The sequence below is a fragment of the Primulina tabacum genome, chromosome 15, assembly GCF_025594145.1.
Source record: "Primulina tabacum isolate GXHZ01 chromosome 15, ASM2559414v2, whole genome shotgun sequence".
Classification (NCBI taxonomy): Eukaryota; Viridiplantae; Streptophyta; class Magnoliopsida; order Lamiales; family Gesneriaceae; genus Primulina; species Primulina tabacum.
Window position 1 is genome coordinate 30822612 of NC_134564.1, and position 72089 is coordinate 30894700.

Here is a 72089-nt window from a genome sequence, read left to right on the forward strand (position 1 = left end):
GATTTGCTTTCCAGCAAGACTTTGATAGAGATATGTTGCATCAGAATATCATCCAAAATTTTTCATTGACGTGACTTGTTTTGACTATATATATTAACATATCCTACTTCTTAATGCACATGATTGAATTAATAATACAAATGATAATGAAATATATCAGACAATTTATAACAAATTGCAGATAAAATATGATCATTAAATGAACATTAAGTATTCTCCAAAATCCCTCCCCCATGCTCAAGCAGCTGATGATAACTGTAATAAATATTATATCCCTTTGAGTGAGCATATTTTTTAAAATTTGGAATTCATGAAGTATGGATCTCCAAAATGGGGAGGGTGCGCAACTACGGATTATTCTGTGATACACTTGAAATATTAATCATCAACATATGTGCCAAACACTCCCTGTTGTAGCATATACTACAACTACAAGTCAAAGCATGCAATTTGTTCGGTAGAAATATCGGTTACGTTCTGTCCAATCCCAAATTTGCAAAATTTTAATTTAATTTTTATATGGTGAAATCTATATATCAATTTCTTTATATAGTTGGTAATTCTTGCCATATGCAGAAAATTTACCATATAGAGATCCCAACTCCAAGAACTCCTATTTTTCTACAATATTTGCCACTTATCGACACCCCACTCCAAAATTCATGGATAAGTATGAACAAAAGCAACCCAAGATTCAAAATCCTGGGTTCAAATCCTCTGAAGGTTGTTCTTCTTCTTCTTCTTCATGCACTTTTAATATATTTCCACTTTTTTTTTCTAAGTAATTCTCTATTTATACATGATACTGATTGACATACGTACGCATTTGTATATGTACACACAGAGGTGAGCAGTATTGAGTGGGAATTCATACACATGACTGAGCAAGAAGAAGACATAATTTCAAGAATGCATCGGCTCGTGGGAGACCGGTAAGAACAGTCGAACTTCACCTATTTTTGAACTTGCAATGCAACTGTTTTCATCGGAAGCAAACATGAAAGAAAAACCAAGAAAAATTGTCCTTTTAACACATGAATTTTTACAAGAAACAATAGTATAATCTTGATTCCACTATTTATGGATTTCGTCCAGTGAATTTTGTTGATTGTTTTACCTTTTATTTATTTATTTTTCGCCCCTTTTCTTTGTAATCTCGAGTCCTACATGTGAAGAATTAAATTTGAACAAATTTCAGGTGGGGTTTGATTGCCGGAAGAGTTCCTGGTCGGAAACCAGAGGAAATCGAAAGGTTTTGGCTGATGAGAAACAGCGACAGTTTCAAGGACAAAAGGATACAACGAAAGAGAGAAAAGATTTCTTGATTTATGTTTATATTTTATTTAAGTCGATGTTATCCACTCTCCCCTATTATAGAAAGAGGTGGTGGTTGCAATTTTTTTGGGCCTTCTTTATTTCTTCCTCCTTTTGTCATTCTTCTTCTAGCTTTGATTCCATTAGTTGAAAGAATCAACTAGGTTATTGATTATGAGCATTTTCCTACCCAAAGTTCATTGAACTTATCATTTATATATAAAAATTTGTCAGCAAATTGTTCTATCTGAATGGCTAAATGATTTCTCGTCCGAAAACTCGTATCAAACACAGATCCAGTTAACTACATCGCCAAAGAGAAAAATTGTTGTCTGGATTATTCTCAGACCGATCCGGTGAACTGGAACTAGTTCACTATCTTTTTAATTTTTTTTTAAAAAAATTTGTTTAGAATTTAGTTATTTTATTATTTTTTATATTTTATATATTATTTTTAGTCATATATATGATTATTTGTATTTTGTTAAAAATATTATTTTAACATTATTAGAACTAATTTGATTTATTCTGTTGTGTGAAAAATATAAATATAATTAGATTTTATTATATGTATCTTGTCTTGATTTTAAGAATTTTAAAATTTAAAACATATTATTTACTATATTATTATATTATAAATAATATAATAATTTTCAAATTCAAGCCTTCTGTTTGAACGATCCCATCGATTCACGAGTCTGATTATAAAAATATAGGTTAAAATAACAACACAGTGAGATGAAAATTTGGCAAGCTTGAAAAATCCAATCCTCGTGTTTTTTTACCATACTCGTGTCACCTCTTACACGTGCCAATAAATAGTAATTTTCTTGTGAGACGATCTCACGAATCTTTATACGTGAGATGGATCAACTCTACCGATATTCACAATAAAAAAGTAATACTCTTAGTATAAAAAGTAATATTTTTTCATGAATGACCCAAATAAAAGACGTGTTTCACAAAATACGACTCGTTAGACCGTCTCACACAAGTTTTTGCCTAAAATTAAACCTGTCTTACACTTTAGAGATTCCAATTCGAACACGCCGAGAGGCACCCTGCGCGCCTTCTCAAGAAAGCACACGTTTGGTCGGTGATGGTGTTTTATGACAAAATAATTCTGTGACTTTTCCAGTTTACAGGGCCCTTTGGCAGAGAAGCCTCACGGTAGCTTCCTTATGCCAGGCACATCTCGCGCTGGCTTTCGAGGTATAGTGGCTATAGAACACCTTTTTTGAGTTTCCAACTGGGGTTGTTCCGTTCTCTTTGAAGCAAGGCGAGTTAAACTGCTCCTTGCCATGTGCATGTGGAGGACACATCACACAAGTGTGAAATTAAATCAATAGGCTAGTTTGAGTATGCAAGCGCATGGTTTAAAGAAGCATTTTATTAAGCAACGCTTTTTATCTTTTAATTTTTTTCAAATGGATCATTGTAGTTAAGTTGAAGCTGATGTCTTAGAAGCCACAGATTCTGGCCTTTTGATTTTAGCTATATAATAACATGCATTATAGATATGATCCATCCAACCGTGGTTGCCAATTTTTATGGCAGTTCTGCCATAATTGATGTCTGTTACGTCTTTATTATCTTTGGATCTTAGATTGAAGGTTTGGCTTCGTTTTTTGACAAATTATGAATTTTGCAGGAAAGACTTGAGTTTGCCAAGTTTAAATGGCTGCAATGCTAAAATCACCACGACCAATTCCGAAAAAGAACTTAAGAAAAATAATATATTGGTGTTACCTCATAAGAACTATAATGATGAAGACATGGATCACAGGGACAGTGACAATTCTAGGCCAAAAGCTAACTCTTTCCAGAAAATAAGCTTTGACATTAAAAAGTCCAAGCAAGTATCTTGTGGCTACAACAAAAGTCCTCTCAATATCTTCCAGAAGAAAGCAATGCTGAAATATTTAACAAGATACACGACCTTTTGGATTCTGCCCAAAAACCTGGAAAATTAAAGAGTTAATCTTGGAGTTTCAGATAGCAAAAAAGATGATCTTTACGAGGGTTTATTATTTGATTCTCCAATAGAGACACAAAGAACCAGCTTGAATGAGTTAACTACTTCTTGCCGAGAGAGTGACAATTGTAGTAAGAATCTTGATTCAAATTTAAGAGTTTGTTATCACAGATGAAAGAACATACCTTTTACTCTTTCAGATTTACATGATTCAGGAGGTGATTTCAACTTGAATTTGAGTCATTTTTATCTCTTAAAGAAATTAATTTCCTGTTCTGTTTCACATTTTATATTATTCGGTGTCATTTCTGGATTCTTTGTATTATAGGAAGTTAATGCAAATGAATCCTGTCATATTGAAACTATGGAAATGAATGAGAATGTTTCGGGAGCAAATGGTGTTGTGACTGTTTTGTGCGATCAAAATGGGACCACTGTGACACAGAATCAGCTTGGACTTTTTCATGCTAATAAAAATTTATGTGGAGAAGTACAAAATTTTCGGGATTCAGAATTTGTGCAATGTAATGACCCGAATCCTTGTTTAAATGAAGTACTGATTAATTAAAGAGTTGTCAATTAAGTATTATTAAGCAATTGGTTAATTGAGAATCAATTGTATTTAAAATGGATCACTTAATCTACTTCAGATTTTACTATCCCGAGAAATCCAGCAAGACAAATGAGATTATGATACGTGACAAATTAGATTGGGTTCGGATTTTCTAAACTAGCCTGGATACAACCTCTAAATATAAGCTGATTTCATTTGTTTCCATATTGTTTTCCTTCGGCTTCTTTCTCAAGTTCTAGCCATATACCTTAAATTTTCTAGCCAGTGTTTGGGACAGTTTAGTGTCAGGAAGTTTCAGAGCTAGTGTCGGCTCGAGGAGAGGCGGTGAACCGAGACGCCATCAGCGAGCTGACGACTAACTCATTTTTAATCTTAAAGCCTTAAATAATGATTTAAGGATCATTAGGAAGAATTTTGAAGCATGTTTAGTAAATTTGGATATGACATGACATTGATTTCAATATGTTGGTATTGTCTATGTTCAGACTAGTAGACTTTCTCTTAGATTGTTTTTAGTGAGGTACATGATGTACTAACTGAGATATCCAAGCTTATTATACACACTTATATGCTGCATATTTATTTGTTGCATGATACATGTTTTATTGTTTTGACATATTATGCATGACATATTACTTTGGGCCTGATGATATCTTTTGAGATATACCTCGTTTATTGAGGCTGCTCAGCCCTATTCAGTGTTGTGGATGGTTGGGTATCGAAAGTTACATTGTCCGACGGGACTCGCGAGCTCTTATAACCCTGGACATTGTAGGTTCACGTCTTCATGATAAGTGCGTGAGCCAAAACATGTCTAGGACATATCAGAGACTACACATTCAGACACCTCTAGACTGAGCATGAGATTATTGACTTGATGCTTGATATCCGAGCATATTGCATTTCACATGCATCATATCAGTTTATCTACTTGTACATTCTTCTATTGGACGAATGTCGCTCACGTCCTTATTTTCATATTGTACACCATATTCCACGGGACATGTCTTATGTTGGATGGTTTGGACGACCAGTGCAGTTGATAGAGCAATTGGGATTTCGGTAGTAATCCAGTGAAGATTTTATTTAATTTCTCCTATTCTCTTGCATGATTATGATTTTGATTTGGTTGTATTAATGATTAAAACTGAGATTATTGTTTTAATTTTGTTTTAGTTGTAAGGTGATTAAGTTATTTAGTTTCCACTTTATTATAAAGTTTAATTATGTGTTTATTAACCTGTTTAGTAATGGTTCGAGTAAATGTACTACATACAAAACGCCTTCACTTCTTTATCGAAAAAGACACGAACTCATAATTTATCTATAACTTTTTCGTGTGGTAACATGCAGTGGCTTATCAGGATTCAATTTTTTGTTCATGTCACTGTTCATGTTGATTCCTAAAATCATATCTGTAAACGATATAGTTTTCTTGCCTTGGCAGTGTGCTCAGATGGGGAGCAAGGTAGACACACTTGCATTTTACGAAGATAATATTCAAAGAATAAGGGAAGGTACGTTATCGTTCTTAGGCTTTTACTCACTTTTTATATATTTTTTAGCATTGTATTCTGTATGTTATTTTCTTAATTTTCTAGGCTTTTAGCTAGAAAGGGCTCTGCATGCTGGTTTCATTAGCTCTACAAATTCTTAAAACATGGTTTAAGTTTTATGTTTCTCACTTATGTTCTGCGGATTATTTGAGGTGATGTGTTAACTGAAAGTGTTGGCTTTCCATCTTTAAACTCCATCATGATATGTTTCCAATTTGCTAACTTGGTCTGTGGAAAATTATATCTAGCAATTTTGCAAAAAAACAAATAATTATTTAGGTGGTCGGTTTAGCTCGTCAGTGCATCGAATCTATCTTAAGGAGTAATTATCCTTCATTGCTGAATCATGAAATCCAACTCCTTAACAAGACACTGATGTTCCTGGAAAATCTTCATTTCAAGTGAGTTTGTTTCTTGAAAATATACTGATATTTTTTTTCTCCTGCATAAAAGACTTACAACATACGGCCTTTTTTAATGAGGTTTGAAAAGAACTATAAAATTTTTTATTGTCCGTTCCAGGTTGCCATGAAAAATTTAATCATTCGAGGGCCCAAATTTAGCCACACATACACGGAGTCCACTAATTTTTTTAAAATCACATATGTGTGTGAATCTTGTCCATCCAAACGATGTGAGGCAGTGCCCCACATGTAGCATCGAAGCTACCCTGCTTTTGTATTTCACCAAAAAAAAGTCGCAAGTTAACCTCACATTGACCATTTTTACCAAAAATACATCTCCCTCTTTCTCTCAGCATATACGAAGATTTTTGTAGACACTCTATATGCACCTTCAAACAAGATTGACTCCATGAAATCCAAACTATTCAGCAGCTTGGTCCTGTATTTTGGCGATAACTTGTGCAGCCGCGGACTCCCTTGCATCTGAAGGATTAAGCTCCAAACGATCCTTTGGAGATATCTTGAAATCTTTGGTTTTCACCACCACTTTCGAGATGAATTTACCTTCAAAAAGCCAAGTATTAAGCGAAGATCCACACATACACGCAGACCAATGAACATGATCTCGCATTTCATGAGTAGGGATGTAAAAGTAGTGTTAGCTTGGTTTCATTCCTTTAGTAACTCAACCATGCATTAGCTAAAATGGAAGTCAAACGCGAACCGGACTCGATCAATGTTCCACAGGTTTTAAGAAAGACCTACCAACCAAAAAATTGGGGGATTGCCCCAATCTTCTAGCTAGCATATACAAGTCTATATTTTTTGATACATTTGTTTTGTCGTGATTGGGATTAAAGGACGAGAAATCCAAGCTTGGTAAAACATGATTGAATTTGCTCGTGACAAGAAGGGTTGAAGTGGTTTCATAGAGCCAAATCTATAAATTCCCAATTTAATTATACTTTTTAAAATAGCTTGGATTGCTATTCAAAGTATTATATACTTGTGAAAAAATTTCAAATTTTTAATCAAATCATATCACACAAAAAAAAATTCCACAAATGAATTAAATGTTATTTCGAAATCATGACAAATGGAGCCGGCCGGATAAGGTGGCATTCCTAGTGGCGTGGTTCTTCTTGATTCACCCGAAGCTTCGACGGGGAGCGAAAATTGAGATTCAAGAAATGAAAGAAAGCGATGATCTTTACGTCAAGCTCCCTCGAGATGTAATCTTCCAAATCCTCTTCAAGCTCCCCACAAGAACCCTACTCAATCTCAGGTGCGTCTCCAAATCCTTTGTTTCCTTAATCTCTCACCCCTATTTCCTCAGACTCCGCCTATCCTGCGCCACCGCCGCCTCCCACCACCTCCTGTACTATGAATCCTCGGATTACACGAAAATATACTTTTCTTTTCATGATTCCCAGAAGTTTTCTCTGTGTCAAAAGCTCGAAACTCCATTCAAGAGTGTTAATGGTTACTTGAGGCTTGTCGGTTCTAGCAGGGGAGTTGTGTGTTTGTTCGATACCAATTATTTTAACTTTGTTGGCACTGTGATTTTGTGGAACCCCTTTATTGGGAAGTACAAGATTCTGCCTTGTCTGCAAGGATTTCGTTGTTTTAAGAGTAGTTTCTCGCATATGGCTGTTGGGTTTGGATTTGATCACACGAATCTTGACTTTAAAGTTGTGAAAATCTTATACGGATATGATAATAATGAACATGAGTTACGATCGGAGGCTTTGGTATATGGAGTCAAAACTGGATCTTGGAGGAATGTTGGACAGGTCGTGCCTTGTTTCATGCCTAAAAATTGGTGTAGCAATGCGTTTGTGAATGGTGTTGTGCATTGGATGGCATATAGGAGGCCGCAATTTGACGGACATCTGAATTGCATCATGGGTTTTGATGTGGTTGAGGAGATTTTCACGTTAATGGAGTTGCCTCAAAATCTTGGACCAAACTGTAAGGAATTGAGGTTGTCTCCCTTGGTTAACGAGAAATCTTTGTCTCTCTTTGTAAGTCATCGTGAGAATATGGGTGAGTCATGGGATGTGTGGTTGATGAATGACTATGGGAAGGTGGATTCTTGGACGCTAAAATATGTCATTGTGTTAGAGCAGGTTTTTGTTCCCATCAAGATTGTAAATGATGGTGAAATCTTAGCTGCAATAAGTGACGAATTATTGGTTTTGATGAATGTTGAAACAGAGGAAGTTATGGATCTTGCAGTTTGCGGATTGCCACTATCGTTCTATGCAGCTGATTATGACCCGAGCTTGGCTTTGATTGATATTGGACAGCAACTCACAGAGTAGGATTCTACACATCATAAAATGCCTCAAGAAAGCTCGTTATAGGCTGAAATGATTGTTACATAGTAGTTATTACATCTTGTGAACAAATGGATCAGATCTTTTAGATACCAAATTTCAGAATGGGATGGCAATCATATTTCTCAATCTCTGTGCATATATGTGACATCTATGTGGTTGTATTAGTGTCATCTTTATAGTTCTTGTATACTGTAGTCTTACTTTTGAAATCTGTAATTTGCATCCCTTAGAACATATTGTCAGCATATAAATGTACGTTCCTGTTATAGAATCGTTGGACTGAAAGTTTCTCCCAGGAGTATATCTAATATCTGCCCTTTACTTTAATCACTATTTGCGAACCATCTGAATTTTTAAACCCGTATATCCCCGTATATCTCCGAACCTTATTTTTGTCTTTGAACCCTGAAGCTGGTTGCCATGTTTAACCATTTATCAATGATGAATTTTTTGTTTGAGTCTAACTATGGAGAACTGCTTTGATCTTACATCCGGATTCACAAGTAATTGTATAGTTCAGTAGTTTGAGAGGAGACTGGTATTTGGGGTTTGGGTTCTAAATTGGCGTTTAAATGTCTCGCATCAACTATGCGAATACATCCTCTCCTCTTTTCTTGCAGCCGTCGATACAAATCTATCAAGTTGTTGAGTTGGACTATCATTTTGTTCGAGAAAGGCCGAGACCTTAGACCATCCCTATGAAACTTCGGGTAGAAAGCCAAAAGCAGCGAGCTTATGAGGTACCGATCAAATAGTAGAAAAAGGCGTCCTTTTCTATTATTTGGACAAGGCCTTCTTTGTCAACGAAAACCAACCCGCCAAAGAAAGAAATGGGGTAGCCCTCTGGAATTATGTCCTATAACCCGCCCAACAAGATCAAACTCATTCAAGAGATCGAGAAGGTTGGGAACATTAAACTATTTGGATTGGCCACTGAATATAGGAACCAATGCCTCATAATCAAAGTGTGCCTATTGAAAGGCTGGAATGTTATGTTAGGTGTCGGTGTTAAACTCTGTTTGTTCCCGAACCACAGCCTGGTTGTAGATTGATATATTTCATTAAATTTAGTAGAGCCCATTATTATGTGAATGATAGATTGTTGGTTTTTGTTTTCGGAGTTGGCGAGGGGTAAGTTACGAAGGTACAACTGGATCTTGAGTATGATGTATCGTCTCAGACTTGAAACATTGATATTAGACGAACATGCAAAATTGTAGATCTCTTTTAAAAAAAAACTGCAAGATTGTATATTTTTTTTTTGTCTTGGTTTTGATAATTTTGTCTCAAGATCAATGCCACGATTTTTTTTTTTTTTTTGTTATTTACACCCCTAAAATAAAGGGTGTTGCTTACCGGACATTTTAATTTGTAAATACTAAATATCTTTTTTTTAAAAATGAAGCTATTATAGGTAAAATTTCAATTGACGTATGTAAAAACAGCATTACTAGTTTTTTAATACATTTTTCTATCAGCTACACAATTTTAAAAAAAGAAACTATTTTTCATACCTCTCAAAAATAATAGGTATCATGTGAAATAGTCTTACAGATGTAGGATTTATATCCGTGAGAAGGGTCGGCTCTCTAAAATATCCGGATCTAAAAAATTTTTTTTTGCATAAAAAGTAATTTTTTTTTATTAGTCGGGTTGGACAGAAGATTTGCCTAATAAAATTGACCTATGAGAGATCTTACTTGAGTTTTTATGCTCAAAAAGGCTTGTGTGAGACGGTCTCATGAGTCGTATTTTGTGAGACAGATCTCTTATTTGGGTCATCCATGAAAATGTATTATTTTTTATGCTAAGAGTATTACTTTTTATTGTGAATATCGGTAGGGTTGACTCGTCTCACAAAATCGGTAGGGTTGACTCGTCTCACAAATAAATATTCGTGACACCGTCTCATAAGTAACCTACTCGCTCAAAAAATAGCAAAAAGGAATAGGTATCTATTTAATTTGTTAAGTGCTTTTTATAATAATTGAAACTAAAATAAGAATTTTAGATAATCTGAGATGCATGTGCAAAAACTTAGTTCTGCAAATTGTGAAAAAAAAATAAATAAAAGAAAAGAAAACGTATCCATCCTGAGACTCGTTCATTTAAAAGGGTGGGGTCTTGCTACATCCAATCTGAAACTGAGATCCTTATCCCTGACATGGAAATTCACATGAAATTCAAAACCTCTTTCCTCGAATTTGGATAATAAATAAAATAATAATTAATTGTCTCATTTTGACAAAGTTTAAAAAACTTTTCAAATATTTTATTGGAAATAAATAAAATTATAAGGTCTAATATATTTTTATTCATAAAACGATTCAATTCTATTCATATTTATCATAAAAAATAATATTTTTTTAAATTATCTAAATATAATATTTTTATCATAAAATCGATTCATTAAATTATCTAAGAAGAGTTTGTGTAAATAAAAATGGTATCATCAGTCAAATGATTCAAATACTCGGTTCTTGAATTCTAGTATCTCTTGATATTTTTCGGGAAACAGTCTCTTATATTTCAACTAGCACACTTAGAATCCATTTTTTTTTAAAAAAAAAATTAAATATTTTCAACAAATTTTTTATTTAGTTTGTGGAACAATGTTAGTTTTATAATTTTTTTTATAAAATATATTATAATATAATATATTTATTTTACAAAATTGAAATAATTGCAATTTAGTACAAAAACTCGTGTGAGACGGTCTCACGAGTCGTATTATGTGAGACAGATCTCTTATTTGGGTCATCCATGAAAAAATAATATTTTTTATGCTAAGAGTGTTACTTTTTATTGTGAATATCGGTAGGGTTGACCCGTCTAACATATAAAGATTCGTGAGACCGTCTCACAAAAACCTACTCTTTAGTAAATAAAAACAAACGCCATATGACGGATCAACTTGTCGATTTTTGAACGTCATTTTTTATATAAATTTATTTGCTTATTAGAAATATAATTAAAAAAAGTCCATTTTTTAGCCAATAAGTTTACTTCGTAATAATCTGACATATTCAATTGAACTTTTATAAGAATAAAATAAAATAATTCGAAACACACACCAATAATTTGTTATATCTCACACAAAACCTTCAAAATCCATATTCGAAAATAGAATTAAAAAATAAATAATTACGATTAAGTTTTCGTAAAAAATATATTTCTAAAATATTATAATTTTCTTTTTTTTTAAAAAAAAAGAATAATTAAAAAAGCAGATGCTACCTATTTGTACTACGTGTAGCTTGGATTTATTAAACCGCCTATACATATAATAGGCAGTATATATCATACAGACGCGTAATTTTTGTTTATTTCTTTGTAAAGTAGACGCGTAATAACTAAAGAATTTGTATCACTCGGTGCAAAATTTTCAAGCCACCTTCTCCGATTTACAAATCGTTGATATATTCAAATCACTTTTTTCACATATATTCTCAACACATAACCAATATCTATGACTCCGATCCGATTCATAAAAAGATGTTAATTATTATTTTTCATTGGAAATATAGATCGATCGACCCGTCTAATGATATGATATCGTCTCACAAATGAAATAAAATATTTTAAAATAGTTTTCATGAAAAAATTAAATTTGGGGATTTTTATATTTATGGATAACATATTCAATATATCAAAAAAAAATTTATTTTACGATATATTAATGTAGATTTGGCAAGTAAATTAAAGTATAATTCAGATGAAAATAACATTATATTATGCACAAAGTTGACAAGTAATCTGATCGGTAATATATTTATATAAACGACGAGATCTTAGTATAACATGAAAATTAAAATAAAATAAATTTAATGATTTGAAATCACAAGGTTTTTGACTTAATTGCGTATGATCGTATATAATATTATTATAATAAATAAATGTTGTCCTTTTCGATACACGTTAGTCGCGATTTATTAATCATGCAATAAAGAAATAGTGCAAGTGTGCAACCAACAAATTTGTTGGCGTTCCCCCGACTTCTTATTTGAATAGTAAATATATGTATTTAAATTAATCAAATTAAATACAAGAAAGTTTATGAAAATTTGAAAGTTATATTGATAGTTAAGGTTTTATTAAAAAAAGAATTGTGTATTTTCATACAAATTAAATATACTTGAAAAATTTTACATGCGATAAAAAGGAGTAGAAGTACGTTTCTTTGTCAAAGTAAAATGATAAATCGAAAATTTGTGAGTTTGGATTAAAATTTGTATTCAGTGCAAGGGATGATTCCCGGTCCGACCCTTTAAAAACAAGTCAAAAACACATATAAATCAACTCACTATCAATTTCGTGAGATACTCCAACTCGATTTGATGTATAAAAAAATTTTAATAATAATTTTTTTGTTAAAATAATATTTTTTTATTGTAAGTATGAATCAGATTGACCCGTCTCACGAATAAATATATGTAATATCATCTCATAAGATACTTACTAAAAAAACAACTAATAACTCCCATACGTGTGATTTACCTAATTTTTTTTCCTTGTTTTATATATTTATTCAAATTATTATCTTAATAAATTGAAAATATTTCATCAAATTAACTTAAAACAAATATCTTATTGTTTGCCTCTAAAGTGCAAGCAACATGCGGTTATCCGGTTCTTTCACATGACGTAGTCTTTATTACGTCATTATTCATCTTTTTTTTTATATATTTATTATATTATAATTCTATTTAGTGAGTCACCAAGTATTAATATATTTAAATAAAGGGAAACAACGCGGAAGCAAGTTCTACGATTCGCGGAAATTAGACAAGATTCTTTCCCTCGACTTTCGAGAAATATTTTTAGAGGAAAAATATATTTGGAAATTCTTTGGTACAAAATGTTGGCTCGTGAAGAGTCGGCTATCTATGAAATCTCACGTTGCGAGTTTGCCAAGCAAAATGCCACATTGAATAATGGAATACTCTGTAATAAAAAGAAATGGATTTTCTTTTTTCGCCACCTTTTATGGTCTAAAAAAGCAATATAAATAAGTTTTTGTTGATTTTTTGAGGTAAAAGATCTAATAATTTTCGGACAATAGAGACGCACAAAATACATAAACCAATAACTCATTTACTTTAGCACTATCCTGAAAAAGTAGCGTATTTTTAAATACTTCTTACTCATCACATGTTGGTTGTCTTATCTTTGGGGTGTACCGTGATTATTATTTATAGAAGCTCGAAGGATAAAATTTTTTTAAGTCTTTTATTATTCAAAGATCTACTCAAAATACTAATATAATAATGAGATTATAGAGAGTAGAAAATGATACAAGATGAACTCATAGAATATCTAATAAGGATTGTACGAGTGTGTTTCTGATTTATTTTCAGCGGTGCTTTTGTATAATAAGATAAATATAATATGACTTTATATATATGATCTTCAAACAGTCCGATCTGAATTATATAAATTGGTCGTATCAAGATCCTTAATGCATTTGTCCAATGTGTCAAATATAATTTGATCTGCTCCAAAATTAGAAAGCTTTATTAAATGATTGACATTGTCTGTCAAATCAGTTGTTCTCTATATGATGAACAATTTCTGAATGTACTTTCTGCTTATTTTATGCTTCAATAAGTATGATGATCTATTCAATACTCATAAATGATTGTTGTCAAGATTGAGTAGTATGTGTCACGCCCCGAGACCGGGGTTAGTTGACACCAGCGTTATTCAACAATCACATAATTGCTAAACAACAAGCCTCGTAGTACTATATAAACCAAAACCAGTTTATATCATAAATGCCATAAAAATGGAATCGTCTTTACAATAGTAGCTCTACAAATCTGCGGAAGCATTTATAACTTGAATTAAAAACTCACAATACCATCTTCTTAATTAAAATTCTTCATGCGTCCACTATTAGCCCAAAAACTGATGTCTGATTCTTCTTTCCCTATTTCTTCTTCTGATTTATCTGGGGATGGTAGAGTAAGGGGTGAGTGATATGGTCGTCACTCAGCAAGTGGGGGCCGTTCGAGCACAACATAAAAATATTTACACAATTTTCGAAAATAACATGTAAACATATCTTGCCTTTCATAACATATCATCATATGCATATCGTAACAGCACTGCGATTTTTCCACCTTCTATGGTTTACTGATATCAGTCCTTAATTTTTAATCCTCTAAGAGAGCGAGACCATAAAACGGTTCTATCCCACCGTGAAGGGCCATATGTTGGGATTTCCATCCATTTTCAGTGAGTCCTCACAGTGCCAACACGTAAACGTACCAAAATCGCACAAAAAAAGAACGTAGAAACAGAATAAAGGTGCTCAACCGAAACTTTCGAAAATGAAATAATTCGTACGCAACATATTTTAAAACAAGCCCACTTACCTTAGACTGGAAGAAAACGTGAAGAACTCGGAAACCATAGAATAATCATGTTTCAAAAACGCAACATCACATCTATCGAAAAATCAGCCGCCTTGTAAAATTTCTTGCACCTTATTGAACCGTTGGATCGGGCTCAAACCTTTAAGGTACGTTCACAAGTACGTTAAATAAATTATGAACGGTGGAGATCATGTTTAGAAGTCTTTTTGACCTGCTTATGGACAAAAACCGAAGGTATGCTGAATTTCCGCATAATATCTGAGCAGTTTTCTTGCGAAGGCTATAAACAAAAAACTAACCGTTGGATTTGGCCGAAATTTGGATATGTTATTCGAAACATATTGAAGCATATTCTGAACAGTAGAGATCGGATTCCAAGTACCCAAGAGAGAGAAACGGATTTCTGAACTTCGAAAGAATTTTGATGACTCGTGCAGAATTTTTGGAGAACAGAAATTTCGAAAATTCTTGGGAGCACTTGTGAGAGCAAATTTCGAAAATTGCTTGCTAGAATGAGGGATGAAATTTTTGAAGGCTTAGGGGTATTTATAGGTGCTAGGTGAGAATCCTACCATAAATCGATTGATTTTCCTTCCAAAATTGCGAGATAATTATTCCTTAATTATCGAGATATGTATTCCATATTTATTGATATGCTTCCTTGTTGAGAAAATCTGCATTGTATGTAATATTTCCTTCCAATTTGATTGATATCCAGCCTTATTTCGAAATTAATATATGATTTGTACTGAATTTTGAATTTCATGTATTTATTGGCTTGAAATTTCCAATACCATGTATTATTTAATATTTTCGAATTTATTATAACTCAAAAATAAATTCTTATACATGTCTATATTTAATTAATTACATACCCAAAAATTTGGGTTCTCACAGTATATGGATGTTCAGTAATTGCTTGTCCATCAAACTCAGTATATACTCTGATTGCATACCAGATTATCGGCTAGTGGCTAGTGAACTTTTTTTAGAGTGCTGATTTTAAGAATCTTAAGTTAATTACTTTCGTGTAGCTCATCACCAAAACTTAAATGTTATAATATGAACTATATTATCAATAACTACCGGAATGAAAATTGTTAAATATTTTATAATATTTGAAATAAAAACTATTTAAGACAATCTCACGAGCTAATTTTGTGAAACAGATCTTCAATACGAAATGATTCATGAAAAATATTATTTTGTAAACTGAAAATATCATTTTGGACTCTAAATATGAATCACTTTTAACCGTATAACAAAAATAAATCAGCAAGACATCCTCCTTAAAAAATCCTACTTTGTTTGAAATGACTGGCTTTCATTCATTGGACATATTTGTTAACTTTTCTAACAAAGTAATAATAACAATCAAATGAATGGACGAGGCGTTCCATACGCAGCTCACTCTCTCCAATCAGATCTTGTTGTCTAAAACAATTTTAATAATTAATTATATCGTTTTTTTAATAAAAAAACAATAAAAATTTCCAAGTAGGTACATTGTGGTGGCCATTTGAACCGGTCAGCAATGGAATAATTACAACCTCTTTTCCCACAATTCCACACGATTATTTACCAAAAAAAAGCCACCTTATTTTATTATGTATTTATTTCATATTCTCTTCTTATTTATTACATAGTATATATACATATAGCCTCCTCGCTAAATCCTCAATCAGATTCAAAACTTCTTCTTCCATCAAGCACCCCATTACGTCCAACAAGGAAGGTGAAGCCACACACCCTTTGTTCCGATTTAAAATATTCTCGATCAGAATCAAGATACTTCAGATAAAGCTGCAGTCTTTTTGGATTATTTCGAAATGGAAAATCTTGAAAGCTGTAAGAAAGATAGTATTATAATTGAGCTAACTCGAGGGAGGAGTTATGCGAATCAGCTGAAAAAAGAGCTTCACCCCACTCCTGCTTCATGTGTTCATTTACTGGAGAAAGTACTTTCTTCTTATGATAATGCATTATCGCTGCTTGATTGCATGGCTTTGCTACGGAATGGAGACCCCAGATGTGAAGGATCCGATCCGGACTCTAAGGGTCAAGTCCTAAGCAAAAATTCCAAGAAAAGGTTAGTTGTTTACGTTTTTGGAGATTTGTATTTTTGGGTTTTTCCCATAGATTTGTTCTAGTGTAACTACATGACATGGTTTTGATTCTTTAAAGAAAAAAAATGGTATTTGCAGAAAGACATTAGCAACATGGAGCCAACTGCGTGTGTGCACTGAAATAGGGTTTGAAAGTCAACTTGATGATGGCTATTACTGGAGGAAATATGGGCAGAAAGATATTTTAGGGGCTAAGCATCCAAGGTGAGACTTTTTTTTTTTTTTTTTTTTTGTGAGGGGTGGCCGAGCGGTGAGACATGTATATATATAATATATTTCGAAATCAAAAATTTTATTCAATTGTTCAATCCTCTCCTTAAAGACTTTGTACTGCAACACTTAGGGTTGTTGACTTCTGTAATATAATGCAACTTGCTTCAGTTGCTGTGTGAATTAACTACGAGGTATATGTGCTTGCCTGGTTTGTCTCTATGAAGTAAATGATAATATCCACCAGATGTAAGGATAGGATCATAGTTGAATCGCCACAACTTGTTTGAAGGAATTTCAGAACTTATATTTAGTGGAACCAAGAATCTGATGGTGATCATTTGATGTGTTGAAATTACAGGGCTTATTATAGATGCACTCATCGCGGTACGCAAGGATGCTTGGCGACTAAACAAGTGCAACGAACAGATAAAGACACTTCTATCTTCGAAGTGACTTACAGAGGGAAACACACATGTATTCAGGAAATGCGGAAAAGGAAAAAAGAAAATCTTGATATAAAAAAAAGGAGAGAAGAAAAGGAAGCGAGTGCAAGACGTTCAGGACAGAAGAATTTGACCTCTAAACCAGAGAATCAAGAAATGTCCATTCAGGATGAGAGTGTTCCAACTTTTACCTCTTCTCCCACACCAATTGGATATGAAAATGTGGAAACTTCATTTTTTTCGAAGGCCGGAAACTTTGTTGGAATGAGTAATCCGCCTCCGTTTTTGTCTCCAGACACATCCGAGTCCTATCTCCTACTTTCACCATGCCAGATTAATGATATTGAGCTTAGTGACATTTTACAAAGTTCAGAATCAGATTTTGCAGAAATAAATTTCAATCCAGCCCCGATCGAGGATTTCCCATTGGGAGAGTTGGATCTCTTGATGGATCAAATCGATTTCAGCTCTTGTTTCATGGATCCATTTGATTATTTTAAATAAAATCTCTTATGCTACTGATTCACTGCAAAGCAAGATGTGGGGAAACATTAGTAAAGTTGTGCTTGCCTAGTTACTGATTCAAGCCACTAGCCAGCATGGAGAGTGATTCAAACTCGTTTATATTGTCGAGTCATCAATAAATCTTGTCTTTTTGGAGTAACTGTTTATGTAATTAGCCCTTCGCTAGATTTAGGAATCTTGATGACTGGAAGAGATATGTTTAGTTGTTTGGGACTTGGTTTCATAGTCTTGAAAGAAGAAGACTTGTTCATTTCCTTGTTTATTTCAAATTTTTATTGAAATCCCGTGTTCCTCCATTTTTATTTTGAACCCAATCAATCAAATTGTTCTTCGTATATTCGGTATAAAATTTGGCATAATTTCAAGAACCAAGATAATTTTTCTTCTTGTTTATCAAGCGGGCAAAACTGAAACAACATTTTGCTCAAGTTTTTTGAATATGAGCTGCAATCTCTGCTGAGCTCTAGTGCATAATCTTCAAATTTGGAGTTGTATACTCTAATATATTTACATATTCATACATCATTGGAGATGGAGAAGCGAAGAGGGAGGTTTATTTATTTATTTATTTGTCCATTTGTAAGGAAGAATAGACGGTGATTTTAGCTTATTCTTTTGTTTTTAAAATCTTAAATTTCGGCTTCACACTCGAAGCTGAAATGATGTTAAAGTTTCTATACTTGATGTTATGATATTGATACATGTCCACCAAAAAAGAATTGAAATTTTCACGTTACGGAAATGATTAACCCAAGTTATTATAGAAGTTTATCAGTAAATTCATTATGAATTTATTTTAAATCTTTAATTTTTAAGCGGCCTGACCCTTCGATCCACCACCGTGTTGAGAATCAAGATGTTGCTCCCGTCATGTAGCACTTTGCCCCGCTGGTTCAAGAGGTGGCTCCCATGCACATAGCACTTTGCCTCGCATAGCACTTATTTCTTGGTGTTCCTTATCGGTGACCGGCTCTGATACCATTATGTCATATCCCAGGCTCGAGCCCGCGTCTGCGTGACTGCACAATGGGCTCCTATAGCAAGTACTTCATATTTGTAAGAATTATGAATATTATTACTATTATTATGGCTATTATTATTATTATTATTATTATTATTATTATTAACTATTATGAAATGCAAAACATTGAAAAAACATGAGTGCAAAACATTGACAAAACATGAGTGCAAAACATTGAAAATCAAGTGTGCCAAACTTTTGACTAAAATAAATAAAATATATTAAAGTATGCATCAAATTGTGGAAATTGTTTTCAAATTTTGCCTATAAATAGATGTATTGAGTTTGAGGGAAATCACACCAAAACCTCTCTATTTAGAGCAAGCTTGAAGTTTGAAACCATTAACCTTTCTTGAAGTGAAATTTAGGAGCAAGAATTATGTTATATTTCTGGAAATTCATCCCATCACTCCAGACCTCAGAATCCGATCTTCACCGTTCATAATACACTTTCAAATGTTCTAAACATCATATCCAAATTTCAGCCTCATCCAACAGTTCAATTTCTGGGAAACATATATGCAAGAATACTGCTCGGACTTCAAGCGAATTTAGCAATCTTACGGATTTTCGGACGTTAACTTTCAGCTTGTTTCTTCCATAATTTAGGAGCACCTTTCAGTAAGTGGGCTTATGTTTTAAAGTATTTAAGTATGTTTTTCGAAAATTCGATCGACATGATATATTCCTTCGATTTGATATATGAATATTTCGTTTCGATAAATTGTTAAGCATGTTTAAATCAATTTCAAGTGCATGTTCCTTTCGTTTCAAAATTATGTTGTCTTCGTTTCATGTTATATTCTAATATATGTTCTTAAACACCAATTTGGTGTATTCTAAGAATTATGTTTAAAGGCACTGTTATGATTCAAGTTAGAAATGGTAAAAAAGAAAAATTTTCCTAAAACATGATAAGATATGACAAGTTTATGGTCCTGATGCGGTAGGTAATAATAACCGATATATGGCCTCACCCCTTAGAGGAATTACATATAAGGGACTGATCAGTAACACCATGGATAATAAGATGAAATAACAGTGTAATGAATTATTATTGTGACATGAAATTCATTTAATATTTACATAAATATATATAAGTTATGTCATGTCTATCATTTTGTCTAATTATTGTCCCGACGTTTGTTGAGACACAAGAAATTTTGAATTGTTAAGATCTATATATGGATATCCTTGTGTTATTATGATCGATCGGCCCCCACTTGCTGAGTATTTCACAAAATACTCACCCTTACACCTCTCACTCCCAGATAAGAATGAAAAACAAGTTGAAGAAGAAGAACAAATGCATTTCTGGTGATGGTAACAAGGTTTTAGTTGATCAAGACATACTTTGGTATTTGGCTATCTTTTATTTTTACGTTGTTCGCTTCCTCACTCGTTTGTTAAGTTGATTACGTTGTAAAGACCATGTATATTTTATGAAAAAGACTGATTTGGTTGTACACTGTACTACGAGATTTGTTGAATTACGATTGAATAATTGTAAAACAAAGCCGGATGTCAACTCACACCGGTATCGGGACGTGACATTTAAGTGGTATCAGAGCCCTCCAGGTTCATAATCCGGCTGGGAAATTGCCATAGGAAATTTGACAAAGTCAGTTTTTGGCAAGATCCTAGCGACTTCCTACCAATGAACAATATTCACTATTCTTATCGTGACATCTGAAAATCGCAAAATTCTATTGTTGAAGCATCCAAAATCACGTTTTTCCGTTTTTGGTAATAATCGTGAATATCTTAACTCCTTGTTGTAAGCCTTTCCATTTGTTTTATTTCAAGAAATGGCTCCACGTACTCGTGCTGAAATACCCAAACGTATGCGTGAACTCGTCCTTAGCGACCACGAAATTGCGATGGCACATCTTAGAGCGCAACTTTATAAGGAACAACAAAAATATCACGATCAATTGTTAGTCAAAGACTTGGTATATGAAAACTTGAAGAAGGAAAAACAAGAACTAGAAGATATCAAAGACTATCTTTAGGCTGACGTGCAAATGTTTGCTTATTATCTTAACTCAGAAGAAAAACAGCACGAAATGACAAAGAACAAACTAGAGGCTTCCCAAACAATAGCCCTTGAAATGGATGGATTACGCCAACGAATGTTAGAGGAATCTCAAGCACTAAAGTCTCAGATTCAACAAATGTTGCTAATGGAAAAACAACGCCGTCAGCAAGATAAGGCAACCATTCAAGAACTGAAGAATTCGGTGCAGAATTTGACTATGCAAAATGAACAATTACAGAATCATGTTCATCATCTTGAGGATGCCATCATTATGGAATTGGAGCCGGAAGTAGAACCGGTAGAAGAACAGATGGAAGACGAAGTACTAGGAGATGGCGAGATTTAGATGATTGAGTATTTAGTGTCATGAATATTTGTAATAAGGATTTATAATCCATTTCCTTTCTTTTGTACTTCTTATCATTGCACTTCTGAAAACTTTGATTTGTATTGCTTTTCCTTTTCATTGGAATCAATAAAAAGTTTATTTGATCTATTCCTTGATTGATTTCATATTTGAGATAATCTTCAATATTTTGTACATAATTATTCAAACATCTTAGAAATTCTCATGCGTGTAGGAAATGGCAGAGAGACCCCATCGTAGCAACCGCAACCCGCAATATGCCAATCGCAACAATGATTGCAACAACAATAACAACGAAGATACACCACCACCAGCAAGAGTTGGCCTTAGCAGAGAAGATTTAATGGCCATAGTAACCATTGTGGCAACAACCCTCCAAGGAATGAGCCATTTAAATACCAACACTAATCAGCCACCACCACCTCCACCACCGAATGGAATCAAACACCATTATGAATCTCTTCGGAGGAATCGAGTCCCAACGTTTGACGGCAACCCTGACCCAGAAGTTGATCAAGGCTGGCTCAAGAATATTGAGACACAGCTCCAATTGCTCGAAGTGCCAAATGAACTAAAAGTGACTGTGGTGACACCATTCCTAGAAAAAAAAAGGCGGCCAAATGGTGGGAGACAATCTCAGCAAATATGACAGAAGTCGGACCAATCACATGGCAAAGGTTTCGAGAAGCATTCTTGAAACAATACTATCCAGCAGAGTTGAGATTAAAATTGTTGAGTGAATTCGAGAATTTTACTCAAACCCCGGATATGTCTGTTGTGGAGTACACTTTTAAATTCAACTCCCTTGGAACCTATGCTCCTGCCATCATGGCAGATGATATCCTGAAGATGCATCGTTTCAAACGTGGTCTGAACAGCCATATCCAATCAGCTCTGGCAGTTTACCAATCCACAGGTTTTGATGATTTAATGGGAGCAGCCACTAGAGCTGAGACTGATATCAAGCGCCGAGAAGATGAAAATAAAAATAAACGACCTCTCACTGTACAATCTTTTCAAGGTAAACAACAAGTTAAAAGGTCAAACCAATCGAGTGGACCATTCAAGGGAACTCCTTCCAATTCAACTACGACATTCTCAAGCATAAAACCGTGTCCATTATGCAACTACCGACACATTGAAGAATGTCGAAAGAACACTGGTGCTTGCTTCAATTGTGGGAAGATGGGACACCGAATTGCTAATTGTCCTGAACCATTAAAGAAAATGACATGGTCAAACACTAATGCTACCCCCAATAAGCCAAAAGAGAATAAGACCAATGCTCGTATGTTTGCCATAACACAAGAAGAGGCAGATGAGGCAAACGATGTCGTGGCAGGTACCATTATAATCAATAAAATTTCAGCTTATGTGTTGTTTGACTGTGATGCCACTCATTCATTTATTTCTAAGAGATTCACTAAGAAGTTAGGGCTTATACCAGAGATACTTGTTGAATCTTCCAGTAAAACAATTGAAACACATAAGATACATCGGAACTGCATAGTATATATCAATGAACACACATTCAACGCTGAATTGATTCAAGTCAACATGGTGGAGTTCGACGTTATTCTGGGAATGGATTGGTTATCCAAGAGTCATGCAATAGTAAATTGTCGGCGTAAGATTATCAAACTCCGAACTCCAAGCCAAAAAGAAATCACATACCATGGCAAGGCTAAGAAACGTAAATCCCTCCTTTCTGCATCTCAAACCTGGAAAGCCATGAAGTCTGGAGAAATAGTCTACCTAGCAATGGTAAATGAAGTAAAAGAAGGAGTCAAGCTCAAGATAGAAGATATTCCAGTGGTCCAAGAATTTTTGGATTTCTTTCCAGAAGAGTTACCTGGAATGGTCCCGGACCGTGAGATAGAATTCGAGATTAATTTGGTACCAGGTGCTACACCAATATCAAAGGCACCCTATCGAATGGCTCCAGCAGAACTCAATGAGCTAAAAGAACAACTCCAAGAGTTGTTAGACAAGAAACAAATCAGACCAAGTGTCTCTCCTTGGGGAGCTCCAGCCTTATTTGTAAAGAAAAAATATGAAAGTATGAGATTGTGTATCGATTATAGAGAACTCAACAAGATCACAATCAAAAACAGATATCCTCTTCCAAGGATAGATGATCTTTTCGATCAACTCAAAGGAGCCACAGTATTTTCCAAGCTTGATTTGAGGACAGGAGATCATCAACTGAAGGTCAAACCAGAAGACGTTCCAAAGACAGCTTTCAGAACAAGATATGGCCATTATGAGTTTACGGTAATGTCATTTGGATTGATAAATGCTCCAGTAGCTTTCATGGATCTCATGAACAAAGTATTCAAGCCATTTCTCGACAAATTTGTGGTGGTATTTATCGATGACATTTTCTTATATTCCCCAAGTGAAGTGGATCGCAAAGAACATCTTCACCTGACTCTTCAGATGTTAAGAGAAAAAGAGTTATACGCGAAATTCAAGAAATGCGAATTCTGGCTAAAAAGTGTGACTTTCTTAGGTCATATCATTTCAAAAGAAGGAGTATCTGTGGACCATAAAAAGGTGGAAGCAATCACTGGCTGGCCGAGACCTAAGACAGTAACTGAAATTCGAAGTTTTCTGGGATTGGCAGGTTACTATCGAAAATTTGTTGAAGGTTTCTCTTCAATAGCTACGTCTCTTACAAAACTCACACAAAAGAATTCAAAATTCAATTGGAGTGAGGAGTGTGAAAAGAGCTTCCAAACGCTCAAGGAAAAGCTTGCATCTACACCAGTACTGGTTCTACCCACTGAGGACAAAAGCTTTACCATTTACAGTGACGCATCAAAAGAGGGTTTAGGATGCGTACTCATGCAAGAAGGAAGAGTAATCTCTTATGCATCAAGACAATTGAAGCCGTACGAGAAAAATTATCCTACTCACAACCTCGAACTAGCTGCGGTAGTTTTTGCCTTAAAAATTTGGAGGCATTATCTTTACGGCGCCAAATGCGAGATCTTCACATATCATCAAAGTCTCAAGTATTTGTTCACACAGAAAGAATTGAACATGAGGCAGAGAAGATGGATTGAATTGTTAAAAGATTATGATTTAACAATAAGCTATCACCCGGACAAGACAAATAAGGTAGCTGATGTTTTAAGTAGGAAAAACATGGGTAAAGTGATCCTAGCTTCATTTTCTGCACAACCATGCCTTCAAGAAACAATCAAGTTAAGACAGAATCAAGATCCTATTTTGACAAAACTTAAAGAACAAGTCAAAGAAAAGAAGTCACAAGATCTTCATATAGACGAGAAGGGAGTTTTGTAGATGAAAGGACGATTGTGTGTACCAAACATCGAGAATCTTCGACAGGAAGTAATGTCTGAAGCACATAAATCAAAATTTTCGGTCCACCCCGGCAGTACAAAGATTTACAGAGATTTAAAGAAAAATTTCTGGTGGAGCGGAATGAAGAAGGATGTAGCAGAATACATCTCTAGATGCTAGGTCTGTCAACAAGTTAAAGCTGAACATCAACGGCCTGGAGGACTTCTTCAACCCTTGGAAATTCCAGAATGGAAATGTGAACATATTTCCATGGATTTTGTAGTAGGTTTACCAAAGTCTAAACAAAGTCATAATGGAATATGGGTAATCGAAGATAGACTCACAAAATCTGCACATTTTCTACCTGTCCGCATGAATTATAATCTGGAAAAATTGGCTACCATATACATGGACAATATTGTGCGATTACATGGAGTTCCGACAAGCATTCTGTCTGATAGAGATCCAAGATTTGTATCTCGGTTCTGGAAAAGTTTTCAACAATCTATGGGGACTAAGGTTACTCTCAGTACAGCTTATCACCCTCAAACTGATGGCCAAACAGAGAGAACAATACAAACCCTTGAAGATATGCTACGAGCATGTGCTTTAGAATTCAGTGGTAATTGGAGTGAACATCTACCTTTAATTGAGTTCGCTTACAATAACAATTTTCATAGCAGTATTGGAATGGCTCCATACGAAGCTCTGTACGGCCGAAAATGTCGATCACCTCTATACTGTGTTGAGGTAGGAGAGAAATCCATAACTGGACCTGATCTTGTCCAAGAAACCGTGGACAAAGTAACAATCATTAAAGAAAGACTCAAAATTGCTCAATATCGACAGAAAAGTTGGGCTGATCTAAAGAGGAGACCAGTGGAGTTCACAGTTGGAGAAAAAGCTTACGTAAAAATTTCTCCCATGAAAGGAGTTGTTCGATTCAATAAAGCCGGGAAATTACATCCCCGATACATAGGACCTTTTGAAATTTTGGAAAGAATCGGAACAATGGCATACAGACTAGCATTGCCACCGGATATGTCAAGGATTCATAATGTGTTTCATGTTTCACAATTGAGGAAATTTATCCCGAATCCAAATCATGTTCTTGAAACTGGACCACTTCTGATAGAAGGAAATCTGAATGAAAAGCTAAGATATGAAGAAGTTCCAATTAGAATTTTGGACACCAAAGAACAAGTGCTAAGGCGACGCAACATTTCCTATGTCGAGATACAGTTTTCTAAACATACCGAAAGAGAAGTTACTTGGGAACTAAAAGAAAAGATGTTCAAGCAATTTCCATGTCTTTTTGAAAATCTAGAAAACTCAAGTTTCAGGGACGAAACTTCTGATAAGGAGGGAGGAATGTAAGAATTGTGAATATTATTACTATTATTATGGCTATTATTATTATTATTATTATTATTAACTATTATGAAATGCAAAACATTGAAAAAACATGAGTGCAAAACATTGAAAATCAAGTGTGCCAAACTTTTGACTAAAATAAATAAAATATATTAAAGTATGCATCAAATTGTGGAAATTGTTTTCAAATTTTGCCTATAAATAGATGTATTGAGTTTGAGGGAAATCACACCAAAACCTCTCCATTTAGAGCAAGCTTGAAGTTTGAAACCATCAACCTTTCTTGAAGTGAAATTTAGGAGCAAGAATTATGTTATATTTCTGGAAATTCGTCCCATCACTCCAGACCTCAGAATCCGATCTTCACCGTTCATAATACACTTTCAAATGTTCTAAACATCATATCCAAATTTCAGCCTCATCCAACGGTTCAATTTCTGGGAAACGTATATGCAATAATACTGCTCGGAATTCAAGCGAATTTAGCAATCTTACGGATTTTCGGACGTTAACTTTCAGCTTGTTTCTTCCATAATTTAGGAGCACCTTTCAATAAGTGGGCTTATGTTTTAAAGTATTTAAGTATGTTTTCGAAAATTCGATCGACATGATATATTCCTTCGATTTGATATATGAATATTTCGTTTCGATAAATTGTTAAGCATGTTTAAATCAATTTCAAGTACACGTTCCTTTCGTTTCAAAATTATGTTGTCTTCGTTTCATGTTATATTCTAATATATGTTCTTAAACACCAATTTGTTGTATTCTAAGAATTATGTTTAAAGGCACGGTTATGATTCAAGTTATAAATGATAAAAAAGGAAAATTTTCCTAAAACATGATAAGATATGACAAGTTTATGGCCCTGATGCGGTGGGTAATAATAACCGATATATGACCTCACCCCTTAGAGGAATTACATATAGGGGACTGGTAATAATAACCGATATATGACCTCACCCCTTAGAGGAATTACATATAGGGGACTGATCAGTAACACCATGGATAATAAGATGAAATAACAGTGTAATACGAATAATATATATGTCTATATGCATATGATAAGTTATGTTTGCTCATTGTTAATATCATGTCTTGACCTTTGTTATGAATTATTATTGTGACATGAAATTCATTTAATATTTACATAAATATATATAAGTTATGTTATGTCTATCATTTTGTCTAATTATTGTCCCGACGTTTGTTGAGACACGGCAAATTTCGAATTGTTAAGATCTATATATGGATATCCTAGTGTTATTATGATCGATCGGCCCTCACTTGCTGAGTATTTCACAAAATACTCACCCTTACACCTCTCAATCCCAGATAAGAATGAAAAACAAGTTGAAGAAGAAGAGCAAATGCATTTCTGGGGATGGTAACAAGGTTTCAGTTGATCAAGACATACTTTGGAATTTTGCTATCTTTTATTTTTACGTTGTTCGCTTCCGCACTCGTTTGTTAAGTTGATTACGTTGTAAAGACAATGTATGTTTTATGAAAAAGACTGGTTTGGTTGTACACTGTACTACGAGGCTTGTTGAATTACGATTGAATAATTGTAAAACAACGCCGGATGTCAACTCACCCCGGTATCGGGACGTGACAATATTCGTCATCGCTTTACGAAAATGATTAACCTAAGTTGCTATAAAAGTCCACTGTAAACGCATTATAAACTCATTTTAAATATTTAATTTTTAAGATGTGGGACAAGAGGTATCACAAAAATAATTAATAAAATGTCGGAGGATTTCTGTCTTCAAGGTATGCTATTTATGTTCGTCCTCTCTTCTTGAATTTATGGCTCAACTTGAGAAGTGAGAACCCACGCAAAGGAAGGAAAAACTTAGGAAAGGGCAGCGATCAAACAAGTGTACATTGATAATGTGACTCGTGTTCTTGCTATAAATTAAACTCAAGAGGTTGTTCATATTGTTATCAAACAATGGCTCCATGAAAATTTGGTCTGAAAGCCTCTTAATTTCACCAATATGGCTAATCTTGGGGGTTTGACCTCTTTCCTCCAACTTATGGTATATAATATTAGATATTTCAATTTCTTTACAGTCGACCCTAGTAGAACTCCGAGCCCGTATTTGAGCTTGATCAAATAAAGTTTTGGGCTCTACTAAGCAAATCAATACACGAACTGGTTTTGAAGTAGAAGTCTTAAATATCGTATTAAAGTTGAATAATTGTGTAATTGAAAAAATCTGAAGTCTTAGATAACCAAACATATACATGTAGAGAGTAAAGCTAAGGGAAATTATCCGGCGTGTAATTATATACCAATATCTCCATTTTTCTTTGCACATATGATTCTATCATCCAGAACCACACGCCAATCATACTTGTACTCGAAACCCCTTTTCTCAAGCAGAACAGATCCCCATTTGGTGTCTCTTTTAGGACATTCCAAGTGCCTGAAAACAAATCAAGATCCAAACTTAAAATGCTGTGAAAACAAAAACAAAGACTTTGTAATATCGAAAACTCACTCTTTTTTTATACTAAATTCTGGGTGTTTCTTTTGATAGTATCGGGCCATATCTGCAGTTGAAACGTATCCATTTGCGCAAAAGAATCGACCATTCATAGTTTGTACTTTCATGCAGAAGACAAGGGCATTTGTTATATCCTCAACGTGGGATAATGGGACTTTTGCGACCAAATTTTCTAAGAATTTGAGGGCACTGTATCCAAATTCATCGTTTGTGAGAAATCCCAAGATTGTCTTTACGCTTAAGGGTGTGTGAGGCATCAAAGTCTCTCCCCCGACAAGGCCACAAGCTAGTGTCACCACCTCCATTTCTCCATTGCCAAAGCTTAAAAGTTCTCTCTCAGCCAATGTCTTTGCTTGAACATACTCCTACAAAACATTATTTTTCAATGTATAATATCCTTGTCGGATTTCCATAAGACACTCCTTCCGGTTTTTGTGTGTACCAATTAATTTACGAGTAATAAATAAGTCATTTACCTCGACATAATCACTTGTGTAAGGGATAGAGAATTCAGCAGGGGTCCAACAAGTTTCGTCCATGTACTCCTTATAAGTACTCCTTCCATCTTTCAATGGTGAAGCAGCCATTACAGAGGCTGTGTAGCCTCCTCACCGTTCCTGATCTAACGCATAAACCCGCAACTATCTTTGCCGAATCGACAGTCGCATCCACCCGGTTCTTGTACTGTGTTAACCTCCAGATCCATCATCAATATATAGCATCGGAAAATTAACCAAAAAAATACTACAATCGGAAAGGATTTTATGATTGGCCTAAAAGATAGAAATATACCTTGTGGCCAACAGAGTGGAGCAAAGGGGTTGCAACATGGAAAACAAACTCACAACCTAGGATTGCTTCCTCAAATTCTTCGGCTCTGTATATGTCAGCTTTAAATAATTTGAGTCATGTGTCTGCTCCATCGAAACTCTTTAAAACGTCGACCTTCGAATGATCATCTACATATCAATCAATCCAAAAACATAATGTTAGAGGCGTACCTGTGTCATGACCTTAAGAAAATTGTAGCAGAAAAAGGAAAGATTTTCACAAACTGAGTGTCATGTCAGCTACAAGAGCCCATTCATTATCTTCAATTCTAGTCGTTCAAATTTGCAAACACTTGAGACCCCTTCAACTTTCACTTTAGAATCTAGATCAATGGTAAAGAAGATTCAAGGTTCATAATTTTTTTGTTTAATTACTACAAGTTTTCAACTTTTTTTTTTAATATAAAAAAAATGCATGCATACCCAAATCCCTTAGTGTAGCGTGAACAATATAGCCTTCACTCAGAAGTTTCTTTATCAGCGCGGAAGCAATATAGCCTGCTCCTCCCGTCACGCACACCTTACACTTTCCCTGCTCCATCATTCACCAAGCCTTAAATTTTTTTCTCGTCTTCACTTTTTTATATGCGAAAGCCAAACGTCTTTTAATTAAGAGGAACTAGAAATAAATACCTACTCCATTTTTCAGGACACGGACAGCATCTTGCTGTGCACACATTGATTTTTTTTTATTTTTTTTAATTTTTCTTTTTTTTTTTTCGCTTTTTTCCCTGTCTTTTTCTCTTTTGTTTTCTTTCCATTTTCCTCCATTTTGTTCCATCTTCCATAAACATTAGCAGACAATTTTATATGAAATAATATAAACATTTTAATTCTTTTATATTAAATTAATAATTTTGCAATTAAAAATTACTATATTAAATTTTTATATGTGAAAAACTGTATCATTTTTTTCGAATTTGATGAGTATTATAAATTTCTTTTTCAATGAACAAAATTTTTAACAATATAAAACTATTAACATGTTAATGCTTAAATTAAAATTTAGAACATTTCCATCATGCAATATCAAAAACTAAAATTCAACACCACATTTCCATCAAAATAAATAATTCATACATTTTGAAACTTCATTTCAACTAACAATGTTAATCGGCTATTCTTTAAATAAAAAAAGTACTCAAGAGCATTATTGGATATATCTTCATTGAAATCCATGATCAAATTGTGCCAACATTAAATAAGAATAAATATTATAAAATCAATTTTACCGTATAAAAATTAATATTTTTTCTTGTTCTTGTTAAAATAATGCTTCCTAACTCCAAATCCAGTTTTCTCACCATATTCAACCCAAAACTTCCAAGACTCGTCTAGACTATCATATTCCATACCAATATTAGGTTTGAATTCGATATTTGAACTAGAATCCATCAAGAATCTGAAAATATCAATAAAATTTTTGGCTTGTTTCAAATCAATAGCAACATTAAAATACAAACCAACAAAATCAAATAAAAAATTCGATAGCTAAACAATTAGAAAAAGAATTATACATTTAAAGGAAGAAAAAATCGAACCTTGTATGTTATAGTATTTTCCTGCAAAAAAAATAATAAAATTGAGTCAGAGAGGAAAAACGAGAAAAAAAAGAAAATGGACAAAAAAAGACGAGATGAAATAGCCGAGAAGAAAATAAATGTTTATACTATTTCATATAAAACTGTGTGAATAATGTTTGTGGAAGTGAGAAAAAAATGGAGGGAAAAACAAAGTAGGAAAAGAGAAGTAAAAAAGTGAAAAAAAAAAGAAGAAATAAAAAAAATAAAAATAAAAACAATATGTGCAGCAGATGCTGTGCACAGTAGGTGATTCGGGTCTCATTTTTCATAGGTCGACGTCCTTATTTGTCGTGAGTCATGTCAGCTTTTAATTTTTTTGCTTTCCTTTCACTCAATCAAGCAAAATGACCTAAATACACTAACTTTAATCTCTCGTTTCTCTATTTTTGACAAAATCTCCATCTCTGAAAGGTCTCTTTCCAACATGCAAGCTTCCATCTCCAACCCGATTCTTGTGATTACTGAATTTCAAATTTTTTTTGGTTTTAATCACTTCAAAATTTTCAATCCTTGCTTATGATTAGGGGCGTTAATTGGTCGGTTCAGTTCGGTTTTCGATTTTTTCGGTTTTACAAATATATAATCTGATATTTGAACTATTTTTGTTCGGTTCAGTTTTCTACCAAAATGGTTCGGTTATTTCGATCGGTTATTTCAGTTTTGATACAATTATTTAAATTAAAAAGATAAATATATTGTAAAATATAATATGTCATCTTTTTACATGATTTGTTAGTAAAACATTTAAATATAAAGTCTAAATGAATTACATAAACAACAATCAACTAAATATTATTCAAAATAATTCATCATTCACTAATATCATCTCAAAAAATGTATAATAAAAAAAATTATTAATTTAATGAAACTTCGGTTTTTTCGGTCGGTTTGGTTTTGACATATATAATCCGAAACCGAACCAAATAAATTTCGGTTTTAATATTTATATCCGAATTATATGTCGACAAGAATATTAAATGAGGGGTTGACATATTTGAATTGAATTGGCATCAGTCACGTGGGAATAAATGAGAAGACGCGTGGTTGGAATTCAATAATTCAGACGGAATTTGAATACGCGTTTTTAACGCGTATTCACACGGTCAAGAGGCTCTATAAATAGAGCTCCCCCTTCATTCTGAAATTATCCCTTCTTCGAGTTTTCTCTCATCTTATAACCATTCGAGTGCTTAGTTCTATAATATTTGTGAGGTGTTTTGTTCTCCTGTATTAAGAGAGTGCGTGTTCTCTTTGGAAACACAGTGAGTGAGTTGTACACCACAAAATATTATAGTGGAAATTCTTTTCATCTTGCCCGTGGTTTTTACCCTAATAATTTTTAGGGATTTTCCACGTAAATCTCGGTGTCCAGTTTATTCTTTATTTTCGGGTTTTATTATCTCAAATTCCACACGTGGGACCAACAAGTGGTATCAGAGCCTTGGTTTAAAATTTCTTAAAATTCTAAGTATGCTCTGTGGTTGCAGCCTAGACTGATCTTCCACATCAGAAAAGATTTTTTGAGATTTTTTATTTAAGGCGGGATTAATTTTATCCAGTCTACTAAATTGTTGTAGACATAATGGCGGGAAGGTATGAGATAACAAAGTTCAACGGAAGCAATTTTATGCTGTGGAAAATAAAGATACAAGCAGTTTTAAGAAAGGAGAATTGCTTGGCGGCTATTGGAGATAGACCAGTGGAAGTTACGGATGATGGAAAGTGGAATGAGATGAATGATAATGCTGTTGCCAATTTACACTTGGCTATAGCAGACGAAGTTTTTTCAAGTATCTCTGAGATAAAAACAGCCAAAGTTATCTGGGATACTCTGACAAAGATGTACGAGGTCAAGTCGTTACACAACATGATTTTCCTAAAGAGAAGGCTTTATACTCTTCGGATGACGCAATCCTCATCGATGACCGACCATATCAACACATTAAATACTCTATTTGCCCAACTCACTTCCATGGGGCATAAAATAGGGGAAAATGAACGTGCGGAGCTTCTACTTCAAAGTCTACCAGATTCATATGATTAACTTATCATCAACACAACCAACAATATTCTTATGGGATTTCTAAGATTCGATGATGTCTTAATTGCGGTTCTCGGAGAAGAAAGCCGGCGCAAGAATAAAGAAGATAGGTTGGTAACCTCGAAGCAGGCAGAGGCGTTACCGATGATAAGAGGAAGATTTATGGACTGTGATTCCAGTGGGAGTCCAAGGCGAGGTAGATCAAAGTCGAGAAGTAAGAAGAAAAATATTTACTGCTTTAAATGTGGCGATAAAGGGCACTTCAAGAAAGAGTGTACGAGTATCGATAAAAGCTCTCAAGGAAATGTGGCCAGTACTTCAGGCAGTGGTGAAATATTATTCAGCGAAGCAGCAACTGTTGCAGAAGGCAGGCACAAATTTTGTGATACATGGATTATGGATTTAGGAGCGACGTGGCATATGACGTCTCGGAGAGAATGGTTTGATCATTATGAACCAGTCTCAGGAGGATCTGTATTCATGAGAAATGATCATGCCTTGGAAATCGCTGGGGTCGGTACTATCAAAATTAAAATGTTTGATGGCACCATTCGCACCATACAGGAGGTACGACATGTGAAAGGACTGACGAAAAATCTTTTGTCCTTGGGGCAATTGGATAATATCGGGTGCAAAACTCGGATCGAGAACGAGATCATGAAAATTGTGAAGGGAGCACTTGTGGTTATGAAGGCGGAAAAGATTGCTGCAAATCTGTATGTACTTTTGGGAAAAACACACAAAGAGGCAGAACTAGCTGTTGCATCAATTGGTTCAGGAGAAGAATTAACAGTGTTATGGCATAGAAAGCTCGGGCATATGTCCGAACGAGGGTTGAAAATTCTCTCAGAACGAAAGCTGCTGCCGGGACTTACAAAAGTGTCACTACCATTTTGTGAGCACTGTGTTACCAGTAAACAACACAGATTAAAGTTTGGCACTTCTACTGCCAGGAGTAAAAGCATATTAGAGCTGATTCATTCGGATGTTTGGCAAGCACCGGTTGTATCCCTAGGAGGAGCGAGATACTTTTTCTCGTTCATTGATAATTTCTCTAGGAGATGTTGGGTGTATCCAATCAAGAAGAAATCAGATGTTTTTCAAGTCTTCAAAGATTTCAAAGCGCGGGTTGAACTTGATTCTGAAAAGAAAATCAAGTGTCTGAGGACTGACAATTGAGGAGAATATACCAGTGACGAATTTGATGCATATTGTCAACATGAGGGCATCAAAAGACAGTTTACGACGGCTTACACACCTCAACAGAATGGAGTTGCGGAGCGGATGAACAGGACCTTGTTGGACAGAACAAGAGCTATGTTGAGGACTGCGGGTCTAGAAAAGTCATTTTGGGCGGAAGCAGTCAAAACCGTTTATTATATTATCAATCGTTCTCCTTCAGTGGCGATTGATCTGAAGACTCCGATGGAGATGTGGACTGGGAAGCCGACGGATTATTCTCATTTGCATACATTTGGAAGTCTGGTGTACGTTCTGTACAATGAGCAAGAAAGATCGAAGTTGGATTCGAAATCCAGAAAATGTATCTTCTTGGGTTATGCTGATGGAGTAAAGGGGTTTCGCTTATGGGATCCTACTGTTCACAAGTTTGTCATCAGCAGGGATGTTATATTCGAGGAAGATAAAGTAAAGGGAAACAAAGGCACACTGAATTCAAAAACTACTATTTTTCAGGTGGAAAATAAGACGGACGAAGGTCAAGTTTCTTGTGAAGCAGTACCAGAGCACGAAGAACAAGAACATGTTGAGTCTGAGGTTTCCAATGTGAGGTAGTCAACTCGAGACAGAAGACCACCAAGTTGGCTTTCAGATTATGTCACTGAAAGCAACATTGCATATTGTCTATTATCAGATGATGGTGAGCCATCGAGTTTCCACGAGGCTACTCAAAGCTCGGATGTATCCTTGTGGATGATAGCAATGCAAGAAGAGTTGGAGGCATTAGACATGAATAAAACTTGGGATCTTGTTACACTACCACGAGGGAGGAAAGCCATCGGTAACAGATGTGTCTATAAGATCAAGCGAGATGGCAATAACCAAGTGGAGCGGTATCGTGCTAGATTGGTGGTAAAAGGATATGCTCAGAAAGAAGGCATTGACTTCAATGAGATATTTTTCCCTGTGGTTCGGCTTACAACAGTCAGAGTGGTGTTGGCATTGTGTGCGGTGTTTGACCTACATCTAGAACAGCTAGATGTGAAAACGGCGTTTCTTCATGGAGATCTTGAAGAAGAAATCTATATGCTCCAGCCAGAAGGTTTTGCGGAAATAGGCAAAGAGAACTTGGTTTGCAGGTTGAAGAAATCTCTGTACAGTCTCAAACAGGCGCCGAGGTGTTGGTACAAGAGATTTGATATTCCTATATCATGAGCCTTGGTTACAACAGACTGAGTGCAGACCCTCGTACGTATTTCAAGAGGTCTGGTGATGATTATATTATTTGCTGTTGTATGTGGACGACATGTTGGTAGCAGGCCCCAACAAAGATCAGGTCCAAAGATTGAAGGCACAGTTGGCTAGGGAGTTTGATATGAAGGACTTGGGACCAGCAAACAAGATTCTAGGGATGCAAGTTCACCGAGATAGAAGTAACAGAAAGATTTGGCTTTCACAGAGAAATTATTTGAAGAAAGTCTTGCAACGCTTCAACATGCAAGATAGTAAGCCAATCTCGACCCCCCTTCCTGTTAACTTCAAGTTATCCTCCGAGATGTGTCCTAGCAGTGAAGCAGAGATGATGGAGATGTCTCGAGTACCATATGCATCAGTAGTGGAAAGTTTGATGTTCGCCATGATATGTACAAGACCGGACATTGCTCAAGCAGTGGGAGCAGTTAGTCGGTATATGGCGAATCCTGGACGAGAGCATTAGAGCACTATTAAGAGGATCCTTCGATACATTAAGGGTACCTCGAATGCTGCATTATGTTATGGAGGATCGGATTTTACACTCAGGGGCTATGTCGATTCAGATTATGCAGGTGATCCTGATAAGAGGAAATCTACTACTGGTTATGTGTTTACACTTGCAGGGGGAGCAGTAAGCTGGGTTTCAAAACTGCAAACAGTTGTGGCGTTATCTACAACGGAGGCAGAATATATGGCAGCCACTCAAGCTTACAAGGAGGCAATATGGATTAAAAGGTTATTGGAGGAGATCGGGCACAAACAAGAGAAAGTATATTTGTTTTGTGACAGTCAGAGTGCCTTGCACATCGCAAGGAATCCAGCTTTTCATTTCAGGACGAAACACATTGGAGTCCAATTTCACTTTGTACGAGAAGTAGTAGAAGAAAGAAGCGTGGATATGCAGAAGATCCATACGAAGGACAACATGGCTGATTTTCTGACCAAGCCAGTGAACACTGATAAGTTTGAGTGGTGTAGATCCTCAAGTGGCCTAACGGAAACGTAAGCAGCAAGCAATTGCAAGATTGAAAGGATGTGTGGAGATGTGTTTGATTCTCAATCAAATCTCCAAGTGGGAGAAATGTCGACAAGAATATTAAATGAGGGGTTGGCATATTTGAATTGAATTGGCATCAGTCACGTGGGAATAAATGAGAAGACGCGTGGTTGGAATTCAATAATTCAGACGGAATTTGAATTCACACGGTCAAGAGGCTCTATAAATAGAGCTCCCCCCTTCATTCTGAAATTATCCCTTCTTCGAGTTTTCTCTCATCTTATAAGCATTCGAGTGCTTAGTTCTATAATATTTGTGAGGTGTTTTGTTCTCCTGTATTAAGAGAGTGCGTGTTCTCTTTGGAAACACAGTGAGTGAGTTGTACACCACAAAATATTATATTGGAAATTCTTTTCATCTTGCCCGTGGTTTTTACCCTAATAATTTTTAGGGATTTTCCACGTAAATCTCGGTGTCCAGTTTATTCTTTATTTTCGGGTTTTATTATCTCAAATTCTGCACGTGGGACCAACATTATAAAATTTGGTTTTCGGCTCGATTCAGTGTTCGGTCTTTTCGGTTTGGATTTTCGGTTTTTTTATTTATTTTATCTGAAGTTTGAACACCCTATTTATGATATTTCCTCCCAAAAACATATTTTAATTGATCAAAATCTACCCTAAATCTCAGCGGGAATATAACCATCTTCGATTTCTCATCACCAGAAGAGTGTGTTTCGATTTTTCAACACGACAATAAATTTGGGAGGTGGAAGCTAAGAGACGTAGACGTGCTGGTAGTATGGATTGAAGTTTGAAACTTTAAATTCTAGTGGTTTTTGACTTTTACTTGTATTTTAATGCATTACATTGTGTAGTTAAAGCTTAAACTTCAATTACGAAATTGTTTCGGTTGTTGGGATTTGAACTGCAAACTTTTATGGTTGGGTGTGCTATGCTTGCTGCCCAAAAGTTGCAAAACAAATCCAGAGGTACGGGGCGCCGATCTCCGGGGGGCAGGGGCGCTTGTCGCGCAGAAACCTACATGTATTGGGTTTTGTACTACATTTTTGGCCCGCTAATAACATAAATAAAAGAGGACATCAACAACACGACACAACACAATACACAAACAATACAATCACACAACTATGTATTCAAGAAAGCTTGTGGCACGACTTTGAGACGTGAGATCGAACAACAAAGGATAATTGAACCACAAGACGAACAAAATTCATCTGGAGACGGTTACTCAATTTTACTCTGTGATTTTTATTGTCTGTCTTGATTTATGATGATATTTTTGAATACGTCTGTGTTTAATTATTTCAGCATAGATTTATTGGCTTTTTCTAGATATTGACGTAACTTGATTTGAATATTATGCTTCAAATTTTATTTTGTTTATTATTATTATTATTATTATTATTATTATTTGTTCTTGTAATTTATTTATGTATTCTTGTTTCATACGTATTTCAATTTACTGATCACAAATTGTAAGTTAAATTTATTCGAAATTTGGCATTCAACAAAGAAGATATTGAATAGGATTATAGGAAGCCACAACCTAGGATTTTTACAGAGCTCGAGAGGCCTACAATTTCCTTTGTGTTTCTTGGAAGATAATCATAAAACTTGATTAAATTGTTTTGGTGTTGAGTTTTTGATAGGGATATCGATATTGACATTAGAATAATAATATTATTGGCACTCGGGAGAGACAGCGAATAACAAATAATGGTTCTTTGCCTATACATTGGAATAGGTGATATGATCAATTATATGATTTATACGAATGAAAATTGAGTGAAATATCGTATCTAGAACCCGTCTCATATAGATCCAAAGTCGTCCTTGAAATTTCTCATGATTCAATTTATTTTAGTTTATTGAAATTTTAAGTCTTGATTCTCTAAACAAAATCGAGATTGTTTTAATTACAGTACCTTGTGCGAATATAAATATTCAATCTTCTTGAGAACGATATTTCACTCATCATATATTTAAATTTTACAACATATGTTTGCGAGAGAAAATCACGCAACAAGTTTTTGATGTTGTTGTCGGAGGTTGATTTAATTTAATTTACGCTAATATTGTTAACGAGTGATCTTGATTTTAATTTCGAGCTTTTTTATTTTCTTATTTATCGTAGTGCGGTTTGATTTATTTTGTTTCTTCTATGTCTGCAGTTTATGCAAAAGTCTTAAAGTTATGAAAGTGAAGACGTAGTCGGGTTGAAGACTATATACTAATGCTTGGGAAACAAACCCAAGAGTTTCAAACTTTTATTTATTTATTTCAGTTATTTAATTTTTTTTGGTACTTGCGTTTTGAGTTTTTTTCCTTATCAAATTTTTATAGGATGTGTGATAATTAACGAGGTTTGGGGGTGCTACCCCTACCATACCACGTCTTTCTTCCATAACGTAGACCATTAAATTTTTTAGTTGGAACTTTAGGTGGTGCACTGAAAATGAGGAAAAAAGATGGAATAAGACTATATTCAAATTTTCAAATCGTCCATTCAATATGCTAAAAACAAAAATTGAGTTGGTGATTGAAAATGAGTTATTTAGATTGATTTTCATTTGTCGTCAATGATGATATTTAATTGTTGATATGCACAATCTTTGGGTAAATCATATGTTAGCCTTGTGATTCTAATTTCAAATCATGATTATGGATCTTTTGAGCACATCATGTCACAAACTTTTTAATGTATGTTGAGTAGAGAGATTCATGTGAATCTATTGGCATGCTTTGTGGTTCCTTGAGCCGTTCTAGATTTTTTTGGATTACCCTTTGAAAAGATATAAATAGATTCAATCAATTACAGGAATGATTTAGGTGATCTTTGACTCATTTGTGTCTTTCAAGCTTACCATGTAAACAAAGACAAGTCCTATTGTCCACTTCTGAACTTTAAAGAAAAAAAATGGATTAGTCTTTGAATACATTTAGATCCCATTTGATATTCTTTTATATGGCCTACTATTTCATTATTTTTGTTGAAGATATTATAAAATTTTGTTTAACGACCAAAGTGAAGTTGAAAACCAACTTAGCAAGAAAATTAGGGAACTAAGAATTGATCGTGGAAATGAATATGAATCACCATTTATTGAGTTTTGTGCTAACATAACATCATACACAAATGAACAACACCTTATTTTCCTCAGCAAAATGGTGTTGTAAAGAGAATTGCACTTTGAAAAAAATCATAAATATGTTGTTATTAAGTTCTGGTTTACTACTAAACATATGGAAAGAATCTGTTATAACATCAAATTACTTTTTAAATAAGGTGTCCTAAAAGAAACAAGTTAAAATTCCATACGAGTTATTGAAAAGAAAAACTTCTTCCTGCCAATATTTGCGAGTGTGAAGGTGTCTTGCCAAGGTAGCAGTTTTCACTCCGAAGAAAGTAAAGATAAAACCAAAAAAATATTGATAGTATTTTCATTGGATACGTACAAAACAGTAATTCTTATCATTTTCTTGTACATGAATTTCAAATACTTTATATTAACAAGAGTATGATAATGTAATCAAGATATATTTCGTTCTTTCAACATGTGTTTCCATGCAAACATAAAGAAGAAACAAGTTCATCAAAAAGATCAAATGAGCCAATGGAAAAAGAATAAGAGGTTAACCATGAAGTTAAACCTGAAAGTAGTAAGAGAGCTAGGACAGAGAAATTTTTTGATCGGAATTTCATCACTTTCATTACGAAAAGTGAATCTCTAAGCTTCAAAAAAGCGGTGAAATCATCTAAGGGGTCTCAACGGAAAGAGGCTATCAATTTCGAAATGAAATCCATTTTACAAAATCATACATAGTGGATCTTCCTCCGGGAAACAAATCACTAAGTTGCAAATGAATTTTCAAATGGAAAATGAAATCAGATAGCGTTATAGATAAGTATAAAGTCAGATTGGTAATCAAGAGCTACATCAACGTGAAGGGCTTGATTACTTTGACATTTATTCTTCTGTAACGAGAATAACATCTATACATCTGATACTTGTGATTTCCACCCTATGGAATTTTAAAGTACACTAAATGGATGTAAAAACAACTTTTTTAAATGGAGATTTAGAAGAGAAAATTTACATGGAATAACTTGAGGGATTTTTTACAACTGGGCAAGAAAATAAGGTTTGTAAATGTGTGAAATCTCTATATGGCTTAAAACAAGCACCAAAGCAATGACATGAAATGTAATGCCCCAGATTCGATGATTGTCCTCACTATATCAAGACGGGTCTTTCCAGCGTGCTTATGTCTTCACTCACAAGCACCCTGGAAAACTTCCCAGGAGGTCACTCATCCCAAAATTTCCCCAAGTCAAGCACTGCTTAACTTTGGAGTTCTTATGTGATGAGCTACCGAAAAGAAGATGCACTTTCTTGATATGAGTAGTACAAATCAAATATTTTAATCTCTCCTCAACTGCGCAGTCCCATATCTGAACAGTTTCGAAATCCCTCTCCTTCCGGTGTAAGATCAGTTCATGTTCCCTCCGCCTTGAAGCCTGCCAGGAGCCACTCATTGTCCGTCCAACATCATGGCACCGGCGATCACCCCCCGCCCTATTCGGCCCTAGGCCTCACATGAAAAATTTGATAAAATCGTGATAGAAAGTGAATTTAAATTTAGTGAATGCGAAAAATGTGTATATGTATAGGACACTGAAAATGTCTATGTCATTTTATGTCTTTACATGATGGCATGGCTATCATTGGAAGCAATCATAAGATGATTAAATTCATCAATAAGTTGTTGAACTCAAGATTCGACATGAAAGATTTGAACTTATCCGAAGTGGTCATTGGAATTAAAATTCATAGAATATCATAAAGGCTAGTTCTAAGTCAGTCACATTATATGCACAAAATCCTTGATAAATTCAATAAAGATGATTCTGCGTTGGCTAGAACCCAATAAATACTAATCAACATCTATCAAAGAATTGATATGAGAGTATATATCAATTAGAATTATCTCGAGTCATTGGAAGTATGATGTACTTAACGAGTTGTACCAGACAAGACATATCTTATGCTGTAAGAAAATTGAGTGGATTCACGGGTAATCCAGCAGTTGAACACTGAAAAAAAAGATTATCATATTGCTAAATTACTTAAGGTACACTCGTGACCATGGACTACACTACACTAGATATCCCGTTGTTATTGAATGATACAATGATGCAAAGTAGATATCTGACATGAAATGTTCAAAATCTGCAAGTGGATTTGTATTCAATTTAGGAGCTGCAACAATTGCGTGAATTATTCTAAAAAAAACTATAATAGCCAGATTCACGACGAAATCCGAGTTTATAGCTATTGAAAATTGTGGTGAAAAGGGTGAATGGCTACTTCAATTATTAAAAGATGTTTCATGATGAGAAAAACTTGTGCCGACTATATGTATACATTGTGATGGCCAATATGTGATTGAATAACATAAAATAATATGTACAATGTTAAGCCTAGACATATATGTCGTACACACAATAACATTAGACAACTACTCTCAAATATTGCTATATCTGTTGATTATGTAAATTCAAAGGATAATATAGCGAATCCGCTAACAAAAAGATTAAATAGAGAGTTAGTTGCGAAATCATTAAGGGGAATGTGGCTTAAGCCTATAGAATAATTGATGCGAACGAAACTCGATATAAGCTGACTGGAGATCTCAAGAACTAGGTTCAATGAGACAATCTAATCATACTGATTTGGTGAATAACAGTGGGAGTTATCCATAGTCTATTCCTATTATGAAACAATGAATGTTGATGATAAGCACACAAATTTTAATGATTATGGTGAGAAGCAATAAAGAATCACCTATGCGAGAGAGAAGTAGGACCGTTTCGAAAGAATTTTTAGCTTCAATTCTACACCATCTCGAGAATTTTTAGATTCACTTCTACACCCTCTCGCAAAACCGTGCGTGTGTTCATGGAAAAAAAGAACACAATCATGAGAACAAAATTGTATCAGTGAGATTCTTGTGTGAAGTATATTTTAATATACATAAACGGAATAACAGTTCAAGGACATCATATCTACTGGCCAACTAGTAAAGCAAATATATTTAACAAAGGAAAGTCCAAAGTGTAACACCTACCTATCCAATGTAGGATTCAACTGTAGAATTTTATCATCGAGATTTGTAACAATTTTTATGCATGTGAAAGATTGCTGGAAATTTGAATTAAATTTAAAATTTGAATGAAACTATGGCTCATGAATGTGGAAGTGTCCTTTGGCTCTCCACATTCTTGAGTTAGTTGTGGTTTATGATTGTGGAAGTGTCTTTTGATTTTCTACATCCTTGAGTTAATTAGAGACTTTTTGCTCTTCATATTCTTGAGTTAATTGTAAGATTAATTGAGTTTATTAATTTTACATGACTTTCGGTGTGCATTTTGGAGCTTATAGTGTGTCTATTTCATCAATCCATATATAAAAATATATTTTTACAAACACACTCGGGGTCTCATTCAAGAATTCTTTTGCTCTTTTCGGCTGTTTCCGGTATGGAGCCATCGTCCCTCCATATGGATTTTCTAATTAAAGGACTCCTATAATCTTATGATATTTTCAACCTTAGAGCATATATTCCCATTTTTGAATTTTTTTTCTCTCTCATCCATTGTTTTTTAGGAACTATTTGTATTTATTATCCGTTTCTTTTTTTTTTCTATAACTTATCTTGCGTCTTGCTTGGATAATCCTCTGATGAAGGATTATTAGATTGTCTTTCCACTTCGATTAGTCACATAGTTACAAATCTAAACAAACAATAAACGCGAAATGGAAAACATAGGAAAGAAAAAAGAAAGAAAGACTCCTTTTTGCTTGGGAATGAAATTATGCCCCCCGACACCCTTTACTATGTTCTCTGAAAGGGTGAAATGAATAGATGTATTTATTGGATATTGGATCCGTCGGGACTGGCCCCGATTCGATCCGAGCTCTTGAAATTGGAATAAGTTCGGCAGCGGATCACGCAATCTTGGTGATCTTCTCTATCTAATGAAAGGGGAGTCTGCTTTAAAATCGTCCGCCCTGCACCCACCCCCGAGTATATGCTTCAACAGGAATCACACAAGGGTAGATTAGAAACCTCTGGTAAAATGCCCACCCGTCATCCGATGGATTAAGGGACTACTCTTAATGGCATAGAATACCTTGTATGTACGAGACTGTCCGCGCCCCTGGCACAACAAGGACTCGATTGTGTAACGATGAGTCTACAGAAGAATACTTATCCAAAGGGTATGATCCCTTTTTGAACGGATCATATCGGAGAACAATTCACAAAAGTCCTTTACCCTCAATTCTAAAAAAAACTTCGATAGACAATTTATTAAATAAATTTGGGATAAACCGAATTCACGGTATACTTCTTCTCGATACTTCGTCCCTAGAAGTTGAACAGAAAATGAATAGATTTGCTAAAAAATCATTATCAACAGAAATTGTTGATTTCTTAACTTTCATCAGTAAAATAGATTCAGAAAAAAAAAACAAAATATTTGAACTATTTTAATTTTGTAAATGTAAATAAGGATGCTAATCATCAAAAAATTCGTAGAAAATCAATAAAAAAAATCATTAAAAAAGTCCCTCGATGCACATACAAATTAATCACGGATTTGGAACAACCGCTACCCAATATTCGGGGGATCCTTTCCCTGAACCCATACGTGTTTCAGCAGGTCTTATGGTAATTGGCTTGTCTGGAAATATGCGTACCCATATTTTTCCCCCATGGCGTGCATTTCGTGTCATTGCTCGTCGACCGGCTTCGATTTGTCTAGATGTGATCCAAGCAGGTTCAAGTGCCTGAAGAGCATATTTACCGAAACAAATACGATTACCTCGATAAGCCATTCCCTTCATTATTCCTCTATGTTGTTTACGGAATCTAGTTCTTTTGGGGTTATAGTTGATGGGTGTTTTGGAATTCCATCTCTACTACAGAACTGGACGTGAGAAGAAAGTTGTTAGCTTTTAATTAGGCAACCGTTAAGTTTTGGAAATAAAGTGAAAATACGTTTTCAGTTCACCGGTATAGTTATTTCGTGATAAGTTGCTACATAGTTTTATCGTATCCTAGGAAACAGTTAGCCGTCCTAATTCTCGAAGCACCTTCGGATGAGACAAATCTGTTTCAAGAAAATTGTACTCTGTATAGGTCTCGGTTTGATTTACCAGTTTTCAATTATTTTACATACTCGATATTTATACTTCCAGTTGCATACTGTTTGTGTTTATTGCTCTATATGTATACGATCCTACTTTTGTTTACTGCTCTACAATTGTTGTTTTCATACTTCGAATTTTTGCATTTTGGCTAACACAACTACCACCACTTGGAGGACAAGAACAAAAGCAATTTTAACGTGGTTCAGTCCAACCTACTTCTATTCACTTGGTCACGTCCAACTATCAAACGAATTCACTAAATATAAACAACAATCATAAAAGGACTTATTCAAATAAAAGTTTCCATATTTTCTAATGACACTTACATGCCGAAAACATTCATTAGACTTTACTTGACGAGCACCACTAGTCGTCAAATCTGACTTCCCTTCGAAATTGCGGATTATTCTCCTGACATTCACCTTCATCTCCCTAGAAAGAATCACGAGGCTTAGAATATATGTTTACCACCAGCAATTGAAAAGTTCTCAAAACAAAATGATAAGATGAAACTGTCAATAGCTTGTTTCAACAGGTGTGGAGATACATAATAGATAGTTTCTTTTTGGTTCGTTAATTTCGCACACAATCAACCTGAAAAGCTCACAGCATAAAATATGACGTATACAATAAATATCACTATCTCTCAAGAACTCACTTTCTTCACCCGAAGAATGTCTCAATAAATATAGTGCATAAAAGCAACAAAAAACAATCAACAAACCGCTATGAAAGATTCGACAATGAAAGCATATATTCCTCCCTTGGCACACATAGCCACTCTCTCAACAATCTTCACAACGAATAATGAACACTCCTTTTATGTAGAATACATAATCATATCCAAGATAGACGTTATTTTTTCAAATCTTGTATTATTTCTTCTTATGTCAATTAAGATAATATCTTTTCATATCTCCATTATATATTCAACAACCACAAGATATATACAACAAAATATTTTTTTCCTTTGTCTTCAAAATTTTCAAATCAATATTTTAATTTTTCTTTTTATCAAAATAATCTCAATAATTAATCAACCAAAATAAAATTTTACTAATGGAAGCTTCTCCCCTCATCTTGCGGAGTTGATTGCGGTTGAGGAGAGGCATCAATTCGGGGGGGTCCAATTGGATATTTCAGGAGATCCAATTCATAAAGCAACGCACTGCTTTCTCCATGGACGCCCAACTGCGGTGCACATCCACAGCCCATGAACATGCAATTACAATACAACATTTCCCACGGATCACAAACCAAGTAGCCCATGAAAAATGGCTCGTCTAAGCTTGCTGACTCGAAAAAGTTTGGTTCTTTTGCATGTGATCCCAAGGTATACAAGACTTGCGAGGTCTGAAGAACTTAAAAGCTCGATTAACTCCTGAAGGGACGTCGTAAAACCAGGATGTTAACCTGGAAGAAACCTGCCGAATAATCACCTATTACATGAGTAGGGATGTAAACGAACCAAACCGTTCGTGAGATATTCAAAGCTCGATTCGATAAAAGCTCGTTTGAGCTCGTTTGATGAGGCTTTTTAAGATAAACAAATCAAACTCAAGTTTTACAGTATTCGGCTCGTTAGCTCGTGAACATGTTCGTTGGTAAGTTCATGAGTAATCTTTTAGATGAAAAAATAATTGTTTTGATATTGATTTATTGATTTTGCATATTATTTATGAAATATATAGAAAAATCTATTAAATTTATTTATTATAATAAATTTACAAATTTTAATAAGAATAATATATTTTTTTAAATATATAATTTACTTTTTAATTAATTTAATGAAAATTTAAATGTATAATTCATATTTATTAAGCTTGTTTAGGTTCGATAAAGGCTTGAATAAGCTCGTGAGCCATGCATATATTCGTTAAATAAAGCTCGAGCTCGGCTCGATTATAAACGAACCAAGCTCAAACATTCAAGAGTTCGGCTCGACTCGACTCGATTACATCCCTATACATGAGTCACCAAGATGATTCACAATTTTCCATGATTAAATAAACATTTTTACAAATGTTTGCAATATCTAAAAAAAATTATGAAATATTTTCATTCACGATTATTTGTAACCTCGAAGAAAAGTGATTAATTGGATATCAAGCAACAAGGCAACACCAACATAACATAATGCGTATAGTATTTGAATTCATGATTCCACCAACATAACTCCATTATACAGACATGCACATTAAACGACAACCATAATTAAATCCTTAGCAATCTCCCTGAACATCATTCTTCCATTTTTCACCTAACATACCCAATATTTGGAGGCAAGAACCATTCTCACCAAGCACCTTTGCTGCACGGTCCTTAAGCTCCCCCATTCGACTACGAATCCTTTTCCTTTCTTCTCCTTCCATCAAACCCTTAACGACACTACAAATTTGATTCCTCCCCACCAATCCGTTTACCCCCAGCTTCGGCCTCAGCGCCACTTTTAAACTCTTGTCCAGAAAGAAGGCGTTCATCTTCTGCTCTGCATAAAGCGGCCAAGCGATCAACGGTACCCCATTAACTACACTTTCAAGAACCGAGTTCCATCCACAGTGCGTCAGAAAACCTGAAACCGAATCGTGGGCCAAGATTTGTGCCTGTGGTGCCCACATAGGGACTAGCAGCCCACGGTTTTTGGTCCTCTCGATAAATTTTTCGGGCAAGTACGTTAATGGATCATCGGAATTGTGACTATCGAAGTATGCAGCATTGGAAACCCTGTCATTTGGGCATCTGATAACCCATAAAAATCTCTGCTCGCTCTTCTCTAAACCTAACGCAATTTCGGTTATCTGAGCCTGAGATAAAGTGCCACCGCTTCCAAAACAAACGTACAAAACCGAACCCGTTGGCTGCTCGTCTAGCCACTTTAAGCACGGATCATCAGATTTAGAACCGGTAAGAATCAGGGGTCCAAACGGGTAAACAGGGGGCTTCCCACTTTCTTGTTGCTGTAAAGCTTCAATGGCACCAGGCTCCAATTCCTTGAAACTGTTAACTAACAAGCCATCAGCCATTCTATACCTTTTCATATGGTGAAGCATCCATCCGTACGCTTCATCCTTCATGTCCTGCATAGGATCAGAAAGATCTCTCCTTTCAATGGGTATACACCCGGGAATCTGAATCTTGTCCGCTGCATCCCTGAATTCGGACGACACCGCTTTTTCGAGCTCCGGCAGGTACAAAGCAAGAGACAAACTACTAGCAGAAGGGGGGAAGAAAAGATATACTGGAATTTTAAGTTGTATACCAAGGTCGAATACATCAGTGGCAAACAGATCAGCAACCAACGCAGCAAGCTTCTGGGTACCATTTAAGGACTCAACGACGTGGCGAACCGAGGGCAGAGAACGTGCGACGGTGTGGGATATACGGGTTTCGATCTTGGTTCCGGAAGGCAAATCGTCCAAGTTTACAGGCGGGAGGGATATATAGCTTATTCCAGGAGGGATAGCTAGAAGGAACGTTTTCTGGGCTGTGGTGAGAGGTTGGCCTTCGTTGGGGATAAGGAATGTTGCGGAGATATCGTGGAGATGGAGAAGTTTCTTGGCGAATTCGAGCAAGGGAATGAGGTGCCCGATGCCTGAGTTGGAATAATGGCGATGTGAGGATTAGGACATCTCCAGTCCAGTGCAATATATTATGCACTATAACGGTGTTATACTAAAATCATCTTCAATTGCATTGCTCTATATTTACACTATAATAAAATATTCCAAAAATATTTTTTTTTCAATATTAATATTTCTGTTTTATATTAATTATTTATAATTTGATAATATAATAATAATTAAATATTTTAATTTATATATTAAAATTTGAATTAATTATTTTATATTAACAAAAAATTATTTGATTTACGTACAATTATTTAATACAAATTATATTTTAATAAAATCAAAATATCATTGAAAAAAACACGTTCATTTGATATTAAATTAATAATACAACAAAAATACAATATTAAATATTCGAATTACTATATTGTTCCCATAAATGCTCAATTAATGTATTTCGTAATTCATAGTGAGCATCTTTATTTTTCATTTTTTTTATAACGAGCGAGAAATTCTTGAAATCTTGTATTTTCGTCATTGACCATCATTTCAACGTCTGGAACAGGTGCTTCCATTAGCATCTTGAATTGGTGCACTAAGGTCACGTTCATCTTCAATAATCATGTTGTGCATGATAATGCAAGCTTTCATAATGTAATGTAAATCATTTTTACGTCAAGACCGTGCTGGAGCTGCCACAATCGCAAATCGAGATTGAAGAACACCAAATGCACGCTCCACATCTTTTCTACCTTACTCTTAATTAATTTCTAATCATAATATTAAAAATTTTATAATTAAAATTTCAAAAAATATTAATTAATTAAATATTAAACACTTATATTAAATTAATCAAATTAAAAACTAAAAAAATAAAAAAAAATAAAAAAATTGTGGCGCAGCAATTTGCTGCGCCACATGTGAGCGCCGGTTTTGGTACTGGATTGGAGTGAAAAATCATGGCACCACAATGATGTGGCACCAATATGGTGTCATGATTGGAGATGATCTTGCTGTTCTCTCCATTGAAGGAAATTAATATTGGTAGGAGACGGCAGAAGCAGAAAAACAATATCCGAAACAATATCCGTTTGTCGGTCTGTGTGTGTTGGTCTTTCTCGGTATAGAGTGAGTATTTGTATTTGATGTCGTGTCTTCCATAATAATATTATTATTACTATTACGTCTTTTTTTTTTTTTGGCAATATCTCTATCTATACTATTTATGTATACAGTTTGAGTCATGAGTTAATTTATGGTATGGATCTCCAAGTCGATTCAATGCATTTCATTCTAAAAATATTAATTTTCAGCAACTTGTCTCACTCACAAGTAGAGATGAGAACCTTTACCAAAGTTTGAGGCCCTCGGGGAAAACCCAAAACAGGGATAAAGATTCTCGATTTTTTCGAGTTTTGGTTCGTGGATTTTTCCCGAATAATTCGGGGCGGGTATAAAATTAATATCATCATCCCGAACTAGCCCTAAAAATAATATAAATAATAAAATAAGAATATTGTTATTAGTATTATTATTGAAATTAATATTAATATTATCATTAATAATAATAGATAATAATAAGTTTTGGTTCACATGCTTCTTTCTTCTAGCCACATTAATATTTTTGAAACAATAATGAGGGCGAGGATGAGAGTTCGATCACATTCTTCAACCCGAAAAAACGAAGATTGAGACAGATATGAGAATGTAGATGAAAAATGGAGATGAAATTCGAGGACAAAATGGAGATAGATAAATTTGTGCTAACATGATTCCTAAATAATAATAAAATATGAAATGGAGGAGATATCTTCCGATATAGAAGAACATCTTTTAGAAAATCTTTCGAAGATAAGACGTGGAGATTTTTGTCATTCAATTAAGCCAATCTCCCAATATTTGTCACAAATTTATTTAATCACACAATAAGCTAATATTTGCAAATATGTCCCTCAATTTTTTTGGAATGTGTTACTAGAAAATCACAACTTATTAAATTATTATCATTCTCGTAAATTCAATGGTTGGAAACGCACCGCAACTTTGCACAGCAGAAGTTGCAACGTCGCTACAAGAAGTTACAATGTCGATGCTTGAAATCTAACTCAGTTTTGTTCTCAAATCTATCATGCTGGTTTCAGTTATTTTCTTGTATTTACAGTAATTGAAACCAAATCTAGGTTATGCTATCTTGAATAACTATTTTATGAGATGGTTTCATATATTCATATCATTGTTATGAGCCGACCCGTTTCATTAAATAAAATTTAATATTTTATAAATAAAAATGCAAAGTAGATCTCTTGTGAAACAGTCTCATTGATCTATTTCTGTGTGACGATCAACCATATCCATATTTAAAATGAAAAGTAATATTTTTGACATTAAATTTAATGTTTTCATGAATCGGATCGGGTTAGATATCTGTATTTTCATTGATCTATTTCAAGCTCGATGTTCCTCATTATCCCATCTGTATACTTGATTTTGACCTCGCCTTCTTGAAACAGCCTTGTCTTGTTACAGTATCCACGGGTACCCGTTCCCCGTTCTCAAAGTGATCCGGGGTGGTTGTTCTGATGAAAATATACTGCTGATGCTTCGAACCAAAGTCGAGTTTAATGCTTTACGATAAGCATATGTGAATCACAGTTGCGTGATGTTACCATTGTGACAGTTATGGTACCCAACCACAGTGTTGTTCTCGTAGTAAAGGGCAGATTTGAGAAGCCATTTCCCTCCGGCTATCATTATGTAATTGAAATTCTCGCATTGCTGTGTCCATACACTGTCCAGTTTCATCGAGATGGAGCTGGATCATACTTGATGAAACTCCATTTTCGTAGACTTCAACAGCTTGTTCGGCCTGCGAGATTACAATGGTTATAATTACACTATGTTGCATCCTTGCAGATTTAATGAATCAAGCCAACTCGAATGGTATTCAATTTGTATTTGAAATTATTGGACTCGAACATGTGGGAATATATTTTTGAGCCTGAACATAATTCCAGCTTTCGCTTCATAGAGCTTGATAATTAAGTTCGAACTAAATGATGAATTCAACACTTGATCAAGTCGAATTCAATCCCATAGATTTCAAGCACGTAACCCAAGCTTGAAACGGCTATAAGCATTGGACTCGAGCTCAGATATCGAAAGATGATTAGTATTCTAGTAGGTTCAATTCATTTGCAACCCGACCACTCCCTGTTATAAGCAACCTCTATTGAGCCGGTGACAAAAATAAATGAAACGAAGTTGGTTACAGATACATGCAAGTACCAATTCAAGCCGAGTCCGAAGCAAGACAATGAAGTTGTTCAAGACTTTGAGATTCAAGATCTGAATATAGTTATTGTGACATAAAATATATGGAAAAAACAGGAAAGAAAGTTATGCGAAAAACCAGCGAACCAGTATGGTGAACAAAACAGTAGTACAATGCTTAAAAAACCGAACCGAGGCCTGTATGAAATACAGTGTCCTTAAAACCGATTTGGCCCCTCCTGTATGTGCTTCGAGGATCATCTTGGACGTCTATTTCCCAGGATACAACGGAACAATCAGCACTGACTTAGCACAAGACACTACTACGGCGAACTGAAAACGTACATTTACTATATCACCGAGATTTAACGGAGGCCAAATGAAAAGCTAACAATATGAAATGCAAGAGAATACTTGAAAGAAATAAGATTTTCATATGTTTGAAATGAGGAAATGAACACACTATTTATAAGCCCCAAAATACACACCAAGAGTCATGCAAGATTAATTAACTCAATTAATCTTCCCATTAACTCAAGAATATGAAGAGTCAAAACTCTTCAATTAACTCAAGAATGTGGAAAGTTAAAAGACACTTCCACAATAATGAGCCACAACTAACTCAAAAATGTGAAGAGCCAAAAGACACTCTCACATTCATGAGACATAAGTTATTCAAATTTCCAACAGTTATAGGTATTATCATTCTTCAGCTGCTAGAAAAACAATTGAAATGACAAATTCAAACTGGATGAATGCATTATAAGCAATTCTGGTCAATTGGTAGCTAGCGGTTATGTTACGTTCATTCATGCATGATCAAGTGTTCCTGAAAGAACAGAAGAAACCTTGCTTAAGAATTTGTGAGAGATTATGTATGCCCTTTTCGTCTGTGGATCAGCGAAAAGCTAAAAATTAATGCTGAGAATTCATCATGAATTGGTTATGAAACTTAACGTCGACAAAGGCTAAGAAACCACTCAACTTGAACAAACATATATCAAATCTAAGCAGCTGTAAATTGGGTATCAATGCAGATGGAAGGGCCACTCACAAATGACCCAATAAATATTCTTGGCATATCAAAGAAATTATTAGAGACAACTTCATCCGCGGTCACTTGATCTTGAAAGAAAAATGGAGTTCGTCATCTATTGCTTATTCCCTCTAATAATCAAATAACATGCTCACTATGGATGGATGTGTAGGACCTCAGGTACACATCATTTCTATACTGAAAGCTTAATCTCATAATTTATATCATCTAATACTCCAGTACAACCAGACAGATATAGATTGACGCAGCGCAATTAATCGAATGAACAGAAGTGCACATGAAAATTTTAAGTTACCTCAAATTTTTTGACATATACATAGTTTCGACTTTTGCGTTGGTGCTAATCACAGGACCAAACGCATGTCAATGCAGCGATAGTTGTTGCTTATCATTCAACTCAAGTCTTCTAAGTTGTAACACAGCCCAAAATGAGGCAATTTTAGCTACTCAACAGTGTGAAATATTACAATATGCCAGTGGATAAGAAGCTCAAACATTTTATCAATGGAGATTTCTCGAAGATAATATTGATCAAATTCAACATTAGCCAACATACCTGCGAGAGAAGGCATAGCAACGAGTGCACGTGATTACGCATAATCGAAGCACCAATAAATGCCAGTGACTTATGCCTCGTTATCTTCAGAAATTTCTTTGGTTCAAACGTAGGTAAACTATAATCCCTTGGTTTCCACTGCCAATAAACAAAATTGGAATCTGGCCTTCCATTCTTCATACAATTTTCCGGACCTTCAATGGTATAGCAGTTTGTATTAGTGTGCATTGGACTATTAGTATGTATTTTATGAGATGATTTCACGGATTCTCACAGATTGAGACAGGTCAACTATGTTTCATATTTACAATAATAAGTAATATTTTTGGTATAAAAAATAATACATTTTTATGGGTGACCCAAATAGGATATACGTCTCACAAAATTGACTCGTGAGACCGTCTCGCAAAAGTTTTTGTGTTGGACCATTAGGATTAAGGAAGCCAATTTCCTATGAATAGATTGCAATTCTATGTAACTAGAAAAACGAAAAATCTATATATTACTACTATAAATATATAACTTTGAATTGTAAATTTACATGTATGTCATTATCTTCATTAAATCATAATCATTAATATATGTCTATTTGTTTGTTTGTTTTTCCATATATTAATTAATGGAATTCAAAATAAATTAAAAAAATAAAATAAAATTTAACCTTATTTTTTGGAATGAAATTTACACTCTATTTTTTTTAAAAAAAAAACTATATCTTTAATGAAATTTAAAAGAATATAAATTATATGCATTTTTTTATTTTTTTTTCAGTTATTAATGGATTCTAAAATAAATTAAATAAAAATGAAATGTATCCACCCTATTCGGAACGCAATTTGTACTCTATTTTATGTAAAAAAAAATTATATTTTTAATAAAATTTAAAATAAAGAGAAGAATAATAAAATTTACATTTCATTTTTTAAAAATGAACTATATCTTTATTTTGAAAATAATTTTTATTTATTTATCTCTTTTTTCTTTTATTTGATTTATGAACTCTATCTTTTTTTTTTTTATGTCTTTTTGTTTGATTTCTATTTTTCATTAATTAATAATTTTACAATAAATCAAATGAAAATGAACTTTCCACTCTTGTTCAAAATTTTATAGTTCTCCAATTTTTGAATAGGTTTTGTAAGACGATCTCATAGTTATATAGTAATATATCTATAAGAAGGGTCGACTTTTTTCATTATTTAATGTTAGTAATTTTAAAATAAATCGGAGGAAGATGAAGTTCACACTCTTGTTCAAAATTTTACAGTTATCCAATTTTTGGGCAGGTGTTCTGTGAGATAGTTTCATGGATATATATATTTAAGACGGGTCGACTTAGTCATTTCTCAAGCGAAAAACATAGTTTTTTTCCTGATTCGGGTCAGATAGGAGACATGCTTCACTAAATTGACCCCTAGAATAGCCTCATATGAGTTTATATGTCAATTTTATTTTTAACTTGAGTAAATTAACATCAATGATAACGTAAATAATAATAATTAACACATGTCTCTTTGTTTGTTTGTTTTTTCCATATATTAATTAATAAATTTTAAAATAAATTAAAAAAAAATTTAGCCGTTATTTTTAAATGAAATTTGCATTCAATTTTTTTTTTAAAAAAACTATATCTTTATTTAAATTTTAAATAATAATAATAATTAATGTTTTTTCTCTATTTTTCTCCAGTTATTAATTGCTTTTAAAATAAATTAAAGTAAAATGAAATTTAGCCATCATTTTTGTAATAAAATTTAAATTTAGTTTTCATTTTTGGAATAAAATTAATACTCCATTTTTTATAAAAAAAATTATATATTTAATAAAATTTTAAATAATAATAATAATAAATACATATTTTATTGTTCGTTTTTTTTCAGCTATTAATGGAATTTATACTCTATTTTAAAAAAAAACTATATTTTTAGTAGAATTTAAAATAAATAGAAGAATAATAAAATTTACACTTCATTTTTAAAAATGAATTATATCTTTATTATAAAATAATTTTTTTTGTTTGATTTCTTTTTTTTTTCTTTTTCTTTTTCTTTATTAACTGCATCTTTATTTTTTGGATATCCTTTTTTTATTTCTTTTTTCATTAATTAATGTATTTAAAATGAATCGAATGAAAATGAAGTAAGTATATACTCTTACTCAAAATTTTATAGTTCTCCAATTTTTGAGTAGGTCTACTGTAAGCCGGATTCGTGGATATATATCCCTGAGATTGGTCAATCCAATCCATCTCCGGAGTGAAAAACAATGTTTTTTTATGATCCGGGTGGATAGGAGATATGTTTCAAAAAATTGACCCGTGAAACAGTCACATAGGAGTTTTTGTGCCAATTTTTATTTTAAACTTGAGTAGATTAACATCAATGAATAACGTAAATAATACGAGAATAATACATTGAAAACTCTAATAAAATTGTATGAATTTACATGTACGTCATTATCTTCGTTAAATAATATTAATGATACATGTCTTTTTCTGTTTGTTTTTTCATATATTAATGAATTTTACAATAAATTGAAGAAAAATGAAATTTTATTTTTGGAATGACATTTGCACTTCATTATTTTACCCAAGACATGACTTTTATTTCTTATAATTGTGATCTAGATGCAATATCTTATACTAAGCTAATGATGAACATAATGATGATTTCACTTACGTAGGTGTCAATAGGCCAAACCGTAAAATCATGTGAATGACAAACACAGTTAATTGATTGGTGCCATAAGAACACTTCAAAAGAATCAAAATGAGTTTAAATTCATTTTATGTGTAATAATTTTTCTTATATAAAAGAAAGTGATGGAAAATGAGGAATAAGAATGAATTCAAATAGTTTTCATGTGAAACAAATTACTTACATCTACATTGACTTAAAAAAATTTTGTAAGATTTTTAAAATTTTCTTATGTTTTTTAAAAAATTTTCTAAAAATAAATTTGTAAAACTATTACAGTTATCTCCATGTTTTATATCATGTCAAATTTTTATCAATGAATATTTGTAGAACTTGTAGCTATTTTTTCAAGAACGTGATTTATGTATAGAATTTTATGACTTCAAAATATATCATGGGAAATTTAAAAATTATGGTTGTTGTAAAAAAAATTAAATTGATATATTTGTTTTTTGTTTTATTACTTTGAATACTAATAGTCTGACCATATTATTTTTACAATTTTAAAGTTGTGATATAAAAATAGGTGTCAGATTGATATTAAGAATATGATTCTGATTATATATCACATTAATAAATATTATTATATTTAGACAAATATTGCAACAATATATACTTATATGTATATCAATCCTAAAACAACTCAATTATATTAGTTTTCAAGAACTCAAACAAAAATAAAATCTGAAGTTTATCGAGGTGTCATAAATTGAATTAATTGTTGAAAAATAAAAGATTATGAGAGTAAAGTGAGAATTAATATCCTCATATAATCATTATATATTCCGTACACGTGCAACGCACTAACATATCTTCTAGTAAAATAAGTACTTCAGTTTAAATTTAATCAGTGGCATGTAACTGAACAATGAACAAACATTTTAGCATCACTGCCAAAAGCTAAATTTAACTTCTTCGTAAAAAAGAAAAAAGTAAATAAACAAGAACTCAGAGGCCACCTGCAGTCTTTAACTCGAGTAGGAAAAAATTCCAAATTTCAGGATGCGTAATTTTGCTGAAGAAAATATATAAATTCCAGCCCATTAAAATACTCTTTATTCTTGACTGAGCAGAAAATATTCAACTCTCTTGTTTTACCGATTGCATGTCACTTTTTGAATCACGGCCTAGAAAATGCTTAAAGATTCAATTTTTAGCTATGAACCAGACAAAAGCACACATATTAAAAGCCAGCAAAATTTATGCATGGATATCCGAGAAACAAATGAAATTTTACACCATTCTGAGTAGTAAAATGATCAAGATCCGGCGAAACAACATCGTCGACGATTTCTGGCGGCTCCGCCACTTGAGGTCATATACCATAACCATGCTGCATTTTGCTATTTCTTCCACGAACTCATACCGCACCCGAAAATCTTAAAAACCAAAATTTTCTTCTCCTTTGCTGATCTGTCTTTTATCATTTCTCCATCATTCTTATTTTTCCATACCTCTCCCTCAAGCTCACTCAAAAACTTTGTCATAAGATGTTTTTTAGCTTTGCTCGGTTCTCCTCCAATCGTCTCTTGTGTTGCATAATCCGGTTCAATCGACGAAGATGATGATGTGAATCTTGATGAATGAGCATTCAAGTTGCTTGATCCAGTGCCACGATAATAAGGAAAAGTCATGAAATGTTTCTCAAGAACATGGTTCATGGCAACCAGTTCGAATGAATCGTATAAAGGGCTCGCACAGTCCCATATCTTCGCTTTTTCCTTAATTTGATTGGATTCTTCAAGTTTCTCCATCTTGAATTTATGCCGAAGTCGCTGAGTTTTTTTGAAAAAGATAATAAGTTTTCACTCCATCTGGTTATTTGAGGATTCTTTTTTGAATATTTCTGCCTAAATTTTATCAAAATATAAGGAGAAATAAAACATACAACTGGAAAGCCTTTTTAAATGTTTGGACACTGTTAATGGGGTTGTAGCGTAGTTACATTTGGTGTCTTTGAGGGAGATATTAGTCTTTTTATCTCTAAATTTTTCCCCATTTTGTTTATAATTATTGCAAGATACTTCTCAATAAAATGACAGATGGCTTATTAACGTTAGCTGGATTACCTAAGTAACGTGAGAAGGATTTATTTGTCAGAATTACAAATAAAAATCTTGCTGTAGCCTACAAAGCAACCTGCAAATTTGTAATTTGAATTAATTTAAATTGAAAGGTTTAAATTTTGTGCCTCCAAATAACATCTTTCAACTTTCTTATGTTGATATGTGCAAGATAAACAATCTGGATGAATGTGGAGTCAGACTTGAAAGATTGCTTTACAACTTTCTTAATAACTTTTCATACTATTGGTAGATATGTTCGCTACTCATCTCAAAAATATATTTGGTTTAGGCCTGTAGCAAATGATAAAGTACGAAAAGTTATATCTTCTAGTGATCGTGTGACTTAAATATTTTAATTTATGAGCGTTTTTTAAGGATGTAATTGCAATCCAAGAATTGTTATGGAGAATTACTTGTCAAAATAAAGCGATGTTGAGATTTATATGGAATTTAGGAAGGTAGCCATAGCACATATGAAAGAATGGAAATCTCCGAGGTTGTGTGAGTATAATGTTGAATAAATTGCGATGAAAGAAGCAACGCAGCTAACCATTTTCTACAGTTTACCTAAGATAGCTCTATGAAACAGCATGGAAAACAGAAAACTCTGACCAATTTTCGACTAATACGCTGTACTGAAGTAGCTCTTGACAACATTATTCGACAGTATCTGCAACACAGTGGTGTTGTTTTGCCCCACGCATCTTGGTGTTTTGAACTGGCTAACAGCAGCACCTAATCCCACAAAATGATCCATAATCTTGTGGAAAGTGCCTGGCTTCAAGATTCGTAATTCGAGGGCTCCAATTGTATTAACTTTCCGGGAACTCACGTACCCTGCATCGACGAATGATCTGTCAAGACAGTTGCAGCATTCTTTGAGAACTTCATCTTTTGCTGCGTGACTAATTTCCCAGAAGATCACATAATGGCCAGGGTCAGTAGATGTATCAACTTGGCTCGTAAAATCTAAAACCTCGAGTTTTTCCTCGGATAGCAGCGTGGCTGCCGCTTCTACAGCTAGTTGTAGATCTTTCTCGGTGTTCTTGTCAATGTTAATGGTGAGAAGAAGGTTTCTTCTGCAAACAAATTGGAGCTCAGGAGTGGAGTTGTGGAATCCTTTAACCTTGACTAAGTCTCCTAGTCTGTACCGATACAGCCCTGTGCATGAAAAATGTCTTCCAATCTTATTAAAAGTTCGAGATCCATTGACAATGCTAACAGATCAAGATCTGGGCCGGACCTTACGTAAGGCAAGAAAGGTCATCGCCTCATGACCCGGCCTAGTAGGGGGCCCAATTTATTTTTAGAATTATATGTATTTGTTGAGTTCAAGAACTAAGACATACAAGGTTAATATTTTAATATTTTTTTTATATTAGTTTGAGTCCAATTATTTAATATCATATTAGTTTATCGTCGAATACTTATATTGATATACTATTTAGTTAATCATATAAGTAATAGTTGTATCAGCAAAAAGAAACTATGTTATTGATTGATAGAGAAATTGTCCGACTACTAGATTATACAGATTTGATAAATATTTTTATTTTTAAAACAGTTAAACGAGTAATATTGATTTAATAATTTCAAATATTTGTTAATTTGTTATTAGTGTAATATATTATTACTCGTATATTTATCATAAAAAAGAAACGCGGGTTTTGGAATTTTTTTTTTTAAAAAAAAAGTCTAATAAATCCATACCGACTATATTTTCATCACAAACGTACGAAGGTGAATGAGCATGGACACACAATCCCATAATTATGGCTCAAGTAGGCAAGACACAATAAAACATGTAGTGAGATCAAGAACAGAAGAAGAATACACACCTGCAAAATTTGTGACAACGATCTCATAATTCTCGCCAACCTTAACTTCTGTTAGGCCTACAGGCTGGGGCTCTACGGACGATACACAGGAACTCTCCTGCTCTGGGCAGTTAGTATCATCTTTCACAGGTATAAATTCGAAATAACCGATGTTTGGAAGAACGGCAAAGGTAGCCAACTCAGGTGGTAATTTGGGGTTGACATTTACCCCTATCCATCCTTCTGAAGATCCATAATCAGCACTTAATAAAGGTAGTTGCCCCGCATAATGCCTCAATTTCTTGAGATAAGGTTCCATGGAACCTGTCATGATCCCATAAATGTACTTGGTATACGGAAATAGCTCTTGAATAAGTCCATTCCAGTCGCTTAATCCTGAAATCTTGTCGGAAATAGTATTTGCCAATACGGGATCAGGCTTCAGTAGCTTTGATACAGCCACTCGAATTGATAGGACCTTAATTCGGTCACTTAGAGACCCTTCTCGGATATCAGTGACAAGTTCTTCCCAAACTTGTTCAAAGGTTCGGAAGGCATGTACAATGCTGTGGGCGAATGTGGAGGAAACAACTTGAACTTCTTCTCTGAAAATCAGCCCACATAAGAGATGACAGTATAAAGATTGGTGAAAATCGGGGCCAAATATCACCTCATCAGGACTGCAACATGGGGTCTGCATTGCACTCATTGTTTTCTTGAATTGAGGGTTGCGATACACATTAGTAGTGGCAGTTCCGGCTGTTAGACCACCTTTTGTTTTGAATTGTTTGCTACTGTAAATGAATTGTAGCGCTTTTCCATTCCCTATCGGGTATTCTCTGCGAAAGTAAATTGTTGCACATAATCATGAGCACAGAAAGCAAACACATCAGTCGACATTTGTTATTAGAGGACTTATTTGATCGATCAAGGTGAGGAATGGCAGAGCATACAACGATAAAATAGAAGAGAATAAGCCAGGTTTAAACTGTGGCCTATTATACATGAAACATAAAGCAAGAGCCCAACTGCACTTGAAATAATGTAAAGATAGTAATGTTGCTAATAATAGTTATTAACTTTCGACAACTTCGAGTATCTATTGTTATACCAGAAACTAAGATGTACATAATGGTGCATAGTAAATATTTTAAAGTCTACAATGGTCCCGACGCTGTCTGCCTGTCTCAATGATACTGCAACAAAAACAACGAGGACAACCTTCGCTGTCCTGATTTACTTTCAGTAAGTGCACATGAGAAATTGAGAGGAAAAGGAACCTCATAAATTCAAATTAGGTGAAGTTCAGGCCAATATGTAAAACCAAAAAAGGACAATTAAACAACACTAAATTTACCTGTTCCTAAATGCAAAAGAAGTCTTGTATATCTGAATGGTGCTTTCCATCAATTTATCATTGAAAGGCACAAATTTTGGCTTCCCTTGAGTGGTACCAGAGCTGCAAGATTCTCCAAAGTTTATCAACCTTCGAAACTTATGAGAATCATTTATTTCAAGAATATGACAAATATATCTATCTTATTTAGAAAGTTATGGCAGAAATCTTTAATCAAATAAGATAAAGTTGTACCTCAATGAAATAGTAGTTATTGGTTTTCCGGTTAAAATTGATGCCGTTTCGCCATCGGCAATTCGCTGGATGTAAGGCTCCAAGTCCTTGTGATTGACAAGGGGAACACAAGCAATGAAGCTTTCGGGGTCTGTTCTTGCATCGAGGCCCCATTGGCACAGATACTCTGCTTCACCATTTTCTTCCAAGATCTTTTTCAAGGCCTCCCTCTGAACTTTCCCAGCATCATTCGACAAATCTTCGAATTCTTCTATGACTGCTTCCGGATCAAATATTTCCTCCATTTTCCCTAGCATATCAACAATTTAGTTGAAACTGCTATATAACACCAAAGTTAGTAAGCCTTCGAAAACAGAAATTGCAAACGGGAAGTCACGGAATTTGAGTTCAAAAAAGGGCAGACATTGTAGAATTAACAACAATGTCAATGATGACAGGATTGAAATTAAATAATGAATTATTCCAACTTTCTTTCTCAAGTACAAAAGGTTGAGGACAATAAATTGAAAAATGAAATTGTAAGGAAAAAAGTTGAACTACAAAATCAAAGAAAGATCCATATCTTTTTATCACAATGAATGCTTGAAGCAGAAAAGATGACTGCAGAGAAAGAGAAATTTCACACGGCAGCCATACATATTCTATCTTAACAAATAAAACCATATTCAACGGAACGGATGTCTCAAGGAAGCGCTGTGAAATCCAGGAACGATATAGCCACCATTAATGCATGATAACGACGCGAATTAACTGGAAAATTTTCAAGAAAACTGAGTTCCCAGCTTGTATTTCACACACATAAAACCACGAGAATCACAGATGGTCAGAAAGTTTCAAGAAAATTCAATAAAACCACCTCCATAAAGTCACGTACTACATAAATGGCACCCATAATCCAATAACTAAAAAGGAAAAACGAAAAGAAAGAATCATCATTAGTTCGCACAGAAAGAATCATCACTGGACCAATGGTCAAAACCAACAAGAAAAGACTCAAACACAAAAGATTCAAATAATCCACAAACCAGTAGTCTGTTATAAGCTCTGCGCGATGAAAGAATGAAGCGCAAGAAAGAACAAGTATCGCCAACTCCAATTAAGTATCAAGTATTTCGTCGTGCATTTTGCAGTTGAAGACTAAAGAGGACATGGGATTTCCGCCAAACGGAGATTTGGTAGCAATAATCGGAGAAAAATGTGGATTTTGTTCATCCAAAACAAGAAACGGAAAATGAGATCGTTGTGTGCTGTGTATACTATACATACGTGTATGAACCCTGGTATTTATAGTTGGTTGTGTGGGTGAGTTCACGTAGTAATTGACTTTTTTACCCTTAGAAGATTTAATTACTTTTTATGTGTATATATATATAATAAGATTATATATATAGTCAATATTATTCATACTGCATTTTATAATTTATACTATTTTCATTTAATTTTACGAATAAAACCAAAAAAAAAAGAAAAATATGTTCCGATGACCAATTATTGAAAATTAAATCATCAAAAACTATGATGATTATTATGAGAAATAAGAAATTTCTTGTGTAAATACATGATGTTAATGATTATTACTATTATTTATTAAATATGTTTTGCGCGTGATTTATATTAAATTAAAATATATAAAATAAAATTTTTCTTCGTGGCGAGAGAGGTAGCTTTTATATATATAAAATTTATTAAACTATAAATTCAGATTTGAGAGAGATTATAATAAGAGTACCCACATTGATGCATTAACAGGTAATTATTAACATCAATTAATATTCATGCACCAATATGGAGATACACATTATTAATCATGGCTGTCATGTCAGCATAAAAATTCATCAGTATTAATCTCATTAATTCACGTAGAACAAAAAAGCCAAATGACTCTTTTGACTATATATATATCAAACGACTCTTTTTATTTTTTAATAATATTTTAATCAATATTGAAATTAAGTTATTTTTAAAATAATAATACTATTTATTTTCAATAATATTTATTGTACATTTTTAAACAAAATTAGAAAGAAATTTAATTAATATAAAATAAAAAAATGAATAAGTGGATAGTGGGATCCATAAATAATGAAAGTTGATATTAAATGAATATGAGTGTGTATTAATAATGAGAAAGTGTTAATATAATGATTATGTGGCTCGTGAACCCCACACTTTTGAAAGAGATGGAAAGTTAATAACATACATTAATTACTACGGATGCGGATGCCCTAATATCACGTGCCTTATAACCCGATTTACAAAAAGAAATTTACTCGGATTTAAATGGGATTATAGTAATATCACTTGTGCCTCGTAACCCGATTGCATAAATATTTATCCTAATTTTCCTCTTGACTTTTTTTGATTCAATAAATTAAAATTAAATTTTCATTATTATTATTATCATACTCGCTATTATTCGATAGTTAATTATTATTATTATTATTACTACTTATATGGGTATAATATAATTCATGAACATTGTGTCACGCTCCGGGACGGGAATTGGTCGACACCGGTGTTGCTCTCAAATTTACATTCGAAAACAACAAGCCTTAGAAGTACAAAATTCAGAAACCAGTCTTTTTATTCATAAATACTGAATATCTCAATGTTTGATACAAACTCAAATGTTTTACAACGGAAATGTAAAACCGAACATAATACTGTCTTAACAAATGCAGCAGGAATCCAATTACATAAATCAGAACTGAGAAAAATAACAGTCTTCTTCACCAGCCCCAGAACTGATGCTGTTCTTCTTCTTCTAACAATTTTTCCTCGCTCTTATCTGAGATGGATTTGGTGGGTGAGTGATATGGTTGTCACTCAGTAAGCAGGGGCGGGAATAACTCTCAGTTTTCGAAATCATTTTCAACAGAAACAGTAATACAATAATATACAGAAAACTCGTATTTTCAGAACAGAAATCAGAATTCAGAAATCACGGGTTTCAGAACAGAAATCAGAATTAGTAAGCACTGAGCACGTTAGTGAATTTCATGGCTAAACTGTACAAAATTCAGAAACCAGTCTTTTTATTCATAAATACTGAATATCTCAATGTTTGATACAAACTCAAATGTTTTACAACGGAAATGTAAAACCGAACATAATACTGTCTTAACAAATGCAGCGGAATCCAATTACATAAATCATAACTGAGAAAAATAACAGTCTTCTTCACCAGCCCCAGGACTGATGTTGTTCTTCTTCTTCTAACAATTTTTCCTCGCTCTTATCTGAGATGGATTTGGTGGGTGAGTGATATGGTTGTCACTCAGTAAGCAGGGGCGGGAATAACTCTCAGTTTTCGAAATCATTTTCAACAGAAAAAGTAATACAATAATATACAGAAAACTCGTATTTTCAGAACAGAAATCAGAATTCAGAAATCACAGGTTTCAGAACAGAAATCAGAATTAGTAAGCACTGAGCACGTTAGTGAATTTCATGGCTAAACTGATATCAGTCCCCTATATGTTCTCTCTTCTAAGGGGTGAGGCCAGAATCAGAATCAGAATCAGAATTCAGAAATGTTCAGAATATATATTCCTACCATTATTTCACTAGGGAGTTCCAGTGCTTCAAAATCATATATCAGAAATTAAACATACAGAAACTATGCTTTAAAACAGAATTATCAAACTGATTTCAAGATATTTATATATAAGCCTACTTACAGTAATTTGCTTAAAGTATTTCGGTTGAAGTCTGGAAATCTGTTTGCCTCGCTATTGGATTTTACAGCTTCGAAAAATGCATTCTCTTAGCTCTAATTTCAAGTGATAAATCAAGATTTTGGTAACATCAATTTCAGATATTGAGGGTGCTATTTATAGGCCAAAAATTTGACTGTTAGCCTTCTAATTAATGACCATAATCTGTCATTAACAGCCTTTATTCCATGTTAAATGCTTCAGTTACAAGTCCTGAGCAGAACCAGTAGCTATCTGCTGGAATCTCGCTACTGAACTCTGCTGCTGCTGGATTCTGTCTGCTGGATTTTGTCTACTGGATTTTGTTTGCTGGAAAATACCATCTTCTGAAATCTAAGTTGCTGCTGAAATTGTTAGCTTCTGCTGAAATTTGCTAGCTGCTGCTACTGCTGGAATTTCAGGTTCTCACACATTGCATGTAGCAAATATGTTAGAGTATGTCTCTTGTGAGACTGTCTCATGAATCTTTATCTGTGAGACGGGTCAACTCTACCGATATTCACAATAAAAATTAATACTCTTAGCATAAAAAATAATATTTTTTCATGGATGACTTAAATAAGATATATGTCTCACAAAATACGACCTGTAAGACCGTCTCACACAAATTTTTGTCAATATGTTAATATCATCGTTTTTTAAGTATTTGATTAACTTATGATATTTGATAAAATCAAGGAGATATAAGAATTTAATGTTCCCTTCTAAAAAAAGAATTTAATGTTATTTCCTTTATAATCAATAACTAATTACTTATGAATTGATTAATTATCATATTGTTGATAATCAATTAGTTAATTGGCCAGAGTATACTAGATTGTGTAGATCTCTCACATTTTTATGAAAACTGACATATATGTTGATGATCAAATGACCAACATTTGACCGTAATATAGGAGGAAAAATATTTCAGGTGTAACATAAAATAATCTAGCATATATTATTTATTTTTTTATTTATATTTAAATTTTTAGATAGTCATATCATTTTTAACAAAAATGAAAAATAATTAATTTGAAAAGACAAAAAATTACCTATCAAGTATTTAGTTCAACTTCACAATGCATGCAAATGGCACCAATATATATATATAATTCGGATAATATTACTTTGGAGTATAACATTGAATGAATGACCCAAAACACAAGCTGCAAGTGCAATTTGCGCTACTGCCGAGCTGTTGCTGTAGTTCGTACGGTTACATGCATGCATACATCCAAACCACAAATGGTGGTCCAAGTTGCATCCTTTCGTTTAGGGATTTTAAGTAAAAAATATCGATCAATCAATGTTATATTTATGAGCATGGATCGTCGGCACTGGCGGAGCCAGAAATATGGCTCTGCCCGAGCTAGAATTTTAAAATATATAATCTTTTAATATTTTAAATTGATATGTCCGAGCTAATATCATATTATTCCAAAATTATACAAAATTTAAATATAAATTTTTTTAAAAAAAATTGAGCTACCCGGGCTAAAGCCCAGATATAAATAAATGTGCCTCCGCCCCTGGAAAGGCGTAGATTATTTTAAGTCTTTCGGGGATATTAATGATTCTGAATCATATATTTGAGATAATGACTAGGTCTAAGTTGTGGAAGGTTAATGTAATTTTCCCTATTTTAAGTCGATCGTGGTTTGAGTTTTCACACGACTTTTAAAAATTGAATTGACCGACTACAACCGATCATAATTTTGAGTAAAACAACAAATCATTAATCTTATAATTAATACAATAATGGATGCCAAACTTTCATAATGTTTATATAATTATCGGTAAAGATATCAAAACAGACCAACATGATCTGACCCGACCCGATCCGACCGGAGGCGACAAACACAATCCATCGTCAAACAGGACGGCGCGAGCTGGCCATCCAATTGGCATTTGGATAAACCTCAACCCAACCTAACACACTTTGGGTCACAGATTAGACAGACCAACCCTAAAAAATTTCGAAATAAACAAAAAACAATCATATTTTATAAAGCATATATTATCCATTATATAATATATTTTACAAAATACTTCAACAATTAATATCATTAGGATGAAAAAATTAAAAGTGCATAAAGTTTATATGTATAAAAAAAAAAGTACACAAAGTTTAACAAAAGTCCAAAAAAACTAAATAAGTAATATAAATATAAAATTCTTCAAAATCCATCTACGCTCATTTATTCTTCCTCTTGTTCTCCTTCGCTTTCTTTCTCTTTCATCAATAATCTCCACAATATTTGATCCTTCATGAGAAAAATTTGGTTTAGTATTTTACTATATTCAGTATTTGCATATAAAATATACAAAGATAAATATAGTTAAAAATTAAAATCGCAATGAACTAATATATCAACTAAGTAATTATATGTTTTTTTCTCCTCTTGTTCACTCTTCAATAAAATGATAATATTTATAAAGAATATATTCTAAATTTATTTTAATAAAATGGAGGGTCAACTCGACCTAACCCACCTTAACTCATAAACCAAATGAGCTAACTCAGTTTGACTCACTTCCAAATATGTTATAAAACCTTAACCCAACCCACATTTTTATCATAACAGGGTTGAGTTAGTACAACGAGCATAGCCCATTTTGACATCTATAATTATCAGGATCAAATAATGATATATGACAAGAAATCGATCGGAGCGTGAAGTTATTATTCAATTAAAAGATCTAAAAGTGCATATGAATTGAATCCTTTGAAATCTATGGATTTGAACATTTATTATTTATTATATAAATTAAACAAAATAAATTCAAATTCACATCCCTACTAGTTTACATTATAATTATACCAATCACAACAAATTTCAAATCCTTAGTATGGACTCAAATGAAACCTATTGTGATTAGTATTATTATATAGCGTAAATAAGTAGGGGTTAGATATGAGTTTCTTTGTTCAAGTTATTTAGTAATGAAAATAAATTCGAAAATGACTCGATCCAAATGCAACCTAAGTTGTTTTGCTACTAATATTTATAGTTTTTAGTAAAACGACGATAATCGGTAGTTCATATTTTTTTTATAAAAAAAGGATAGATACTGACCACCATACTTAGCTTGTGGTTAGGGACAAACCCGTGTGTGTAAATACAGCCAAAATTATATTTTTCAAAGAATACATAGGGTGAGTCGCAGCAACAATTGGTAACATAGTGGGTACATGGGATTCCTCGTATTGGACCAAAAATATATGGCCATTATCATGTGTTATCCACTTACTTTGTCTCTATATACTTACTCAACCCAAGATACTCTGCATGTGAATAAAAAATTATTGGAAAATTAAATTATATAAAGAAATTTGACAATTTACCATTATTTCATGAGTATTTTAATAAGACTTAAAAAAAATTTTGAATCGGAAATAGATACCGCATCTAATGAATAAGGATATATTGATGAAAAAATAAAAATATAATATTTAATATAGCTAGGTACTAAAATTTGGGATGAATGAAAAAAGAAATGTAATTTTTATATTTGGAATGAGGGTTATTTTTTTTTCAGTTTCAATATTATATTGATGAACTTATGATTTTTTAAGAAATAAATTTGTTAATTCTTACAAGTTGTTGCTTATTCATTTAAATTTATTTGCCCATATAAATATATTGATTATAACAAAACTTTTTATTATATTGTTAATATATTTCATCAAGTGTGTAGTTGGTAAAGTAGAATTTGAAAGTTTTGGGAAGGTGAATGTCACGCCACGAGTCCGGGCTCGCGGCTGCGTGACTGCACAATGGGCCCCTATAGCAACTACTTTGTATTCCTCTTCGCTTTACGAAAATGATTAACCCAAGTTGCAATAGAAGTTCATTGTAAGCCATTATAAATTCATTTTAAATATTTCATTTTTAAGATGTGGGACATCACAATCACCCCTCCTTCAGAACGCGACGTCCTCGTCGCGGCCTGACCCCTCGATCCACCAGCGCCGAGAATCTAGAGGTGGCTCCTACAGGTTCAAGAGGTGGCTCCCGTCATATAGCACTTTCCCCCGCAGGTTCAAGAGATGGCTCTCATGCACGTAGCACTTTGCCCCGCATAGCACTTATTTCCCGATGTTCCATGCCGGTGACTGGCTCTGATACCATTCTGTCACGCCCCGAGCCCGCGGCTGCGTGACTGCACAATGTGCCCCTATAGCAACTACTTCGTATTCGTCCTCGCTTTACGAAAATGATTAACCCAAGTTGCTATAGAAGTCCATTGTAAGCCATTATAAACTCATTTTAAATATTTCATTTTTAAGATGTGGGACATCACAGTGAAACTCGAATTCAGCATAGCAGAAAATTCAATGTAGCAGATTCAGTATACGAGACAATACTTGATTCATCTTAGGAGACATCAGTAGAACCAGCATACCAAATCAGCAGGGTCAAACCAACCCAATCAACAGAATGATCAGTTCGATTTTAGAAAATGATAATGAAAGTGAATATGAATGTTTCAATGTGAAAAATTGTATAAAACATTTCCAAACGGTCATATTCTTATTTCTGACGTTCATATCATTCTTAGAGTCTATAAATATAACTATTTGAAATCATATCGGAATTTGCACAATATGTATATCAACTAATTGAGCGGTATCCCCTTGTGTTAGGTTACAATTGAGAGAATTATATTGTAATGGATTTCACAGACAAATCACTCACTCAAAAGAGATGAATTTGATAGAATAGCTGAGTAATAATATTTTCACAAAGAATTTAAAATGTGTATTTGGCTATTGACTTGTTGTCAAGAACATTGAGAGTGTGCTAAGAGTTCTACTCAAGAGGGTGACATTGGTTGGATTGGGTTTATACAAATGACTTGTATAGATAAAATTCTTTTAATGGAATCCTTCCGAAAACGGAAGAATGAGAAATGTAGAAGGAACCTTCGAACTTCTATAAACAAATTTGTATCTCTTTACTTGATCCTACTTACTTATTGTTGCTGTTATGGTGAGCATTGTTGAAGCATTTTATGTGTTCAATAAAATATCAAATGTTGCACACAAAATGTTTAATAAAATGTTATAGATAAACTGTTTTATACATTCACCTTACATATCTTTTAAATGTTTAAAAAATATTTAATCAGTTTTAGAGAGATTATTTTTATTTTCTTCCATTTAGTTTAAAAATCAAATTCGATTTAATTTCTCGATGTTCGATATTTCAAGAACCGAACTATTAGAGCTAAATGTTTGTCCCCGTCCATCCTAAATCTCTTGCTATGAATAGTTTTTATGTAATTTAATTTAATTATAGTGTACAAACTTATTTCGGCATATGAATTGTTAATAAAGTATTAAACTAGTACATTTTACCCTTAATCGGTGCACGTCAGAAAATAATTGAAATGAAAACTCGAGCGAGCATAGTAACTACGATAGTAATTTGCAGGCTTTTGTTTAAAAAAATAAAAATAAAAAAATTACAGGCTTTTATATATTTATTCATGTTTATATTAACTATTAAGTATAGTGCTGATGTGTAATAATTGTCCCTTTTGGATAGAGCGATCATATCATGATGCTTCAGCTGTTGTACAGTTTAAAATATTTGAGTTGATAATTACCACCGGCTATAACTTTTGGTAAAACGGCAAACGTCCGGTCCTACAATTGGTATTAGGGTCAAGATCATTAGTTCAATTCTCATTTATTGCAATTATTGTACGGAATAATATTGAGGTTCAATAATTGTTCATGCTGGGTCGAGCGATCGAACCATGTCGCTTGAGGTACTGCGGTTTAAAATATTTGAGTTGCACAATTACCACAAATTATAGTTTTTGGTAAAGCCGCAAGCTTTCGGTCCTACACATATCTAAATTGTATATATAGTAGATAAATGATATCTCAATGGTGAACACGATGATTAGATAATATATAAAAATTGATTGCTTAATGAATAATGTGATTGCATACGCATAACTGCTTTGATTTAATTAAACTTTAATAAACCCATGGATTGAAAATTCAGACAAGTTGCGTCGTCGACATTGAAATTCGAAGAAATCGTAGCACAAAATTTATGTGGTTTAGTTTAATTGCAAAAGAGATTTCTAACTCCCAATATTTTAGGTTAGATTAGAGTAGGTTAAAAATCTTTTATATTTCCCAACTCATTTAAATTCAATTAGCGCACAAGTAACCTTTTTGAAAAGACAACAATCAATTATTTTAATTAACGCAAAACATAATTAAATATGAAAAAACTAAAATCAGTATTGAATTTTTTTAAATCATGTTACACGTTTTTTAATCGTTGTTTGATTAAGTTATTTGGTCTCGCGTGCAACAGGTCAAACTCGATGAAAAAAATGAGGCGAGAGGTATATGTAAGCAACTAAAAACGGTTTTTGAAAAAACTATAACGATGTCAGTTTTTAAAATTTCAAATTTGCGAAGAAATTTAATTTAGAAAATTTCGTTGCAATTAGCGACGAAAATCATACAAAAACTATCACTTTATATTTAAGTGTCAAGGTTTCAAAAAAATTGTTGTTATTTTTAGCGACAATTAAAAAAACTTTCGCTAAATTTACCTATGGTTGATTTTAATTTATCTTTCAATTTTAATTTAGATTTAAATTTAAATTTAAATTTCAGATTTACTCAATTAAGCCAAACTTAGTATTAGTTGAAACGGCTAAAGAGTAAAAATATAATTTGCTTATTATGTATAATTATAATTTTAAATCAAATATATTACTGTTAATTATATATATTCAATCATTTTAATAGCTTTTGTACAACTTATCTTTATATAATCCTCCGACCAAAAAACAACCGCAATCTCGTTTGAAGGTTTTCACGAGATATTTCCCATGCATACAATAAATTATTGATTTAACGTATTGTTGTCACGTTTAAAAGCTACCCACAACAAATTAAATAAAAAAATATAATGATTTTACATATAATTCATTTGATATTTTTGAATTTTGAAACGAGTTTAGACCCACATTTGAATACCGAGTCTTCTCAGCATATTGAAATTTTTTATATTATCATTGATAATGGTAGATAATAATAAATTTTGGTTCGAAAATTTTCTCGTCTTGTTCATTAATATATTGAAACGGAGATGAGTGCGATGATAGAGATTTGATCCACGTAGTTTTGGGTTTGGGCA

The 72089-nt window shown here is 33.7% G+C and overlaps 5 protein-coding genes and 2 pseudogenes across 9 annotated transcripts; 4 read left to right on the forward strand and 3 right to left on the reverse strand.

The window, feature by feature from the left end:
* Window positions 1-559: 559 nt before the first annotated feature.
* LOC142526883 (MYB-like transcription factor ETC3) lies at window positions 560-1581 on the forward strand. Its single transcript, XM_075631529.1, has 3 exons — window positions 560-723; window positions 845-932; window positions 1199-1581. The coding sequence occupies exons 1-3, from the start codon at window positions 663-665 to the stop codon at window positions 1323-1325; spliced, it is 276 nt and encodes a 91-aa protein (XP_075487644.1). The 5' UTR covers window positions 560-662; the 3' UTR covers window positions 1326-1581.
* A 5298-nt stretch (window positions 1582-6879) lies between these two features.
* Window positions 6880-8291, forward strand: LOC142527139 (F-box/kelch-repeat protein At3g06240-like). 2 transcript variants are annotated; one of them, XM_075631862.1, is made up of 2 exons: window positions 6880-7869; window positions 8041-8291. In XM_075631862.1, exons 1-2 carry the CDS (start codon window positions 6897-6899, stop codon window positions 8145-8147), a joined length of 1080 nt encoding a protein of 359 aa, XP_075487977.1. In that variant the 5' UTR covers window positions 6880-6896; the 3' UTR covers window positions 8148-8291. The 2 variants fall into 2 exon arrangements, with proteins under 2 accessions (XP_075487977.1, XP_075487976.1); XM_075631861.1 differs by having other exon boundaries at window positions 6882-8291.
* A 7932-nt stretch (window positions 8292-16223) lies between these two features.
* LOC142528078 (putative WRKY transcription factor 53) lies at window positions 16224-18151 on the forward strand. The gene is made up of 3 exons (XM_075633134.1): window positions 16224-16631; window positions 16747-16872; window positions 17240-18151. Exons 1-3 carry the CDS (start codon window positions 16372-16374, stop codon window positions 17826-17828), a joined length of 975 nt encoding a protein of 324 aa, XP_075489249.1. The 5' UTR covers window positions 16224-16371; the 3' UTR covers window positions 17829-18151.
* Window positions 18152-21920: 3769 nt separating this feature from the next.
* LOC142526075 (uncharacterized) lies at window positions 21921-24584 on the forward strand. The gene is made up of 2 exons (XM_075630347.1): window positions 21921-23257; window positions 23390-24584. The coding sequence occupies exons 1-2, from the start codon at window positions 21921-21923 to the stop codon at window positions 24582-24584; spliced, it is 2532 nt and encodes an 843-aa protein (XP_075486462.1).
* A 3559-nt stretch (window positions 24585-28143) lies between these two features.
* Window positions 28144-29914, reverse strand: LOC142526912 (NADPH HC-toxin reductase 1-like; annotated as a pseudogene).
* A 16812-nt stretch (window positions 29915-46726) lies between these two features.
* On the reverse strand, window positions 46727-57496 carry LOC142526076 (hydroquinone glucosyltransferase-like; annotated as a pseudogene).
* A 744-nt stretch (window positions 57497-58240) lies between these two features.
* Window positions 58241-62453, reverse strand: LOC142527813 (jasmonoyl--L-amino acid synthetase JAR4-like). Of its 4 annotated transcripts, none has more exons than XM_075632772.1 (5): window positions 62242-62453; window positions 61217-61505; window positions 60983-61084; window positions 59647-60464; window positions 58241-58969 (listed from the first exon to the last, which is right to left on the reverse strand). In XM_075632772.1, exons 2-5 carry the CDS (start codon window positions 61498-61500, stop codon window positions 58431-58433), a joined length of 1743 nt encoding a protein of 580 aa, XP_075488887.1. In that variant the 5' UTR covers window positions 61501-61505; window positions 62242-62453; the 3' UTR covers window positions 58241-58430. The 4 variants fall into 4 exon arrangements, with proteins under 4 accessions (XP_075488887.1, XP_075488886.1, XP_075488885.1 ...); XM_075632771.1 differs by having other exon boundaries at window positions 61217-61531; XM_075632770.1 differs by having other exon boundaries at window positions 61217-61534.
* Between the last annotated feature and the right edge of the window lie 9636 nt (window positions 62454-72089).

What these genes read in the sequence shown, in the direction of transcription:
- LOC142526883 (XM_075631529.1), top strand. Translation starts at nt 663, where the DNA reads ATGGATAAGTATGAACAAAAGCAACCCAAGATTCAAAATCCTGGGTTC. An exon ending in TGGGTTCAAATCCTCTGAAG is followed by an intron (nt 724 to 844) that starts GTTGTTCTTCTT and finishes ATGTACACACAG; the next exon opens with AGGTGAGCAGTATTGAGTGG. An exon ending in CATCGGCTCGTGGGAGACCG is followed by an intron (nt 933 to 1,198) that starts GTAAGAACAGTC and finishes AACAAATTTCAG; the next exon opens with GTGGGGTTTGATTGCCGGAA.
- LOC142527139 (XM_075631861.1), top strand. Translation starts at nt 6,897, where the DNA reads ATGTTATTTCGAAATCATGACAAATGGAGCCGGCCGGATAAGGTGGCA.
- LOC142528078 (XM_075633134.1), top strand. Translation starts at nt 16,372, where the DNA reads ATGGAAAATCTTGAAAGCTGTAAGAAAGATAGTATTATAATTGAGCTA. An exon ending in AGCAAAAATTCCAAGAAAAG is followed by an intron (nt 16,632 to 16,746) that starts GTTAGTTGTTTA and finishes TGGTATTTGCAG; the next exon opens with AAAGACATTAGCAACATGGA. An exon ending in TTAGGGGCTAAGCATCCAAG is followed by an intron (nt 16,873 to 17,239) that starts GTGAGACTTTTT and finishes TTGAAATTACAG; the next exon opens with GGCTTATTATAGATGCACTC.
- LOC142526075 (XM_075630347.1), top strand. Translation starts at nt 21,921, where the DNA reads ATGACAGAAGTCGGACCAATCACATGGCAAAGGTTTCGAGAAGCATTC. An exon ending in AAAGAACAACTCCAAGAGTT is followed by an intron (nt 23,258 to 23,389) that starts GTTAGACAAGAA and finishes AATCAAAAACAG; the next exon opens with ATATCCTCTTCCAAGGATAG.
- LOC142527813 (XM_075632771.1), bottom strand. Translation starts at nt 61,512, where the DNA reads ATGCTAGGGAAAATGGAGGAAATATTTGATCCGGAAGCAGTCATAGAA. An exon ending in ATAACTACTATTTCATTGAG is followed by an intron (nt 61,085 to 61,216) that starts GTACAACTTTAT and finishes AGAATCTTGCAG; the next exon opens with CTCTGGTACCACTCAAGGGA. An exon ending in CGTTGTCACAAATTTTGCAG is followed by an intron (nt 58,970 to 59,646) that starts GTGTGTATTCTT and finishes TTTCATGCACAG; the next exon opens with GGCTGTATCGGTACAGACTA.